The sequence below is a fragment of the Physcomitrium patens genome, chromosome 14 (assembly GCF_059467195.1).
Source record: "Physcomitrium patens ecotype Gransden chromosome 14, ASM5946719v1, whole genome shotgun sequence".
Classification (NCBI taxonomy): Eukaryota; Viridiplantae; Streptophyta; class Bryopsida; order Funariales; family Funariaceae; genus Physcomitrium; species Physcomitrium patens.
The window spans coordinates 16381394-16453482 of NC_143423.1; the positions used below are offsets into that span (position 1 = coordinate 16381394).

Below are 72089 nucleotides of genomic sequence, written 5' to 3' on the forward strand. Positions count from 1 at the left end.
TAAAGTCAAAATTATATTTATGAAGCTTCTAAAAAGCTTCTCTAAAAGATATTATGAAATTAATCAATATTTATCTACTTCTATCTAATCATATAGGTAATTATTAGAATAAATATGTATATTCATGTCAAGGACATGAATCTCAAAGAAAGAAATCTTCAATATACTCTTATAATACTAAAAAGAACTATAAAGTCACTCAAAGATAATATAGTATTGAACTAGAATGGCTATTGCCAAAAAAAAAGAGATTATAAAGTCTTGAAATAAGACTAAGGATTAGAAAGTTGTTGACAAGAGTGAAGAAGACTTCATTCTTACCTCCATATATACTCTTAATTAGAAACTATGTAGTGATGTCCTATAAGACTTCCAAAATATGTTGACTTTATAAGACATGTATCTTAACTTGTAAGGCAAGTTTTTTATATGTATATCACATAATTAGCTTGTTTTACAAGCTGTTAATACTTGATTAACTTTTTAATCAAGTTTCTAACCTATCAATCAACTAAAAATACATATAAAGTCAAAACAATGTCTATGAAGCTTCTAAAAAGCTTTTCTAAAAGATATTATAAAATTAACCTATTTTATCTATTTTTACTTATTTCTATTTAATCATACAAGTATTTACTAAAATACATTGTCATATTATGTGAAGTCTTGCTTAAGAATATACTAGGTACTTAGTTGTTGAAGGTAGAATGAAAATTGCAACAACAAAATCTTTATTCTAATAGAATATTAAATAAATTTTAATTAAATCTTAATAATTCTAAGTAAGCTTTAATCAAATTCAAAAGAGACCTTAAAAAAATTACAAAAGAAACAATAAGAAATCTTAAAAGAATTCAAAAGAAATCCACAATAAATCATAAAATAATCCTTAAAAAAATCTAAAGAAATATTAGAGTAATTAAAATATATCTTAAATAAATCTCAACCAAATTTTAATTAAATCTTAGTTGAAATTCTAATGGACTTCAATCAAATCCTAATCCAATCCTAAATCCTAAACAAATCTTAAATCCTAAATTCTATACCAAATCCTAAATCCTAAATTCTATACCAAATCCTAAATACTAAATTCTATATCAAATCCTAAATCTTAAATTCTATACCAAATCCTAAATCCTAGTTCAACCTTAAATCTTAAATCGAATCTTAAACCCTTATCCAACCCTAAATCCTAAAAAAATCCTAAATCCTAAATCCTAAATCAAATCCTAAATTCTAGTTCAATCCTAAATCTTAACCAAATCCTAACCAAATCCTAAGTCCTAATCTAATCTTAACCAAAATCTAATCAATTCAACTTAATCCTAGTATAATTTAGAACCTCAATATCTATTGATTAAATCACTGATCTTACTGAAACTTTTACACACTTTTTAATAATTAAGTTTGCAACAAGCATATGATATTTGAAGAAAATCGAACTTATTAGATTCAAGAAAAATATCAAAAACTGCTTGAGTATCAACTAGTCTCCTTCTTCAATCTTAATGCTGATTCTCTAATACCAATATCTCTTTCTTACATCATTTAATTTTTTTCAAAATTCATATATATATAGTAAATTAAGTCTATTATTCTCATATATAAATTTCACTTCAATCCAATTAATAGATTAATGAAGATCTTAGAAATCCTAACTATCTTGCAAAGTCTAATTTTTGAGACTTCAATCTACTTGAAATTCAATAACCTTCAATTCAACCATTTGATCAAGCTCAACTTATAGCATACACTCTAAATAACTATTTTTATAAGTCTTCAAAATTTAAACTACAGATTTATTACCAAACTCATGAAATTTTTCAAAATATAATACCCTTTTTATTTCACAAATTTTAGAGTCATTAAAAATAATTGTGACTTTATAAAGCTCTTACAAAGTCATTATACACTCAAATCACTCAAAGTCAATGCTTAAAGAAAACTTATTAAGTTTTTTCTCAAATCTCATTCTCCAATCTCAAAAGGAATTTTGGAGTTGCTGTAGGTGCTTGATTTTGTGCCTTGGGATCTGATTTTGACCTAGATTGATAACTGGTCCTCTCTAGCTATCAAATTTTTTCCTCTTGAGTTAATTTTTACTAAAATCAACTTCTAACTTTTTCTTACATATACTCATATCTTTTATTTTTTTTAATCTATCTTGTTTTGTCTTATTTATAGCCTTACAAAGTAAATAGAATGTGGCATTTATACCTTTAGTAAAATGTGGCATTTACACCTTTAGTTTTACTTCTTTTGACTATTGTCTATTTTCTAAGATAATTTGCTATAATATTTGAAGTATGATCTTTTATAATATAATAATTTTTTATTCTTTTTATCTATTAGTTGTATTATATCATGACAATATATATATATATATATATATGACATTATTCTCACTTCTAAAGACGAGTTCTACAAAGAGCAGTCTTTATGTATTGATGAAATCCAAGATGCGAAAAATTATATTTGCTATATACTATGATCTTTGTTCTCTTCAAAGATAGTTGATAGGTCCTCTCAGCCATTGATAGTATCCCATACCAAGGCAAATAGACCACCTTATTATTTGATCATTTTTGAGGCTTTTGTAACTTTCTTCAAATATAATATTTGAACCAGCATCAAAAGTTGTTCCAACTTCTAAAAATTCACCAAACATTGTCGTGATGTAATACGACTATATAGTGAAATTGTAATAAAAGTTGAATTTCTAATTAATATCTAATTATCTTAATTCAATTATAATTTTAGATATCTAAACATGGCTTTTATAAAAGCCTCTTAGGCTATTTTTTTATCTTAATAGTTAGTAGGTTGATGGTTAGTTAGTAATTTAACCTTCTAAGTTGTAGAGACTCTTCTACTACTTTAAAAGCCCATAAATTAATAAAATCAGGTTAGAAGAGATAAATAATTAGTATAGTTGGTACTAGGCTTAAGTTGAGATTAGAATTGGATTAAAAAAACCTTAGGATAGATTAGATTGATACCCGAGATTCGACCATTTGTGAGACAAGGTCAAAATCAGACCTTTGGCCACTAAAACGACGACCTAGGGCAAAATAGGGATTCATTCAAAGATCAAAGGTTAGGATTTGAGAACTAGCTTGAAGTTTTTTCTAAGAACATAAGAATTGTTTTGAGAAGGTTTTGGAGGACTTAATAATTGTTGTTCAAAGTCAGGGTTTGTATCAATGATTTGGGTTTTATATAATATAATTAGGGCTAGATATTTTGGCTAGTTCGTGCAATTGGTGTGACATCTATGGTTGAAAACTTGAAAATATTTGGATTATTTAGTGTGTTAAGTGTATACAAAATTTTGTAATAATCTAACAGCATGGTTTAGAGATATCTAGTTTTTAGCACAAGAGGGTTTCGGAAGGTGGCAGTTTGAGGTTGGGTAGGATTTCTATAATATCTAAAGATCTATCAGTCGGATTAAAGTGAAAATTGGCATGATGTTGAAGGACTTGAAGATCAAGCTATACACCAATTTTGAGACAAAGTTAGTATTTGAAAAGGGAGAAATCATTGCTGGGATTTCTACTTCACTTTTCAAGTTGGCAGCCGAGTGACATTAGTGCAATTTTTGGAGGTTTTCTCACAATCTATAAGTTGGATTGGGCTAAAAATTCTTAAGCATATAGAAGACTTACATTAACAATTGTATGCAAAATTCTACATCATGTAGACGGTTGGATTGGATGTTATAGCTTGTTAAAGTTCACTAATTAGGATTGGGGCTTACAAGAAAAATCTAAATTACTTAAATATAAAAGTAATAAGGTAATTGGCATTTATGTATGGTTAAGAGTACGAAGAAGAGTGTTTTAAGAATTTTTGAATTGAAATTCAGATTATATTCTTCTCGTATGGACAAAACCTATTAGAATTTCTTTGCTACTTATGAAACACAATGTCACCTTCCACAACTAGGTGCCCGGTGCATTCTTGAGCAAAATAACACATAATACAACAATGTTGAAAGTCTCTTCCAAGGATGTGATATCAAACATGTTGTATCTTGCCATCTATTTGAAGAAGGATATATTGTTCTTGAAGATCTTCATTTCAATTACGTTGTGTTAAAGATTGTGATAATTATAATAGCTTATTTGGTAAGTCGGAAAGTGAAAGCTCTTAGTTTAAAACTACTAGTTGTTGATTATCCATTTCTTTAATGCCACAAATATACAGAAGCTACAAAAAATGATAGAAGGTAGAATGCTATCTTCTTTGGATCTTGTTTCTTTTATAGCAAAGATTTGCTATTCTTCATCTTGATTTTGATAGATGTCGTCAATGAAAAGCCTCAAATCTCTTTGTTTTATTTACAAGATTCTTTGTTGGATCCTATGTAGATTCATTAATATTATATCCATGTCAATGAATAAGATATTCCAACTTATTTTGGTATTGCCTTGAATCTAAGACTTCTTTTATCTTGAACTCTTAATTCTTATCTACTTCTATAAAAAAAAGTGGTATTTATCTTCTTTCTAAGATATTCATTATCTTATATGATTCAAGAAGAGACACATAAAATATGAGGTAGATCTTCATAGACTCCAAAAGATATAATTGATAAGCAACAAGATTAACTTGTTCACTAATAAAAAAAAGTTCAAGCTTACAATAATCCAAGTTGCTATAGAGATGAGTAGTCTTGAGCTCCCTAAAATTATGCCTTAATTGTTGCATGTAGCTTTGACAAATGATTTATCAAATATTCTGCCACAAGATTATCAACTTTTAAAAAGTCAAAAGTATCAAGTCATGGATAATAACCATAATTGGTAAAAAAAGATGTTTGTTGAGTGGAAGAATACACCAAATTATTATGTACAAACTTTGCCAATAATAAAAGATTTATCCAATCATCTCTATGATAATTGATGATACAACTCAAATACTGCTCCAAAATTTAATTTACATGTTCTATTTGTCCATTAGTTTGAAGATAAAAAGCCAAAGAAAGCTTTATATTCACCTTTAAAATCTTAAAAATAATTCTACAAAATCTTGATATAAATTGAGTTCTTCTATTTGATATAATATCTTTGATCAATCAGTAATAGCAATAGATATTATTAAGAAAAATCTTGGCCATTTCTTCACCTATGATAGATTTTGTACATAGTATAAAATGTGCCATTTTGGTAAAACGATCTACTACCACAAATATAGAATCATATAAACTTGGGACTAGAAGATCCATGATAAAAATCCATAGAAATGAAAGACAATGATTGTTTTGAAATAGGTAATGGTTGAAGAAGTCTATAAAGTCGATGGTAAGGAGTTTTGGATCTTGAACAAATAACACATGATTCTACAAAGTCTTTAACTGCCTTCCACATTAGAGGCTACCAAAAACCTCTTGATATTAGTTCTAAAGTCTTGTTGTATCCAAAATGTCCGGCTATTGAAAAATCATGACAATTTTGAAGAACACGTAATTATGCTTTACCTTTTGGAATGTATAATCATTCTTTGAAATGGAGTAGGTTGTTCTTGAACTTGTAAGTATCATGAGACTCAAAAGAATTTTTCTTAGTATCATAGATAAGAAGATCAAAGGACAAATTTAATTGAATTTTCTTGACAAAGGTTGAATAAACAGTCAATATTGATTTTATTGCTAGAAGGTGAAAATATTTTAGCTTCAAGAGAATTGTTCTTTATTGATCAAAAGATGCATCTTCTTCTTTTGATACAAGATAAGAAAGTTTAAAAAAGAAGTTCAATAAACCTTGTTGTTTTTCAAATCAATAAGTGATCTTGAAATCAAATCTTAAAAAAGACATGTTTCAATGAGTTGGCAATAATTCAAAACATGTGTCAATATGAAGTACTCAAGATTCTTATGATTTGTATATAAACTAATTAGACTTGAGACAACTTCTAATTAATGATGTCATTCTTGAAATGAATCTATAATTTTAAAAAATTCTTTGTCATGGATGTCATAATTAATCTCGAGTGCTAAAAATATTTTGAAATAAAAAGCTATTAAATGGAGTTTATCATTTACTCCCATTTGTGATAATAGTACATCTAAGACAAAGTCTGATGCATCTGTTTCTATAAAAAAATACCTTAAAGAAGTCAACACAATATAAAATTTGTACAAAAGTTTTTTTTTTTTTTTTTTTTTTTTTTTTTTTTTTTTTTAAGCATCAAATAATGCTTTGGCTTCTTTATTCTACTCAAGTTTATTTTTACAAATCAAACATATAAGTGGAGTTGCAACTTAAAAATAATTCTTAATGAAGATGTGATAATAATTGGCAAAGCCTAAAAATCATTATAAATCTCTTATTACTCTTAGAATCTTCCAATCTATGATAGCCTGGATCTTCTTCAAGTCCATCATTAGCCCTTCTTTAGAAATGATGTATCCTAAGAAGTCAAATTAAATAGTATAGAATACACACTTTTCTAACTTAGTATATAATCTTGCATCTCTAAGTTTTTGTAACACATGACAAACATGTACTTCATACTATTAGGGACCATATACAAGATAAGGATTCAAAACCAAGAAAAAGAATTAGCTTGACATTAAAACAATAACTAGATACAAGATAAAAAGGTCTTAGCTAGACCACAAGAAGTGAGTTGTTAAGACTGAGAATCCTCTCAACCTTGACTCTAATATATACTAGGTCTTAGGAAGCTTTTTGAAAAGTTTTCATGAGGCTTGAAAAAAAAGCAAGCCTAAGATCTTTCTTTGGCAACTATCTAAATCATCTAAAGCCTCATAAAATCTTCCACGATCTCCTATGATCTTCTAAAATTTTCTTAGAATCTATTGGAACCTTCTAGAACCTTCTTAGAATCTATTGGAACCTTCTAAGATCTACAAGAACCTTTTAAAACCTTCTCAAACCTTCTTCAGTTGTATATTCCTGACATCACCTCCTCCTCTAGCTTTGGGATCTCCAAGAAGCAATATTGCTATGAGTCAGTATATGCACAAGATGTTGAAGATCTCTTGCATGGTATTTATTATATATTCGAGTTATTTTTTATGAGGAATATGATTCATAGGTCCCTATAGCTATTGATAGTGCCTCAAGCCTTTTACTTGTGACCAAGCATGAATTTTGGTATCTATTTTATAGAATTGTCCTTCAAACACTCTTTCTCGGTGTCCTTCATAGGTAGATTCTACTTCAAATACAATTACCACAATCCTATTACTTGATATCCTTTAATGTCTTCATGGTTCAAGCAGCACTTCATCTTCGAGTCTTGTCCACGAACTACTTGGTTGAGATGGTATGATCGACAAGGTGTCTATTTCTTGAATATCCATATTACATAATAAAGGTAAGACCAAAAGAATATGAATAGGCTATAATCATGAACTACTGGCTTATATTCTTCTAAATATTTGAAAAAACCGTCTCTTCAGTGGCTACCTCTTCCCTTTTTTTATGAAGCCAAGAACTAAGAATCTTCATAGTGAAGCCATCTTACGAAACTACTGTTCTTCATTTTGCTACTTTTGGTCTGGATGGATGTCGTTGATGCAACTTTTGAACCTTATTTTGTGCATTTATAAGGTTGTCAGCTAGTTCCCATATATAATCATTGATATCATATTAGTGCCAATGGACCAGATATTCAAGCCTTCTATTTTTTATCCTTGAATCTAATATCTTTTCTACGTCAAATTCAACTTAATCATTGATTTCAATCATAAGAGGTGGTGGTTAACTTTGACCTAGTATATTCGATTCTTTATACCTTTTCAAAAACAAAACATAAAAAATTGGAAGAATCTTTATGAATAAGAGTAACTCCAAGTGATAAGTTATGTTATTGATTTATTTTTGAATCACAAATGGTCTCAATCTTTAATAGTCCAACTTATAATATAGCCTGTTGATTTGTATATTGTGCCAAAGAAGCCACACTTTGTCACCAACTTGGAATGGAGGATGTTCATTTTTTAATTCATCTGCTACTAGCTTACAATATTATTGAGCCCCTTCTAAGTGAGTCTTTATGGTTGCTTGAAGTTCAGCCATCTTCATAATAAATTCTTCTATTATTGGATTAATCAACTTTAAAGGCTCTATCATATTTAATTTTGGATGATCATCGTAATTTGAGTAGAATGGCATTTGTTATGTAGATACATGGATTGTGTTATAATATGCAAACTCCATCAATGACAAGTGGCCGTCTTGTTAATTGTTGATGGTACACCTCAATTATTCCTCAAGAATTTTAGTTGATCCATTATATGTGGCCATCAATTTAAGGGTAGAAGGTAAAAGAAAGATTGATGACAACCTTAAGAATCTTGAAGAGTACTTTCCAAAACCTTGATGCAAATTGAGGCCTACAATCCAACACAATATTGTCTGGCAACTTGTAGTAATGATAGACATTGTCAATAAAGAGTCTTGCCATTTCTTTACTAATAATTGACTTCTTATAAGGTATAAAATATGCTATCTTGGTCAATAAATCAACAACTACAAAGATAGTATCAAATGAGCTTGATGGTAGAAGATTTGTAATGAAATTTATAAAGATAGATGATCATGGTTGTCTTGGAATAAAAAAGGATTGAAAAAGTCTATATGGCTAGTATTAAGGGCTCTTTGACCTTGAACAAGTATCACATGATAGTACAAATTTCTTAACATCCTTTCACATTTTATGCCACTAAAAGTCTTTAGATAGAAGTTCCAAGGTCTTATTGAATCCGAAATATTTGGCTGCATGGAAGTCATGGCATGTTTGAAGAATACGTAGGCAAGTTGGCCTTTCAGGAATGAATAAATGTTCTTCAAAGAATAAGAAGTTGCCTTCAATCTTGAATTTAGAGGACTATTCAGAAAGGTTGTTGGCAAGATGCTTGATATTATGAATAAGAAGATCTGTGGTTGAAGCTTTACAAACCTGATTAAGAAATGATAAATCCACAGGCATAGATACATTGGTTGTTCAAAAATGAAATTGCTCAAGCTTTAATAAGGTTGTTAATTGTTGATCATATACTACCTAGCTTTCTTTTGGTTCAAGGTAGAAACATCTTGATAATGCATCTGATAACTCTTATTGGATCTCAAGTCAATACATGATGCAAAAGTCAAATTGTAATAAAAATATATTCAAATGAGCTTGGTGCATTGATAAGTCCAAAAGGCATGATATTGTATTCAAAACATCTATATTTGGTGTAAAATGTTGTCTTTCATTCATCTCCTTCTTTAATGTGTACCAAGTTATACGCGCCTTGTAGATCAATCTTTGTAAAGATCTTTGCTTGGTTAAGTTGATCAAGAAGTCTAGATATCAATGGAAATGGATATCAATTCTTTATCATCATTTTATTAAAACCGCAATAATTGATACACATCCGTAAAGATCCATCTTTCTTCTTTATAAATAATATCAAAGCATCAATTGATGACTTGGAATGTCAAATAAAATTCTTAGCCAAATTTTTATTAATGACTCTTTTAAATTTGTAAGCTCATTCTGGGATAAATTAAAGATGGATCCAAATGGTGATTGAGCACCTTCTCAAAGGTCAATTGCACAATCGTAAGGGCGATGCTTTGGTAGGATGTCCACATCTTTTTTTTTAAATACATCTGCAAAATCTTTATATACCTTTGGAATTGTTGTTGTTGCAACTACACATTTTGATTGTTGATTTATATAGACAGTAAATGTAGTATCTTATTTGGCTGCTTTTACAAATGTTCTAGCTCCAATAAGTAAATGTTTTTTTAAGTTTTGGCTTATCGGGTGTTAGAACTTTTTCATAGATCTAGAGATTCTATGATCTATTAGAAAAAATTCTAACTTTTGGGATATCCAATCTATCTATGGATTGTATTTTTTAAGCCATGAGAATCTTAAAATGATTGGACTTGATAGTGATTTAATGATATTGAATATTACTTGGGTGCTATGATTGTCGAAGGATATTTCTAATAGAATCGTTTCATGAGTAACATCTTTAGAGAAAAAAAATTGACCATCTATTACTTCTGTATATTTGGCTTTGAATTTTTTGATTGTATAGATTTTGTGTAATCTAAAAAATTCTTTGTCAATAAAACATGCAGAGGCTCCTAAGTCAAGTAATATAATACTTTAATTTTGTGACTCTTAACATAATAATAAGTCCTTGATATTGTCTCTTAATCACCTATAAAATGGGCTCATCAACGCATCTTTTCTCTAATTTATATCACATACTAATTGTTAAAAATCTGAGGCATACATTGATGCAGAATGCATTCTTTGTCAAAGTCTTCAAATTTTAGTTGTTGAAAAACGAATCTTATTATGTTCACCAAATACTTTTGTAAATGCTCCTAAAAATGATTCAAAATTATACAATATAAAGAAATTCTTTTCAAATAATAGAACAAACTAAGATAAAACTTGACATGAGAGCAAGGTCCAATCAAACTAATATGAGATGCTTCAATGGAATATTGTTGAGGTTGAAGTAAGGTGATTAGTCATACTTAATTTATAAATCCTTAAAATTTTGAATAGGTGCCATCAAAATTTTTTGGAAGGCTGATCCTTAATTCTTTTAGTATTATTATTATCAGATCATTACCTTGAGTGGATGCATCTTCCATGTTTGTTCAAGCAAATATAGTCGTTTAAAAATTTAGAATCTCTATTGCCATTTGATATGGTAGTTGAGGTACTACGGTTCCTTGACCATAATTTATGGTCATATATAATTCTTCATTTTTCTTTGATAAAGTCTCTGTCTTGATCTTCAATCCTTCAAGAGTATTAATAATAGAATCTAATTTAATCTCTTTAAAAATTTTCATATTTATTTTTCTACCTTTTGCCATAAAAAATTAGAGAAATACACGCATTCAAAAGAAAAGAAAAACTTGATCTATGGTATTAAAAAAAAAACAAAAGAATATTAAAAAAAAATAATATTAATCTAGAAAAGGGTAATCCTCAACTTTTAGAATGCTATAGTATTTCCAAGAAGAAAGGTAATCTATTTTTTGTTAAAAAAGACCAAGCTTCTAATATTATTTTATGGCAGTCTCAACAAACTATAAGGGACCATATACAAGACAAGGATTCAAGACTAAGAAATAGAGTTGGCTCGATATTAGAATAATAATTAGATACAAGGCAAAAAGGTCTGAACTAGACAACAAGAAATGAATTGTTAAGATTGAGGATCTCCTCAACCTCGACTCCTATATATATTAGGTCCTAGAAAGCTTCTTAAAAAGTTTCTATGAGGCTTAAGAACAAAGCAAGCCTAAGATCTTTCTTTGGCAAATTCCTAAATCATCTAAAGCCTCCTAGAACCTTCCAAGATCTCTTATTATTTAGAACTTTCTTAAAATCTACTGAAACCTTTTCAAACCTTTTTAGAACTTATTAGAACCTTTAAAAAGCTTCTAGAACTTTCTTTAGTTGTATATCTATGATACATGCTCTTTTGTATTCATAGAGTAGATTAAGATATCATAGAAATCATAAATGATAAAATTATTAAGAAACTCACAAAAGATATTATTTATTAAATGTTGAAAAGTAATTCGTGCATTCATGAGTCCAAAAAGCATAACATTATATTCAAAATTTCCATACTTGGTTTAAAATGTAGTTTTTCATTCATCTCTTTTTTTAATAAATATGAGATTATATGCTCTTTGTAGATCTATATTTGTATAGATCTATTTTTGATTGAGTTGATCAAAAAATCTTAAAATAAAAGGTAGAAGATATCTATTCTTGATCATAATCTTGTTGAGTCCTTGATAGTCTACTTACATCCACAGAGATTTATCTTTTTTCTTTACAAATAAGATAGGAGCCTTGGTTAGAGATTTAAAATGGCATATGAAATTCTTAGTCAAATTTTTATCAATATACTCCTTGAGTGCAACCAACTCGTTTTGTGATAGGCTATGGATTGGTCTTAATAGTAATTGAGCTTCTTTATGAAGATTGACAAAACAATCATAAGAATGATGCTCTAGAAGATTATCTATATTTTTCTTTTCAAAAAAATCTTGAAAATCTTAATATTGGCTAAGAATACTACTTGATGTCTTCTCACCATCAAAAATGGATATGGCATACAAAACAAAAGATAACTCTTCTTTTGCAGTATGTATAAAAGTACTTGCACTTACTAGTAAAGATTTGGATATCCTAGACCTATGTATTTCTACTTGACTAATGAGATTTTGGGTTAAACTATCAAAAAAATTAAGGTTATAATAAATCCAATCTATTTGAAGATTATATTTTTCTAATCAAGATAATCTTAAAATAATTGAATTAGATGAAAATCTTATGACATTAAATATTATTATTCTATTATGATCTTTAATTGCTATATCTAAAAGAATAGTCTCATGCCTAACATCTCCAAAAGATAGCAAATGACCATTTATGACTTCTACATGTATAGATTTAATTTTCTTAACTAACGATATCTCTTCTTTTTTGACAAAATCTTTGTCTATAAAACATGTTGAGGCTCCTAAATCTAATAAAGCTAAGACTTTGTGATTTTTTGGTCCTAAATAAACTTCTATTGTAAAATAAGGTGAGGGATCTAAGGAGAAATAGGACCTTTACTAGAAATTACGCAAGATTTTAGTTGTATGGTTCCTATTGTAGCTGAAAAAATTCATTTTTTGACACATTGTTTTCTTTAGCAACCATACTTCTTATTTTGTAGTTGTGTTGTTTCTTTGAATAATATTGATTACTTTATTTAGCTTCTCTACAATATAAGCATAAACCCTCTTGATGTAGTTAAGTCTTTTTCTACTATGTAAAAAATTTAAAATATATCGTTAAATTTGTATTGATTATAGGATTGATGAATAAGTTTTTGATAACTTAAAAGGTGCTATCATTATTTGATTTGTTCCTCTCTACCTAAGTCTCTATTCTTAATGTCTTTAAAATAATTGATTGTTACATGTAATGGTTTAAATAATAAATTCTTTCAAAGATCCTACTTTTGGCATTGTGAACAATAAATATTTAATATTATTCTTCAATCTATATCAAAATTAATTAATAAGGGATTTATCATTTTAGTCCATAAGATAAGCAAGATTTTAGAATTTAGCAACATATATGGTCACTGATTTTGATCCTTACTATTAAGATAAGAGCTCAATCTCTTCTATTCTTTCTTGATCACTTTTTCCAAATATGGTCATAAACATTCTTAAAAATAAATTCAAATTATAAAAGAGTTACAAATTCTTTTCTACTAAAGGTATAAACTAAGATAGTACTTCCTGATAAAAGTGCACCTATGAATCCAACTTGAGTAAATCCATCAAAATATTAGAAGGGATGCAATCTTAGATAGAGCTTGACTTCTTGCAAAAATCTTCAAAATTTTGATCTTGTTCCATCAAACTTCTCAGGCATACTAATCCTTATCCCAGTTATACATGTAGAAGCAAAACTTCTTAGATTTGGTTGTAAGGTTGATATACTTGCTTCCTTCAACCGCACAACTTTTTGATGCAGACTTTGAACTTTTTCTGCAAGCATAGGAATAATACTTCCATGATTCACGTTGGAAATATGTAAAATTTCTACTCTTAGAATATTGACAAATTCATGAAGATCTACAATAGTTGCAAATCTATTTTCACTTCCACTAAGAATAACATCCATAATCTTTCCTTCCATAAATAACTCAAATAAATTCAAAAATTTAAATTAAAGGAAGATAATCCATAATTTCTAATATCAAATGAAAATTTCCACAAAGAAGGATAATCCACTTACTTTTAAGAAAAAATTAATGTTAAAAAATAAGATTATTTGTTTAAAGGTAGGTAGTCCGCAACCTTTAATATACAACAATGAAAGTGGAATAATCTACTCTCTTCTAAAATAAGATAAAAATAATAAATTAACACTCTTATCAAAATATCAAGGATATAAATCTAGAAGAAAAAAATCCTCAATACACTCTTAAGACATTGAAAAGAACTAAAAATTTATTCAAAGATGTTATAGTATTGAACTAGAATGGCTATTGCCAAAAACAAGAAGACTAAAAAGTCTTGAAATAAGACTAAAGACTAGAAAGGCATTGACAAGAGTGAAGAAGGCTTCACTCTTGCCTCTATATATATTCTTAATTAGGAACTATGTGGTGATATCCTATAGGACTTTCAAAATGTGTTGACTTTACAAGACATATATTTTAACTTATAATGCAGGTTTATTTATATATACTCTACATAGTAAGCTTGTTCTGCAAGCTATTCACACAAGATTAACTTATTGATCAAATTTCTAATTTATCAATCAACTACAAATATATGTAAAGTCAAAACAATGTCTATAAAGCTTCTAGGAGGCTTTTTAGAAGATATTATAAAATTAACCTACTTTTATCTATTTTTACCTACTTCTACCTAATCACATAGGTATTTATTAGAGTACAAATGTATATTCGTGACAATCCGTGATATTAGTATGAATTTTTTAGAGCAAGCTTTTAGTTTGGTAGAAGATGCTTTAGGAATATGGATAAAAATTGAAGAGCCAAATACTCTTAAATAGGCATTGAATGGTTTAATACCTAAAAAAAAATTGTTTGGAGTCTTATCAAGTTACTTCTTTATAGATTGGAGGTTAAAAATCATATTGGTAGCTTTATCTACTTCGACCCACAAATAACCAAAGAAGGTCTTATCCAATAAAAGACATCTTATAATTTCTATCAAGGAGTAATTCCATTATTCTACTATACAATTGCTTTTTGGTGTGTATGGTGGAGAAAATTTCTTAAAAATTTCTTTTGACAAACAAAAGTCATAAAAAGCTTGATATATATACTTACTACTATTATCTAAGCAAAGAATTTGAATAGTATATCTAATAGTATTATTTATGTTGTATCCAAATTATTAGACTTTCTTTAAAACCTGAATTTTATTCAAAATAAAATATGCTTATAGCTTTTTCAAAGAGTTGTCTACAAAAATTAAAAAATATCTTGTTTTTCTTATTGAGTTGACTTTGGATGGTCCACAAATATCAAAATAAATTAACTCTTGAATTTTTGAAGCATAAAATGTAGCTTTCTTAGGCATCTTTATTTTATTATGTTTGCTAAGTTGATAGCCATTGCAAATTTGTTTAAGAAATGGATGTTAAGAAGGTCATTGATTGCACCAAAATTAATCATTCTTTGTAGACCTTCAATATGAAAGTAATTAAATCTCTTATACTATAAGATTATATGATAGTGAAGATGAAGCAAGTTGACTTCTAGACTTAAAGATGTCATATTTTTGCCAAGTTGGTACAAACCTTTTCTATTTTTTCTTTGAGCAAAGGATATTAAATCAAGTGTATTAGTGTCAACAATAAAGCATCCTTCTAACTTAAAGATAAGAATTTTGTTACTATTAGCAAAAAATTCTATATTCAATAATTTTTTGGTGATATCCAATGTACAAAAAATAATAAAATTTAATTTTATTGCTCTAAATGAAACTAAAATATTAACATTTTTGACTCCAATTACTTCATGATTGTATCTTCTAGCAAAGAAAATATAAGCCTTATTAGCTAAGTGAATTGATTTGAAGACTAATGGATTATCAAATATGTAATGGATGGCCCTAGAGTCAAGATACTATGAGCTAGTTTATTATGAAGATTCTAATATGATAAGTTCAACTAAATAAATTCTATAATTTTGTTTACTAATTCAAAATTGTTAAGATTATATTTTTAGTCTAATCCTTCATGTAGTTCTTTGAAGTTGTGTACTTAGCTACTATGAATTCAATTGCAATATTCTATAAGTCAATATTCATAATCTTTCATATAATCTAACATTTATTTCAAGTTACCTTCTCATTCAAAATTTCTATCAAGCCCATAGCAGTTGGAAAGGTCTTGTCATTGTTTAAGCTTAGTTTGTTTGTAGCAAGGTTGATAATTAAACAGAGCACTGGCATTTGATGGTGCTTTAAAGTGAATTAAGTGAGCCATTGACTTGGAATATTTTGACACAAACAATCCTTTCAAATCCATGAACCTATCAACAAGGTATTATTTATGCTAAAAAGATATCCTTCAATTATAATTGTTACATATTGGAAAAGACTATTCTTGTCTTAGCATCAAGTGAAATCTCCTTTCTCTTTCTTTGTAAAGCAAGAATATTTTGCCATCTTTTTTTTTGTTGAGCTTTTAGTTGTATTGATGTCTCTTTGGAGATTAATTTGGCTTCCAACTACTCATAAGTTAATAGAGCCTAAGTAGCAATCTACATCTTCTTAAAACTCTTATATTCATTTGGCAAGTTCTTTAAGGTGTACTAAATAATGATGTCTTCAAAAATGTTGACATCCACTTCTTATAGGAGATCTGCAACTTCTTAAGCTTCAATGATATGGGTATTCATAAAAACATATTTTATTTTTTTCAAGACAAAGAATCTTTTTATGAGCATCAATCAATGAAGGCTGCTATCAAATTCATATCTTACTTTCAATCCAATTCAATACTCATAGAAATTGTTATAGCATCAAAGGAATTTGAAAGTATTATTCTTGTCATTATTATTGATGATGTTCATGATTTGTTGACATACCATTTTTTCTTCTTTATTTATAAATGTGCTTTAAGATGTAAGGTACTAGTAAAAGCGCATGCTCTTCTAAAGTAAATTCTTCATGTAGTGTGCCCAAATTCCAAAGATCAAACCTCCATCAAGATGGTAACTCTTAAGAAGTCTATTGTTTCCAACCATGATGATTATTTTTTGAACAGCTTAATAACTAGTTTGATTTTGTATACTATTTCTCTTATCTTCTTATAAGTTGTCTATAGTTGACATGAGGTCTAAGAAAAGAGAAAAGAATTAAAGAAATAACACTTTCTAGTGAGGTCTTATCTCTAACCAAAGAAAGATAGGAGTTGAAAGTCTCTAAAAAAAACTTTGCTTTGATGCCATTAAGAATCTTAAGCAAAGCTTGAAGAAAAAACCAAAGCAAAGCACACTACTTGAAATAGAATATTTGTTGAAATAAGGAGAAGTAGAAGATTTATACTAAAGTAATATCCTAATCTTGAATGTTATTTTAAAGCCAAAAGTGCTATCATAGATTTTTTGGTAACAATGAGGTAGGCATAAAGGTTTCAATAGCAAGTTAAAAAAGATAAAATATGTACTAGCTATATTTTGAATAAAAAAAAATCTTGATAGAAAACTCCTTGAATCATTATACTTCATTTAGTATCTATATCATAATAAGGCATATATAACCTCCTAGATTTATTATTGATAGAGATTCATGAACACAAGTAAAAATGTACTATAAGCAAAATGAGCCAATACTGAAGCAAATCGTCAAGTATGTACACAAACAATTGCACTATGCAGCCCAATATTTGGTGAAAGGCAAGAGTTTTGGCATGCAAAAAATTGCACAAGAACATAATTGTATTAGACCAAGTGGTGGGTTGTACGTGAATCCTATGATTTGGATAAGCTTTCTTATAGTTCTATGACGATGGGAGCATGGACAGAGTATATGCAAGTCAATGAAGTTGTTCAATTTCGGTGGATTTTGAATGCATTGGAGAAGAATGATTGTCCAGAATTACACCATGAAAGATTAGCTTGTAACAATTTGCATGCGTTCTTCCTTGATTATCTTGCAAGCAAGATTCATTCATTGTTCCTAGAAGTTTTTTATACATTTTTTTTGTATGAATTATGAATTGGTGCATGAAAAGAAAGAGTTGTAGCTTAAGTTATCAAGCAATAATTTCCATGAACTATATTATATGAAGTTTTGAGGAATGAAGAATCAGATGTTTTTCATGCAAAGGGCAAGAATCATAGACTAAGAAAAAGGGTAATATTGAGACATGTGGTTTGAGGAGATTTTTAACTTAGACAATTGAATTATAAAATATATATTTTTTTATAACTACATAAGTTTCTAATAATATATATATATATATATATATATTAATGCCACCACAATTTTTACTATTGCCACTACAACCTATTTTGAATTATCTTTTTTATAAAATTAAATTAATTTTCAATATAATTTGAATAAAAAATTAAATTAAAAAATAGAAATATTATAATAGAAAATTTCTGTTATTAGATGTGTTTTACAAATCTTAGAAGTCTATCAATGAGTTGAGGGTATGAAATCACCTTCTCATGATCTTTCTATTTAAATGAGTATCTGTGTATTTGTGGTTCATTGAGAAGAACATAGGGAATATTGGTATCAAATTCATTTCAACAATCTCCCTTTCAACTCCAACGTAAAGAGCAGCCGAGAGTATGAAAAGTATGCACCCAACCTTGTTTAAAAAAACAAAAAAAAAAAAAAAAAAAAAAAAAAATGGTGTTCAGTATTAGAATCAAAGCAGTTTGTACACTGATTGCATTAACGAAGACTCGGTTATCCCAAAATTCAACATCAACGTTTTTATACTTGACACGAATAAAATCCTCTGTCATCTGAGGACGCTTCCAACCAGGATACCACGTAACCGCGTCACATTATTCACTATGGTGTTGTCACTACCGCATACATTTTGAATGATGTTGAGACGTCTTTCCAATTCTTCTGAGCAAATCGGTTCTGCTGGAAATGTTAGTGGGTATTCCACCATCTTCTTCATGAAGTCCTGCAAACACGCATACAGAGTAGGAACTTGAGCATCTCGATGTAGCAGACTTAGGGATGTAAGGAGAGAAGTATGAAGTCCATGCGCACCAAATGGTGAGGTTTTAAACTGGAGATTGAACAAAAAGATCATAACAGAAGAATCAGTGTAAGCGATATAGACCTGCTCCTCTAGTCTCTGGGTCGCGAAAAGAGCCTTAGCCGTCTTACTCAACATATGATCCTGTGATTCCATCCCTTCCTGGAATATAAAAGCTGCAAGATGATGTAGAGATTGTGCGTGTGCCATACAATTCTCAGTATCTGCAACATCAAGTGCACCTGATGTCCATGCATACGCAAATGCTTCTATTACTTGCGGATTTTTCTGCAACACAAAACACATGCAATCAGTGAGGCCCTACAAATAACTATTGCTAATTATTATAATTGTTACTGTCGTAGACAACTTAAAACCTTGACTGCTGAGTAGCCAAGTAGGAATACAAACGAACGTAAAAGTTCAAGTCACACTTATGACAGTGGAGAATACGTTGAGTGCAAATGGGTACCTCAAAAGGAAAAAGATATCTACGAGGATTCGTGCCACACTCTGAGAGCGGAGGTAGAAGCTTCAAGGACTGAGAGGCAGCTAGAGCTAGCCATGTCAGCAACCGTAAGGAGGCAGAAATATCCTGTCTCAAGTACAGTGCCACTTGACGACCAAATCTTGCATTTGTAGAAGATGCAGAGGAAAACTTGTTCACTAGAATCTCAATGAAATCACGATAGTCCTCATCAATTACACCTTCAAAGTCCAGTATCTGCCTAGGATCATTTGAGGCCTGTGGGCCACTGGCATCAAGGAATCTTCCATACAACCGCTGCATACAGCTGACACAGTCTTTCAGATACTCGTTGAGAAACATGTCATCTCCGAGCACAAAGAGGCCAGATAATGCGTGAACTTTCCGTACAATTGGGATGGCTCTCAACGCGTGCTCCTCACTTTGCAACTGTACCGATTGACTCAAGATTTCCAATCCTAACAGCCACACGACTCCACACTTAATTGCGTCTTCCATCCCGATCTGCTCATCTTGACTGATAATAAACTTGCCGTTCTCAAGTATTGTACACTCTGGAGCATTTCCTCGAGTTTCGTCATTCAATCCACCTAGATTAATGGCCATGGGACTAAAAATCCAGTGGGGCGGCAGCGGTAGTCTTTGATTTGCCCATTCAGCAACCACATCATTTGCAAGGCTCTCATTGCGACTTTTTTCTGCAGCTAACTTGGCACTTTCTTCACTTAAATTTGACAATTTCGAAGATATGAGGCTAGTCTTCAGCTTCATAGGCTTGCCATTCTTGCTCCCTCTCCCACGAGAAGATTTGTCGGGTTTTCCACATAACCAAACCTTCCTGTAATGCTCTAATAATATCTTGGATATATCCTCATAAACATTGACTGTATCCGCCTTTTGAACTTCAGTTTTGTCTGGTTTCAACGTGGCATCCAAACTTTGGAGCAGTGTTGCCAATGTGCTAGGATGCAACATCACATTTGAACAAATCCGTTGAATGATATCACCATCTCCAGGACCAGCAACAGCTGCAGCGCACAAACAACAATTCATTCTCCACAGAAGAACCTCATTAGCTAAAGCGTTGCCACCAGCTGGGCTTAGAGGTAAAACTTCAAGTAACTCTGTCACGAGTCTGGCAATTCCTTTAACATGAAGACCACGTTTTGACCACACTCCGCCTCCCACTTGCCCCCAACCCAAGCCTAAACCAGGAGCAGGCCCAGATTTTTCGCAAGATTCAAGTGACACCATGAGATATCTCCTTGCAATAAGCTCCTTCCCGACAATATCGAGAAGGTCCCTCAACTCTCCGTCAGCTGCTGATATTAGCCCTCTGGATAGAGTTTGTTGTATTGAAGAACCCTCAAATATAACTTCGTTCGTCTTCTGTTCCAATTGTTGGTACAGTTGGTCAGTGACACTAAGCAGCCGCACTATTCCATGCATGCAACTTGTGATAGTCACTGCAGTTTCTTCATTTGCTTCAACCCAAAGCAATTCCAGGGTTTGTAACAGAGAACGTGTAGATTCTGGATCACCCTGCTTCCCATTCCTGTATGTGAGAAAACCATTCGATACCAAAGCGATGGCAAGCTTATGAATGACTGGGTGAAGAGACTGGTTGTTAAGACCGGTTGTCCGGCCTTCTTCCGAACTGGACTCACTGAACATCTCACAGACTGTGGCAAGGAAATGAAGAATCGATCCTACTGTCCCCACCAACTTCATGAGGGAAGTATGGGCAGGATTCTGAGCTTCCATGTTCACTCTAGAAGCCAAACTCGCCAGCTCTTTGTTCACGGCTGCAATACGATCCTTGCTCAACCAATCCAACGCTGTCTCAACCAATGGAACAGCTACGTTCCATGCCCAATTTACGTGCATGGAGCCTGGGGTGTGTAGAATGGGAAGAGTCCAGGCAAGCCTTTCAAGAAGAGAGTAGGACTCTTGAGCCAAAACCAGTATATCATCGGAGTTCTTCGGCGATATTTCCTTCAAGGGAGGTGGCTTAAGCCAGCAACGAAGGGCTGGATAAATATCGGGGAAAAGAGCGATACCGATCTGTTGATTGACGCAGACACGCCACAGGCGAAGACATTCCACAATTGTTGAACAAACGGCTTTAAAGGAATCTTCACCAAGTCTAGGATCTGAAGGAAGAGGGAACCCTTGTTTGTAAAGCTCGCATTGCGCCACTTGAAGCGCTCCTGTTTCTGCAAATCGTATGCAATTGGCTGTACTCGATTGAGATAAAATCTGTACCAAACATCCGACGATGCTCATTCAGATGGCAGTAGAACAGACCACTAGATAGCTCTGATTGCAGAAAGGCCATAGGTAAAAGAATATCCTGCAACGTCTTTATCCTTGAAGATCTATGCAACTGAATTACATATTTTCATGAATTCAGGCAGAGGTACTTCAATGAAACATCCAAACTATAAATAGGTAAATAAACAATCTGAAGATTAAAGGAAATATCAACGTGGTACAGAAATCTGAAAGACAAGGAAAACATACTTTGAGAAGTCGAATAGCGTTGGTATGAGCAGGACGAAGTCCACTGTTCAAATCTTCATCAGTTAGCAAGAATCTTTGTATAATCGAGTCCATCAATCTGGGACATTTCATTACAGCTTTGGCAGCCGCTGGAGAGTGACGTGACACTGCTATGACCACATATAATAGATGCTCGTCCGCAGAGCTTAATCTCTCTACCTGCGTCCAAAATAAAGCAAACTTATAAGCGTAAGTAATAGAGCATGACTGAAATGGTAAAGCCAAAACAGCGTTGAGCATAAACTCAACTTAACTTGCCAAAAATCACTCCGCACATACAGCTGGAGACCATATCAAAACATTGAAGACCGTGAATACGATCAGAAAATCCGCTAAAGGTCTCGCCAGTAAAGGGAATATTCCAAAATGAAAGTACCACTAGTACTACATACCCACAGCTCAAGTGTAAGACATCTTGACATGGACGCCCTGGAGTTTCAATACATGCTGATGATTTGCAAGAAAAACCAAACTCGAAAAGGAATCAGGATTAAAAAAAAAAAAAAAAAAAAAAAAAAAAAGAACCTCAAGAATGTACTGAATCCTAGACAGAAGTCCCATTCGAAGAAGACCCGCAGTGACATCTTTGCTTGTAACTGTTGCCTCATCTCCAATTAAATCCTTGTCCTCTTCAGTATCACTGAGTGAGTTTTCTGTATAATATGGAGGATACAGGTCAATTGCGTTGACGTGGTATTTCCATCGTCCACCTCCCATAAGCCCATCTTCTTGGTTTATTTTCCTACGGAAAACGGGTGCTGTGAATACGGATTTGTTTCCAGGCCATACACCCTGTTGCAAGGAAACGCTTTTAGATACAAAACACCAATATAGCAAAAGTTAATAAAAATTACTAATCATGAATCACACAACATAAAGTGCAGAACCCTAGGTTCATCACCTGGTTTAATATTATTCACTTCCTAGACATCCGCGACTTGATCTAAATCAATAATTGCACCCAAATCTACAGTATCTTCTTTCTTATAATATGAAAGATACACTGGTACCCAATCCATGCAGAAATGACGATACCTCTTGAATGTTAAAAATCGTCTCATTTGCAGTACAACTTAACAATGCATGCAAAGCTTTCGAGCAGGCTGCTATCACAGATGTATCAGTGCTGTCCAAAGCTAATCTGCACTTAACAACTACTCAAGTCACTTTTTGTAAAGTAGAACTGCATCACGATAGCTTGAATATCATATGCTGGTCTCTTTTGCAACCAGAAACACCAAGTGCGCTTACTAAAATGAACAGTGAACGAAACAGCAAGCACCGCGTTACGTACCTGAGCGCCGAGGCAAGCTCTAACTCTGGGCCAATCGCAAACGTCCATAATGCTTGCCAATCCACATCGACATTTGCAGCATTTGTGGGGGCGTTTCGCATACGCGAATGCACTTGCTGAGCCTGCAATCCTTCTATGGCCTTAAAAAGCACTCCAGCAACAAGCCACAACGCTGACTCCTGTACGGCTGGATCCTGCGGCAAAGAGTTCTTCAATTATAGTTCGATGCAGAGTCCAAAGGATGAATTCACTGCAATACCAGCAAACGTGTCTTCGTAGAGAGGAATACGATGAAGCATAGTCCGAAGCTCAGTGAGACAAACTATAACAATAGGTTCACATACCGCACTACGGGTTCGTTCAATTGCTTCTCTTAGAGTAAAACCATTGGGCACTCGCTGCAGCACATCGCGAGCTATGACATTTCCTTCCAAATCGAAAATGTACAATTTTATAGCTTCCAATCTATCCGTCCAATGCATTCCCTTTTTGTCCGTCCAATCCATTCCCATTTTCTCTCAACTTGTACCACCACTACAACAGAAACGCTCCAAATTGAATTTCGTAGTGACGTATCCCCTTCTGGCGACCAATCAAGTCACACCAGTCCTTCGAATTCGGCGACAAGATAGTGGTCCTAAAATGGAGCTAGATGAAAAAACTGGCACCTTCCTGCATTCTGTGAAGGTGAAAAAGATAAGTGAAGCTGCCAAGTAATAAGAATCCTTCGCTAAGTACTGCTGGTCCTTGACGTTGAGAAACCGCTCCAATGTGATCAGCTTTACATTAGGAACTCACTGTTATGATAATAATAATAATAATAATAATAATAATCATAATACAACACACGCACTATCAATTTTGACAAAACAGCCATTCTTGCATATGATTACTGCGTCATTGCAAATAACTTCATTTTTTATTTTTCTGATCTACCAAGGAGATTGAACTGCAAGTCGAATTGAAACATATAGACAATCGTAGAATTAACCAAATCTGAAGATAACACTATTTGTAGAAGTACCGACACCCAGAAATTTACTCTGAGACACCAATGCAAAAAGACCACATATTCTCACACAATCTACCCGATCACTCGTTCACGATTCAGTAACTGAATATTACCATTTAAATGCAGCATAACGCCATCAAATGATTGTACATAATACGTAACTAGGTGTACATAATTAGCTTCGGAAATCCCTCCAAAACAGAAGGAGATAAGCATGGTCCCTAGACGAAGTACTAGCAAGACCTCACAGCAAGATGGATCATGATAAGTTGCTGTAAACATCAGGCAAACATCAGGCATGTCTACCGGATTACTATAACAAACTCTCGTGTACCTTGCAAAATCCAGATGGACGATACAACACAGCCGAGCGTTTTCAGAATCCAGTTGCAAGGATCGTCGACTGCATCAATGATAACTGCACAGTTCGACATTTCCAATTTAAAACTTCTGCATCAGTCAAGCGCACAAACAGAGTAGAGCAACATGCACCATTAGAAAATCATAAAACGCTTCACTCGGCAGGAAAATGCAAGCACTTTGTCGAGAATGACCTTTTTCCACATTCTCAAGCCCCTCAACATTCAAAGTTTCTCGAGGTCATGTGCAGGGAAGTCACGACTAATAGTTTTCTCGTGTTCATACTGACATCAGTCGCTGACAGATTATTGAATCCATCCCGTCTTTCCACAACCGTCGCGGAACAAGCTCCACGTCGAAATGAACAGATGCAATCACGTTTTTGCAAATAGATCGTTTTCATTGACACTCAAGATTAAACTCTAAGCAAACAGTGTTGCCGAAATATTGGTATCGCAACGGGAAACCCATGCGAGCCTGAAAGTTAAATTTTCTTCAAACCCTGCGCTTCACAACTCTTCATTCTTGAACATAAGCTGCTGTCTCAAATTTCCCGTCTAAATCTACGCCCATTTCTGTTTCAACAGCCGAAAACCATTCCTCAAAACCATCACGAAAGCATCAGTTGATAAAACACCTGCACACCAACTAGTTTTTACATTGTTTCTCTGTGAATCGGTTGCTATCAATGGTGAAGGTACGAGTGCAAATTGCCATTAAAGCATGTGAGCCGATCAAATAAGTGTACACGTGTAACCTTCAAAGAGCAAAAAAATCCTCCGACACCTGGTATCCTACAATGCAAACTGCATCACTGTGTTCTCGAGAGTAGCTAACATTTCTTCATCGAACCGAAAAACACCTCATGTCCCTCACAACAAGCGACTCCACCAATACTATATCTCGCACACCGTGGTTATCATCCATTCCCCAGCTCACTCCAGGGTCAGCGGCGTGGCCAGCGAGCAGTAAACGCTTCAAGAAACACACCAGGAGAAGATATCGAGCAGAAGATGAAGCGAGCAATCTTACCTAATGAAGGAGCCGATGTCTCGTCGACTAGCCAACATCCACACGCAATGCTTGCACACCAACTCCTGGTCTACCCTTCCCGGGAGCTCATCAGCTCCGTAATCCCATTTCCGAGCCTTCCTTCCAAAAAATGGAATTCTACACCTGAATATATCACAAACCGCCGCTGTATAGCTTCCCACTAAACCACCCGGTCGACACAAGTCCTAACTATATCCCAACCATAGCGATCTTATAGCTTGAAGGTTCCACTAAATCCATACGCACAAGCGATTCATTGACGCGACTCATCCCTATCATAAAATCCCCTACCAATCCTACACCACCACGATTGGCGCGTCAAGCGGAGAAGAGACGGAGCGCTGAAGCTGAGTAGGGAAACGGAGCGATGAAAGGCAAGCAAGCAAGTAAGCAAGCAAACAAGCGAGCTGCTCTGAGATTGTGATTGACGGGGGCACTAGAGCAGCGGACCACAAGGATGAGAATAGTCCAGCGATGAGGAGAAGCAGAGGAGTGTGAAGAAGAGCGAAGAAGACAAAAAGGAAGGGGCAGCCTCTCCTACACGGTTCCACGTGGCGGCTGCACGGAAAGCAGACCCCCTACGACCGGCCCTACTTCACGCTTCTCGCGCCACATCACCACAATGCTTTCCTCTCTCCTCTCTCCTCCCTGGCTGCCCGCGCTGCCCGAGCTGCCCGTTCTTTTACGATAGAACAAAAAAGTTTGCGTTCCAAACGTAATTGCCGGGGCCGGTAAATCCGGCTTCGGGGCCCAGCCGCGGGCCCGGCACTGGGGGACCTGGGTCCCATCCGGGGTACTTGCAGACCGGCATGTCTACACGTGCTTTTACGACAACGTTCCCTCAATCTTGGATACTTTTACTTTTACTTTACCTTTTTCTGTGTTATCCGTTTGCTTTTTGATTCACCGTGTTTTATACTTTTGCTTCCGTGTTGTGTTGCTCAGACTATTCGCTATCGTAGTGGATTTAAAGCATCTTTTTTTACAGCATTAGCGGACAGAGAACATTGATTTATTGTAAGATAAATGGTGGGTATTTAAGTTGGTGGTGTAAAGGAAAAGTCATGATGAACTCAATTTTTCTAGAAATGATTGTATTTGTGAATTGAAATACTAAAAACAACTACCATCTGTGAATAAAAATGAATTGCAATATTTAGATAATTGTGTGCATTTTATATAAATAAAAATAACACATATAGAGAAATGTTAAATAACATATGTAGAAAAATATTAGATGAAAAATAGTTAATTAAATTGCAATGTGATGTATCCACCATAATATTCACCCAAGAGTAATACTTATATTTATTGGATTTTGACTTATTCTTGGTTTATTAGAGTCGATTTTATATAATTGAATAAATTTTTTACACACTTTCTTTTACAAAAGCTTCATTATTGAAAATATTATTTACTCTATAATAATAAAAAAAATTAAATGGGAGTTAATAAAGCCACATCTCTATGTTGTTAAAGCCACACCCTCTCGTGTTATCTCATGATTGATTATGTCTATTTCTACCTTAGTCTCCTATTTCTAGTCTCTTGTCCCCATTCTCCTCCCTCCCCCACCCATGTTCCCAACCTACTATGAACTCTACTTTACACTCCCTTATCACTCCACTTTGCAGCTCTTTGTTGATCCATGTTAGCTAAGGCCTAAGAATAACAATAATAATAACTTATTATTGTATTAAGAGAGATGGAAAAATAAAGTAAAACAAAATCCTTGTAATACGTTTATCGGCACGACCCCTCCGTAAAGAGAGGTCCATGTAAAGCTTGTTTCTGGAGGTGGGGGGAGGGAGGGGGGAGAGAAGGTGATAAGGGACTAGGAATGGGGAACAGAGACAGGGGATAGATGGAATCAATCATGAGATGGCAAGGAAGAGTGTGGCTTTAACAACTCCCTAAAAAATACATATTTATAATATACTTAATCATTTGTTTATAAAATATTAATTTATTTTATTCAATAATAAATTTAATGGGTGAATTTTTTTAATATTTATAATTTAAAGAAAAATTTACTAGTAGTTGATACATCAATCATTTTGGTTTTTACTTTAACTTCTTTTATTGATTGCTATTGCAAAATTTAGTACTCTTAAATATATAAAAACTAAAATGTTCTAAATAAAAACCATATACATGTATACACATAAATAATATCTTTTTTTTTTATTTTTTTTTTTACTGTAACACTTACATTTAATTTTTCAACAATAATTACACATGTATTTTTTTGATATTCAAAAATAGAAAATAGAAATCCCATTATATATATATATGAAAGGATTATTTATTGTGTTTTTTAAAAAATTCTACTTTTGTTAAGTCCTCAGTCTTCAAATTACATTCAACTTTTGTGATATATATTAATAATTTCGAGTTGAAGATCAATTTATACTACAGAAAAAATATAAAGATTTTTGTACTTACTTGCTTGTATATCTCTTTTTGTATTATTAATTAGTATGCAATAATAGTTGGTGTTTTCTTTTTTCTTCTTTAATATTTTTAACTTATTCATAAAAACTAATTGGTAACACATTAAAATGATTGTATTTTTTCTTTTTCGAAGTTGTCATTGCTGTGATTTCAAATGACCCAAAACTAAGTTAATCTAAACTTAACTTTCCATTTTTAAAATTACCAAATGATCATTGCAACAATAATTACAAAATAAAAATCTATTCTGTACTGCTGTTTGTTCTATTAACTAACAATACTTACAGTGCTTAATCAAATCCTTGTATCATCAAATTTATTTTATTTTTCACAGAACATTATCAATTACAATCACATCTTCAGCCCATGAGTTCTCTCAATCACACGATGCAAATGATATTTTACTATTATTTTTTCTTCTTCCACTCAAATGCTTAGGTATATATTTTTCTAAAGCTCAGTGAAAGATATTGCAATCGCACCATCTAATTAAAAAATACTTAAACCTGACCCCACAATTTCTTACTTTGATTCAATTTAATATTGAATAACTTCCAAGCATATGCTAGACTTTGATGAACTTTTTTGTATTAAACAAAAGTATATCGTCTTCATTGCAAACCTTTATTCTTTAATAACTGTTCAATTTATTGGCAATGGAGACAAAAAAATGCATACTAACAAATAAACCAGTACACAAAAGATCCCAAGAAACGAGTGAAAGATCTACTCTGAACTAAAGATTCCTAAAGTGGTGTCGGTTTTAACTTTTAATCAGCAGTGTGAACAGTCAGATGTACAGATGTACAGATTTATCATTTAGGTACAGTGAGAGGGAAGAGACAAAAATAAATAATGTCCTACATGTCGGTTGGCTCATGAATGAGAATTGGTGTTAGAAATAGAAACAGCGCCTGAACCTGGATTCTCAATCCTATGTAAACAGTAATCGTGTATGCTAGAGGGACCACCCATACGCTCAATAGCAAATCTGATCAAAACATTGGTAACCCTATTACAAGCAGGACATGCTACCGTAACAGTTTCAATTAACACGTGTCAAGGAAGCATAACAATGCACTCCTGATCGTAAACAATGTTCAGAAGTGTACTGAACCAGGTCACCCAAAAACTCCCGAATAATAGTTATTGTACTTCAGATAAAAGGAAAAGACATAACCTCCGTTCACTAGTCATATTGATGCCCCTCCATGTAAGTTTTGGTAACTACATTCCTACATGATACGTAGGAAGGCGCTGAATCTCTACCCAATACCTACCTTACCACCCGGCTGTTGCACAAGGAACTTCTGGTGTTGTTTGCCTTTTAATGCACGAAGTACCAGATGCCGCCACAGCTAGCAACCATGTAATAAACAACTAATAAGAGAATAAAAGAGAACCTTTTACTCGATTTTCTTGACGTCTTCATTCTTCGTCAAAAATCGCACAGCAATTGCCAGCGCAAGAATGGCAAGAGGAACAACAAACTGCAATATCTTGATGAGAAATTCGGAGCTTTTGTCATGGTTGTATGCAGCTTGCTTGGCGGGCTGGAATGTGGGCTTGTCAGGGAATGAGGAAGGGTCAATGTCACCGACGAGGTAGTCATCCATCATGGATCTCGCACTGGTGCTGTGACCAACATCCTCAAAGTCGTCAGTGGCATCCTTTCCTGAAATCCATCAAAAATGGTCAGTGGTATCACAAGCCTCTCTATTTGCATGTTGCTGTTCTCTTCCGTTGCTACGCTTCATGGTTTTGAACAGTGCGTTTTTCGCCGCACTACTCACACCAATGATCTTCACATGTACCATACTACTCCTCCACCGAATCCTTATGGTGAAGTCATTGATTACAAAATTCATAACATGAGAATATCATTTAAAATTCATCAAATTCATTGGAGTCCTATTTAGTGAACAGTCCAGAAAAGAGTGCATCCACCTAACCCGTGACAAGCCAGCACTGAACCGGATAATGAAGTGCACTAAGGGCTTTGAACACACACCAGTAGCAGAGAGCAGAACCTCGTCACCTCCTGGATGATCTTCAAGGAATTTGGTAACATCGTAAACCTGAAATCACACGACAATATCAAAATGGGTGTCATTACCATATCCACATCGTAATGGTAATTGTTCTCCATTTACTATAAAGAATGTGAATGTAAAGCTAGCTCCTAATGTGAATGCGTCAGAGAGACGCCTGTTCGGCAAGGATGAAATTGAAAATTAACACCTGATACTTCTTATGAAAACAGCATCGCGGAATATAATCACGGCCAGGGAAGAAGCGTAATGCAAAATTACAAGGCAGCGTAAGATCGCATATAACAAATCACCCGACCCAATGCACTGCTGGAAAAATGACTCTGAAACCGCACAATAAAAACAACATTACTTGCCCCCAAAAAACAAGCGCGCTCAATAAATAATAAAATCTCACACCTTAAGCAGAAGAGGAATATTCATGGAGAAACAAGTCAACAGAACACTGCAACAAAATCTACTTCTTCCTCAACAAGGAACCGTACATCCAATCCATGCACTGTGGACAGATCAATAACAAAACAATCTCAATCACTCTCGATTAAATACTCGAAGGTCTGAGTAAAATACTGGGATTGCATAACAGAAATCGAAGGAAACAAACTATTACTCTAAGTGCCAACACGTAGAGAATAGTCTAAATTCGCATGAGAAGGTGGACATCGCAACGAAATCCACTCAATTTACTACCCCAGGCTAGATTTATTTGAGCATAAAATTTCACGTACAAAACAATGATGCTCATACATTAATTATTATACAGTTAAAGTAAGTAAGCAGCAGCATCATTACCGTACGCGACCGTGCAAGAAAAAGGAATGTTAAGAAACACAGTAGAATCCCATCAACACACCCGTTTCGACCTTCTACTGACTCATAACAGGCGAATTATATTAAGCGTTTCACTGAACTCAATATCAGTAATTCACAACCAAACTTGTGACTGCACGGGCTTTCGATTGATAGATGAGTTTGACGGTTCCCGAATCTTAGCCAATCCGACTCCTATGCAACGGTGCAACGCTCGCCATACTTAGTAATGAAGATGGAACTACCTGGTTCGTAAAAGCCGCATCTACACAAACTATAATAAACAAAGACATCGCAGGCTTGCTCTCACACACACAAGCTACAACATCTTCGGGCGTAGCAACTACCAAACTCGCGTCAACAGAGCCAAGAAATACGACTAATGTACCCCAGAAGTCTAGTCACGCACTTCGTAGTCAAGAACACGAGAGTCCATTACATGACCCACAGTACAAAACTATATGTGTGAATCAAACGATGACAGAGTTCACAGCACTACACTGCAGCTTCGAAGTAATGCACTCAGCAGCAAATCAGCAAAAAATCTCACTAATCCACGAGATCTGCCAGCAATAGCCATCCCCACCAATACCCCAAAACCGAAACCGAGCAAAAAAAAAAAAAAAAAAAAAAAAAAAAAAAAATCCTGGACAAAAAACTACGGGAGGCTTACCTTCCCACCGATGATGAGCCAGCAATCCCTGGCGTGGTTGTGCCCCGACACCTCCTCCAAAGTGTAAACCTTCTTCTCCGCGCCCGCGTCCGCCATAGCTAACCCACCTCTGCCGCCCAATCAACCAAACGAAACCTCGTTACTGGGTTCTCCTCTCCACCCGCCGATTTACGAAACCCAAACTAATACAACCCCACACTCTTCCGCTAGTGGCCGTCTCGCAAGCGCTCGCTCAAACGACGCAGACAGAAACGGGGGGAGGGGGGAGCGACGACAAGCACCAGATACAACAGCTCGAGCATGTGTTTTCAGAGGTTTTAGTGCACGAAGGGATTCTCCTTGGGAGTGTCGTCCCAGAACCTAGATTTCCTTAATGCGCTCACTCAGATCTCGTAGATCTCGAGCGGGCGATTCGTAGATGTTCCAGGGGCCAGGAGTTCCAGACTGTTTGTGGAATGGGAGATGGATAGATGGATGAATATATGGGTTCATGGATGTGCACCAGCCATCAATGACTGTTCATCCGTCCAGACGAGAGACCGTGCAAAAGCAGCGGAGGAGAGAGAGCGCATGCGTTTGCGGAATCGGATCCATGTTGGACCCCTGTTTTCATGAATGTGATGATGTCTCGTGGATTATTTTCATCCATTCTTCATCCTTTGTGTGTTCATCCCTCTCTCCCTTCTGAATCAGGGCTTGACGCAGTGGTCAATCGTCAACTTCTGCCCCCCCCCCAAACTAAGGTTCCATATTATTCATTAAAGTAAATCACTAGGGAACTCTTTCCATTACAAAAGTCTTGCCAACTTTTTAGTAAGAAAACGTTGCTATATTGCTTGCGTAGGGTCACTCTTGGACCCATCTACCTTGAAAATTCACACCAACCTTTACCTCATTGTTGAAACCTTGCCTATATGAGTAAAAACAGGCTTTTTGTCTAATTAAACTCTGGCATAAAGTGGCTCTAAAACCACTTTGGTGTCGCTAAGTATTCACTGTTCAGAAACAAACGGCCACGGTAAAGATTTCACACTGTGGTTTCTGATTAGGGTTTCTGATTCGGATCACGCTTTTTCTGGTTAGAGTCACTGGTTACGGTTACGGATGAAGCTTCAACCCATTTGGACAGGTCGTTAACAAGTAACCAAAACACAGCTGTACGTTGTTCTCTGGAACCCTGATTTTCCAGCATTCACTGCAAATCATCATGGTTTCAAGCATCCCAAGCTTGAAACAGGAGTCCGTAGAATGGACAGTCGAAGCAGGAGCAGTGTGAATGGCCTCACAGGCGTCAACATGAAACAGAGCTTGGGAAGAGTTGGTAGCTGTGATAAGTTTTCTGCCACCTACTTTCCAGCCACCAAAGCGGCGTTTTCTTTGTCATGTTGGGCTAGCAATCAAGTCAACGCAAAGCGGGGAAGGGGCGGGTGTGGAAAATGAGCATGATGTGAAAAAGGTGGAGAAGGTGAAGAGCATTCCCTGCCTTTGGGGGTTGTTAGCTTTTCAAACAAGACAGCCTCCGTTGCTTGACTGTCCACCTGCCTTTGTCTTAACAATATTCAGCCAACGCCGTTCAGCCTGGACTTCAAGCTTGAGGTGGAACAGATTGACCTCTGACATCAGGCAATAGTCGTAGGCTTACTGTTCGAAGATCCATGACCATTGAATGATACAAGAGATGAACAAAGCTTGAGTGAATGTATTAACGTGCTTTCTGGGTTCGTGAACTTCTCTGCAGGCTAGTTCCTGGTGACTGTTGTGTGTGAATGGAAGCACCAGGGTTGCTGGGATAGTGTAAAACAAATTGCGAAGTTCATCTCAACGGCAGTTCGTCCTTGTAGATCTGAAAAACTTAAAAAGATGAGGCAACATTGACAAATATCTGACATGGTGGGATAACCAATGCATGTGCAGATTCACTGAAAAACGATATTCCACTCATTGAACACAGCCAAGAGGGTACGGACTATGAGATTGTGCACAATTTTGCCACAAAAGAAACATCGGTTGAGTAGAATAGAATTGTTAAAGGCAAGTATTGAGCTGGATGGTGACCAGTGCAAGGGCAGAAGCCACGTGGTGGAGTGGATAGACATTGAAATTTGAGGTAGGGGCGAAGGTTTTTTTGTTTGTTTGTTGGTTTATGAAAATGGATACATTCATACCCGCTGTCGAGAACTACTCCTATGCCTCGGAGTGCACACTATGCTCAGCAAGTTTACAAAAACCCACGTAAATAATGTAGAACTCAATGCGCGATGTCCGCCTGTGAGCTGGTCTCCTAACCTGTCCCAATTCTCACGAGTCTCATCATCTAAACTCAGAGTCGGCAATGTTCATAAGAAGCAAGATACTCATAAGCCATGTAATTTGTGATACTCACAATCGTACCTAAGGTGATTTTCAGCCCTTCTTTTATTGATGTTATTATAATATAAGGAATGCTTCTAACATAGTACTCATGACAATGAATGAATAGAATACAGCGACACTGCCACAACCGGAAAAAAGAAGCAGGGCTAATTCCTTGAAAGTGGAAGGAACCATTTATCTTTACACATGACACTGAACAAATGTAACATGAAAGTTCCCTTAAACTTAGCTTTCAGGTAGCAGACTCTCCTCACTTGCAGCCGGCTTTGTTTTGTTGTACAAAGGAAACTCAAAGAGAAACACAGTCTTCAACGTCTTCGAAAGGCTACCATAAAGAGTAGGTGGAAGTGGAATGAGAGGGCTGTAACAAAATACAGCACGTGGTTAAGGCATGATGATGAGGCGCAGAGAATGTCTCTTCAACACTCCAGCCTCAGAACAACAAAAACTTGACAAGTTGATATTGATCAAGACGCAAAGCAATCCCAATCGATCACTCAAAACTCTTGCAAGAAGTTGTTCAAACTGAAATATTCACAACGAGATTCGTTCTCATGTCGGTGCTTCTCTGACGCAAAAATCCAGACAGACAGTTAAAAGAACCCTCAACGAACAGTACCTCGTTCTATGCTTATAAGCCCGATACTCTGGATTGCTTCCATGCTTCTTATCAGCTGATGCCTGCTTGAAGGCAACCATAGAAGGTTGGCTTACTTTCTTCTTTAGCGACACCAAGATGTACGCATCAAATTGGACATTGTGGGCTTTTGTTTTACCTTGTACGATAACTTAATTGAGATTGTACTTCACGGTAAAAAATATATATATATATATATATATATATATATATATATATATATATTTTGCGTGTGTCTTGAAGTATTGAATGATATTGCAAATAATAAATGAAAACCACAGAAAATGAGTGTGTGCACCAACCTCGAGAAGTGGAATGCCACTGAGAAAGAGGAGAAGGAGGGTGATCAAGATTGGACTGGCTACAGCTCCCCATTGACCACCCTTTAGCACTGGCGTCGAAGCCACGAAGACTCCACACCATAGAAGGATCTGTATCCGAATTTGTAACAATGATCCTCAGAATCTTCAGTGAAAGGAAAACAAAGATGTCTACTGTGGAATCAATGAACAGCATTCACTAATACTAGAAAGATTGACATGCATATCGTTAGGAGAACAACTACATGACACGAAGATGGAGCTTCGACTTACGCCAAAATAAGTATACATATGATCAACAAACCATGTACATACCTCTCCAAAGTAGTTCGGGTGCCGAGACCACTTCCACACACCAACATCGCACCACCTGCGCTGACTCGCTAAATCTCTTTTAAATCGAAGCTTCTGCTGGTCGCCAATTGCTTCAATGGTCACGCCAATGCCCCACATAGCCCAACCCAATACATCGACCACTTGTATTTCGGGATTACGGGTTACGATCCCATTCACAATAGTGACTGGGAGAGACACAGTCCACACCCATATTCCCTATCATCAGACACGTGGACAAAATTAGAACAGATAGATGCACTTGACCCATGCGAGTTAATGTGATAAAATACTGCTGAAATTCAGTCTAGAAGATATCAGATACAGAACGTTCTTACATATTGAGCGTAAAATCAACTAGGTGAGAGTCTCAGTTGAGGAACAATACTTGGAGAGTCCAAAACACAGCAAATCTAGCCAAATTGTTTCGCTTGTTATCCATGCGTCTATCCTCACCCCATTCCAATATCCTGCCACAAATCCACAACGACTGTTAGCTATGCTTCAATTAGTTTAAAGTTGAAACAACTTGCATGCTGCTACGGGATGTACAAAGTATGCTTCTCAAACTAGAAGCTCTTGTAGAAATTTGAGGTGATCGCCCTCCAATTACATTCGTCTCTTACTCATTGATGTACAGAACTCTGTACACAAGTATCCTACAAAGAGAGGGAATCAAACATGTAAAAAACTTAGAAAGACCTAAGCATGGTACACATTCACTAGCGTTTGGGTAATGACGTCCCAAAAGCCAAGCAAGGTATAAATGGAATAATCGACATCATACCCTGTAAGATTCTTCACCTGAGTTCATTCCTAGTGAAGAAATTATCAAAATATGAAACAATGCAATCGTGTCAATTCGAGGCTCAAGTTTTGATTAGAAGAATGATACAACTCCGTACCGCAACAGAAGAAAGATTGACAATCGAAGGCCCCACGCCACAGCCAAGCATGTCAATACTGTCTGCAACCCCGGGCCCAAGATACCCGCACTTTGTCATCTTGAAGCACTTTTTTTTTCCCAAACTCTGTTTTCTATAGTGAATTCGCACAAGGCATAGCTTCCGCGACTCAGAATGACATTCAATTACACCCGGAACAAAATAAGGCGAACAGATTGCTGTAAAAATTACTAATGTAAGTCCTTGACTGACCTGGCGGAAGTAGTGTGTGCCATTGAGAAGGAAGGTTGTAACAGCAAGTATGACAAAATTGGATACACCTGATTCATAAACAGGACTTCTAATATTAGCATAACGAGCCTCTTTAACGCACTCTACCACATCTTAGTCGGTATAGGACATCGTGGAACATAACCTCCGCTTCGAACATCACCAACAATTTTCTAAGCTCTCTAAATCTACGCCAAACAAAAAAGTACATCATAAAAAGTTAGAGTGAATGCGATGAGCTCCGAGTGAGTACAATGCCTGCAGTCATGACTTTCAAGAAGTGGAAAACCAATTGATTTCAAGTAGTTAAAAGAGACCTTACCTGCGAAATCTGTAACTTTGTCAATCTTCAATGTTGCTGCAACACAGAAAAACGAAAACTGAAACACCGCCTGCAAAATTTATCACCCAAGGAAAGTCAAGATCTTCCATTTGCACCACTTCACTACGAAAAGAGTTTAAAATGTAGGTATGTATATATATGACTTGACCGGCATAAAGAGTGATTTGTTCAAAAAAACCAGTGCAACAATTAAAACTTCCCATGGTTAACTATAACGCTGGTATACTAGTGCAACCCCACAAAGCAAACACAAAACTAATGAGCAAAGAAGTAACCTAGAACGAACAAAAAAAACGTCAAGCTCGATATTACTTTTCATTCCAGAAATGACACGACGTGAGTAGCTAACAACTGCTAACAACCCAGTAAATGTTAATACAATTTATGGCCTCCACAATCATGATTGTACACCACATGAACAACTAATAAAATACACAATTAAGCTTTAAAATAACATCCAATGCATAAGGGAGGGACCTAGCACAGCTAACACGAACACCTGAACCGAAATTTCTGACCCCCAAAAAGAGCGCAACCCCACAAAGAAATCACGACCCAAGTATCTGATTACAAGGAATTCTCTCGCATCTCCCTCGCAAGCCTGTGGTATGAATCATGTTAGGAAGTGCTCTCGCGAGCAATCTAAGCGGTGCCGTGGCTGGCCGGCAATTACAGTACCACAAAGGCGCGCAAACGAAATCTCTAACTCCAAAGTGAGAAATGATAGCAGAAACATGAATTGGTGAGAATGGTGGGAGGTGGTGGAGTGTGACCGTGATGATAGCAGTGAGGCCGAGGTAGCTGGTGTTGCCCTCCGCCATTGCCATTAGGCCCGTGTTAGCACTGCTCCCGATCTTTAGCTGCTGCTGCTACTGCAGGCAGAACTCTGAAAACACAGTGATGCGCCATGTCCCGCCGTCTCATGGGGGAGCCCTGCGGAGGCTGAGGACGACGACGACGATGCCGCTTTTCCGAACCAGAAGATGGATGGATGGGTGGATGGATGAATATGTGTAGCTGAGTGTGGATGGGCCTAGGAATCGACCCACTGGGCCAAAGAAAGCAACCAGGACCTAGTCATACTATTGTTAGAGAGAGCATACAGAGTTAATTGGATCTTCCTCAAACAAACCATGAAGAAATTGAGATTTTGTGAAGAGTGGATCAAGTGGATGAACACTCTTTATCCAAATGTTAGTTCATTAGTCATAATCAATAGACACAAGAGTAAGAAATTTATCCTTCAAAGGTCCATTAGATAAGGATGCCCATTTGATAGCCTATTTCTACCTCTTTATCTTGGATGTACTATTCTACATGATAAACAACTTCAAATCCAGGACAAAAGGCTTATGGCTTCCAAATGTCCATTAGATAAGGATGCCCGTTGATACCCTATTTCTACCTCTTTATCTTAGATGTATTATTGCATATGATAAATAACCTCAAATATTGAAAAGAAGGCTTATGGCTTCCAAATGTCCATTACTGTCATGGATATAATCATGTAAGCTAGTAATTACATATACAAATAGGTAGAAGTAAGTAAAAGTAGGTAAAAGTAAATTAATTCTATAGTATTTAATATGAAAGCTTCTTAGAAGCTTCATAGACGCTGCTTTGACTTCATAGGTGTCTTTAATTGACTTTTTGGATTAGAAACGTCATCAACAAGTTGGCCATGTGCCACACATGTTGTTAGCTTAAAGATCAAGCTAACTATGTGGCCTACACGTAGAAAAACTTGCCTTGTAAGTCAAGGCATGTGTTCTATAAAGTCAACACATATTGGAGGTCCTATAGAACGTCGCCACGTAGCCCCTAGTTAGATAGTATATATAGAGACAAGAGTGAAGGCTTCTTCACTCTTGTCAACTTCTTTCTTGCTTCCAGTCTAGTTTCAAGGGTCTCTAGTTTTCTTGTCTTTTGGCAATAGCCATTCCAGTTTCTCTTTCAATATATATACTTATTTATTTATATTTTGTTACCTTTCTTTGAGTGAAGGCTCACTTGTCTGAATTGTTTTTTCATCGAGTTCTTATCCTTGACAGATTGACAAGAGTATACCTACAATATCAGAGCTTTGTCTAATCTTGATTAAGAATGGATTATCCCTTTTTCTTGATAAGATACAAGCATATTAGAAGTTACAGATTACCCTCTTCTAAACTGATATTGTCCTTAGTATTTTCTTTGTTCTCAAGTCCTCTCTTCTAAGTATTATCATGGCAGAACTTCTTGAAATGAAGAGTGCAATGGCACAAATGCAAGAGCGATTGAGGGAGTTAATGCTTGCGATGCATCAACTCAATTTACCACCACAAGGAGCAACAAGATTGGCAGGAAGTGAAGATATAGAAATGGTTGGAGCTTCAACATCTGCACCAAACCATATCCTTTCTCCTATAGTGGAATGCCCTTCAAATGCTAGAAAACCAAGAAGTGCCCTAACCAAGAAGTTTGATGGCACCAGATCCAAGTTTCGAGGATTTATCAATCAAGTGTAACTTGTGATTGAACTTCAACTCCAAAGCTATCCAACTCCAGGATCACAAGTTAGATTCATTGGAACGCTTCTTTCAAGTTCGACACTATCGTGGTTTTCATCTTTTCTTGAACGACGAGATCCAATATTGGATAATCTAGAGGCTTTTTTGGCGGAATTTTGATCTATGTATGGAGAACATGATGCAATTCGTGTTGCAACTAATAAGATCTATATTTTATGACAAGACAATCGATCAGTAATGTTATATGCTTCACAATTTTGACAACTTGCAACTGATATCAAGTGGGATGATGCTGCACTTATTAGCCAATTTCTCTACGGATTACAATATGAGGTAAAAAAATTAATGCTCAACTTACCTGATCCTCAAACATTGAGTCAAGTAATTGACTTTGCTGTGAAGCGCGACAATCACTTTTTTGAATTTTGATCTGAGAACCATACAAGTGGACCTCAACGTTACTATAATTCAATGGCAACACCAACATCTCTTCAACACATATATTCGAAAGTAGAAGATATGCAAATAGATGGAATATGTTTCAAATCTTTTACTGAGCAAGAAAAGACTCGTTGTCGTCAAGAAGAATTATGTTTATATTGTGGAGAATCAAAATATACTACTCAATATTGTCCAAAGAAAGGACGCAACCACAAAATGAGGAGTATGGTTGTCAAAGAAGACAATATGTCAGAAAACGAGTTTGTCCACCTACAATAGGAACTGTGTGGCTGGAACCTTGCATAACATCTAGTAAAGGTCTTATTCTCTCCTTAGAGCCCTCTCTTTGTTTTACATTAAATGTTATTTTAGGACCTAAACATTACAAAGTCTCTGCCTTATTAGATTCAGGAGCCTCGGCGTGTTTTTTAGATGAAGAATTTACTAAAAGACATAGCATATCTTTAGTAAAGAAAACTAAACCTGTTCGTGTAGAAGTCATAGATGGTCGTCCATTGTCTTCTGGAGATATTACTCATGAAACCCTTCCTATAGAAGTAATAATCAATGGTCATAATAGTTTTGTATTATTTAATATCATTAGATCTCCTTCTAATCCAATCATTTTAGGTTTATCGTGGTTAGAAAAATACAACCCTCAAATAGACTGGATTTTCCGAACTCTTACTTTCTCTAAAAGTATAACTAACAGTGTAGTTAATCAAGTAGAGAGTCATAAGTCCAGTTCAATTAAACCCGTATTTATAGGTGTAAAAGCTTTCTTGCATGCTGCTATGAAAGAATCACCATATATTAATTATGCCACACCCGTTTCTAATGGTGCAAAGACTTCAAGTGGCATTCCAAGCCAATATCAAGAATTTCAAGATGTATTTGAAAAAAAGAATGCAGATACACTCCCAAAATATCGTCCCTATGATTGCTCAATTGACCTTCAAGAAGGAGCACAACTGCCATTTGGACCAATCTACAGTTTATCACAAAATGAGTTAACTGAACTCAAGAAGTATATTGAAGAAAATCTAGCTAAGAATTTCATACGCCATTCTAAATCTCCAGCAGGAGCTCCAATTCTATTTGTGAAGAAAAAAGATGGATCATTGCGGATGTGTGTTGATTATCGAGGACTCAACACGACTACCATCAAGAACATGTATCCACTACTTTTAATATCTGGACTTCTTGATCAGCTGAATCAAGCTAAGATCTATACAAAAATAGATCTTCGGGGACCATACAATCTAGTACGCATCAAAGAAGGAGATGAATAGAAGACTACGTTTCAAACTAGATATGGACATTTTGAATACAACATCATGCCTTTTGGACTTATAAATGCACCAGCAGCTTTTCAACATCTAATGAATGATATTTTTTGAGAGTTTTTGGATGATTTTGTGGTCTGTTATCTAGACGACATCTTGATCTATTCTAAGAATCCAGAAGAATATGAACTTCATGTTCATCGTGTGTTACAAAAATTAAGAGATGTAGGACTCTATGCCAAGATAGAAAAGTGTGTATTTCACACTACTCAAGTCGATTTCTTAGGTTACATCATTTCAAATGATGGACTTATGATGGATCCTAAGAAAGTTCAAACTATTATAGATTAGAAGATCCCAAAAACGGTAAGAGATGTCCAATGTTTTTTGGGATTTGCCAACTACTATCGAATCTTCATCAAAGACTTCTCTCAAGTTACAGCTCCACTTACACGTTTGACTTGTAAAGACAAACTCCAATGGAATCAAGAAGCGGAAGTTGCATTTGAATCTTTGAAGACAGCATTTGTTTCTGCACCAATCTTGTATCGTGTTGATTTTTTCAAAGCATTCTTTATGGAAATAGATGCATCGGACTCTGCTTTGGGTGCGGTTTTATCACAAATGGGAATACATGACAAATTTCATCCAGTAGCCTTTCATTCAAGAAAATTCTCAGCAGCAGAAATCAATTATGAGATCCACGACAAAGAACTTCTTGCAATTGTGGATTCTTTTCAAGAATGGCATCATTACCTAGAAGGCGCTTCCAGTCCAGTCACCATGTATACGGATACAAGAACTTCGAATATTTTATGTCAACACGCGTATTAAATTATTGCCAAGCTCGTTGGAGCATGTCTTTATCAAGATTCGAGTTCATGATCACTTATCGGCCAGAAAAACAACAAGGTTTGTCCGATGCCTTGTCTAGATGTTCTTATCTTATACCAAAAGAAGGAGATGTAGCTTTTGAGCAACAAAGAATGGTTCTCTTGAAGCCGGAGCAATTTCATCTTCGAGCAATAAAATCAACATTGACTGTTGATTTAACTTTTTTCAAGCAAGTCCAGTTAAGTATGTCTTCAGACCCTCTTGTTCATGATATCAAGAATAATTCTTCTAAATCTCATGATTCCTCTAAATTCGAGTTGAAGAACAACCTACTTTATTTCGAAGGATGCCTATATGTTCTAGAAGGAGTAGCATTTTTACGTGTTCTTCAAGCTCCTCACGACTTCTTAGCAGAAGGACATTTTGGATATAATAAGACTTTGGAGCTGATATCTAGAGATTTTTGGTGGCCTCAAATGTGGAAGGCAATTAAAGATTTTGTACAATCATGTGATGTTTGTTCAAGATGGAAAACTCCTCGTTATCAACCTTTTGGACTTCTTTAGCCATTATTCATTCTAGAACAACCATGGTCTTTTGTTTCTATGGACTTCATCACGAATCTTCGAATCTCAGGTTCTTATGACTCTATATTCGTGATAGTAGATCGTTTTGCAAAGATGGCACATTTTTTACTATGTACAAAATCTATCACAGGTGAAGAAAGAGCTAAGCTCTTTCTTGACAATATCTATCGCTATCATGGATTACCCAAGGATATTATATCAGATAGGGGAACTCAATTTATATCAAGATTTTGGCGGACTCTTTTCAGATTTTTAAAGTGGATATAAAACTATCTTCGGCATTCCATCCTCAAACTGATGGACAAACGGAGCGTGTTAATCAAGCTTTGGAGCAATATTTAAGATATACTATTAATTACCAACAAGATAATTGGACAACTCTTTTGCCATTGGCACAGTTTGCTTACAATAACACGGTACATTCTTCTACAAGAAAAACACCTTTCTTTGCTAATTATGGTTATTATCCACGACTTGGTACTTTTGACTTTTCAAAAGTTGATAATCCTGCTGCAAAAGATTTGGCAATTCATTTATCAGAGCTACATACAACGATGAAGGCGCAGTTAAAAGAGGCTCAAGAACAACAAAAGATCAATGCAGATGTCTATCAAAAGAAACAACCATCATTTGTCTTCGGTGATAAGGTATGGCTACTTCGTCGCAATATCAAGATCACTTGTCCTTGTGACAAGTTGGACTATCGAAGGCTAGGACCATTTTCTATTTCTGCACAAATCAATCCAGTTGCATATCGTTTACATCTACAAAAGTCAATGAAAATCCATCCAGTATTCCACGTGTCTCTTCTTGAACCATACAAGACAGTGGACATACCAAGAAGATGACAAGCTCCACCTCCTCCTATAGAAGTTGACAATAATGAAGAATTTGAAGTAGAAGAAGTCTTAGATTCAAGGCGGCGCCGAAATAAATTAGAATATCTTGTCCATTGGCTCGGATATGGTATTAGTGAACGCACATGGGAGCCAATAAAGAATCTTACAAATGCAACAAAGGCGGTGGAGGCTTTTCATTGACGACATCCATCAAAATCAAGATGAAAACTTTCTTTATAAAAGAAACAACATCTAGGTAAGATAACATTCTACTTTCAATTCTTGTTCATAGCTTCTTTGTAGTAGTGATGCTCAGGAGATGGAGAACCAACAACCAATGGATTCGACTCAAGAGCCTTCATTTGCTGACCTGCCGGACGAGACATTATGATTGTCACAACCTTCAAGACGACGTAATCGAGATGAAGATCTTCAAGAATGACATGTTCTTCCTCGAATAGATGGCGAGATACAACACGTTTGGTATCACGATTTGGGAAGGGACTCCTGATGTTTGGTGATTGTGCTAGAGGTAGGAACAACTATTGATGGTGTTCCAAATATTCTATTCGAAGGAAATTACAAAGGCCTCAACAATGATCAAATAACTGGATGGTCTTCTTGCCCTGGTATGGGACACTACCGATGGTTGAGAGGCCCTATCAATCATCTTCGAAGAGAACAAAGATCAGAGTATGTGGCGAATACAATTCGTCGCATCATAGATTTCTTCAATATATGATGACCGCTCCTCGTGGAACTCGTTCCTAGAAGGGAGGGTAATGTCACGGACATAATCATGTAAGGTAGTAATTACATATACAAATAGGTAGAAGTAAGTAAAAGTAGATAAAAGTAAGTTAATTCTATAGTATTTAATATGAAAGCTTCCTAGAAGCTTCATAGACGCTGCTTTGACTTCATAGGTGTCTTTAATTGACTTTTTGGATTAGAAACGTCATCAACAAGTTGGCCATGTGCCACACATGTTGTTAGCTTAAAGATCAAGCTAACTATGTGGCCCACATGTAGAAAAACTTGCCTTGTAAGTCAAGGCATGTGTTCTATTAAGTCAACACATATTGGAGGTCCTATAGAACGTTGCCACGTAGCTCCTAGTTAGATAGTATATATAGAGACAAGAGTGAAGGCTTCTTCACTCTTGTCAACTTCTTTCTTGCTTCCAGTCTAGTTTCAAGGGTCTCTAGTTTTCTTGTTTTTTGGCAATAGACATTCCAGTTTTTCTTTCAATATACATACTTGTTTATTTATATTTTGTTACTTTTCTTTGAGTAAAGGCTCACTTGTCTGAATTATTTTTTCATCGAGTTCTTGTCCTTGACAATTAGATAAGGATGTCTATTGATACCCTATTTCTACCTCTTTATCTTAGATGTACTATCCCACATGATAAATAACCTCAAATACATGATAAAAGGCTTATGGCTTCCAAATGATACATTTCTGAGAGATATGTGTTTTGTAGATGACATTACCCTCTACCTCTACAACATGCTAAAGAACTTGCAACGCACCTTTAATATCATAGAATCCTTCTATAGAGCATCTAATTTTTTAATTAATTGGATTAAATCCAAAGCCATTTGGATCTACAATTCACATCACCAATGACACTAGGATGATGAAAGAAAATTTATATAGTTAATATAAGAGACAACTACAAAATACGTAGGCTTTTTCTTTGGAGATGGAATCCTATAAGTTGTCAAAGATATTGTTGTATTGTGGTTTGACTACTACATGAAAATAATGCACATAAATATTTAATATATAATTTACTAGACAATGTGGTAAGATCTACATAATTAGATTTTAATTAGTCACAAAATATGGTTATATTACTACTTTGAAATAATTAATTTAAAAAGGCTATTATTGAAGTTGATTTTAAATAGATAATAGTTTTATATATTTAAAGCCATCTTTGTTAGACATTGGTGATCCTTGAAGTCTTATTTTATTTTTATTATTTGGTATTTAGAACATACATTATATAAATCTTATAAGAAAAAAGATTGGAGAGAGGTTTTGGTAGCATGAAGAATAGTTAGGACATCCATATGGATGAATGGAGATGTCACGGACATACTCATGTAAGCTAGTAATTACATATATAAATAAGTAGAAGTGAAAGTAGATAAAAGTATGTTAATTCTATAGTATTTGGTATGGAAGCTTCTTAGAAGCTTCATAGACACTGCTTTGACTTCATAGGTATCTTTAATTGACTTTTTGGATCAGAAATGTGGTCAAAAAGTTGGCCATGTACCATATATGTTGTTAGCTTGAAGACCAAGCTAATTATATGGCCCACATATAGAAAAACTTGCCTTGTAAGTCAAGGCAAGTGTCCTACAAAGTCAACACATATTGAAGGTCATATAGAACGTCGCCACGTATCCCCTAGTTAGATAGTATATATAGAGACAAGAATAAAGCTTTCTTCATTCTTGTCAACTCCTTTCTTATTTCCAGTCTAGTTTCAAGAGTCGTCATGTTTTCTAGTCTTTAGCAATAGCCATTCTAGTTCAATATATTATCACCTTTGAGTGATTTCTAAGTATTTTCGAGTGACACAAGAGTGTATTGAGATTATCTTTCTTTGGACTTCATATCCTTGATAGCTTGACAAGAGTCATAACATATTGTTTCTGTTTTGTTCTAGAAGTGAGTGGATTATCCCACTTTTATTATTATATTTTGAAAGTTGCGGACTACCTACCTTTAAACAAAAAATCTTATTTTCTAACATTGATTTTTTTCTTAAAGAGGGTGGATTATCCTTCTTTGTGGAATTTACTTTTAAAGGTTGTGGATTATTCTCCTCTTATTTAACTTTTAAATTCATTTGAGTTGTCTATGGAAGAAAAAATCATGGATGCTACACTTGGTAGAAGTGAAAATAGATTTGAAACTATTGCAGATCATCATGAGCTTGTCAACACTCTTAGGACCGAAATTTCACGCATCACCAATACCAACCATGGAAGCACTATTCCTACTACTATGGAAGAAGTTCACAGTCTACACCAAGAAGTTGTGCAGTTGAAGGAAACTAGTCAATTAGCCTCACAACCAAATTCTGGGAGTTTTGTTTCTACAAGCTCGAAAGAGGCAAGGATTAGTATGCCTAAAAAGTTTGACAGAACAAGATCAAGATTTCGAGGGTTTTTGCAACAAGTTAAACTCTACTTAAAGTTGCATCCTTTCCAATACCTTGATGGATTTACTCAAGTTGGATTCATAGGCGCACTTCTATCTGGAAGTACTCTCTCTTGGTACATACCGTTGATGGAAAAAGATTCACGACTACTCTATGATTTGAACTCATTCTTGGAAGTATTTATGACTATATTTGGAGAAAGTGATCGAGAAAGGATAGTAGAGACCAAGCTTGTATCACTATGAGAAGGATCACGTTCAGCCACCACGTATACTGTTGAATTCCAAAGTCTTGCTTGTGATGTGGACTGGAATGATAAAGCCCTTATCAATCAATTTTGCTATGAATTAAAGGATAATTTTAAAGATTTGTTATTGACAATGCCAAAAATAGATTCTTTAGAATAATTCATTGTTCAAGCTATTGCATGTGATAATTATTTATTTGAAAGACGTCAAGAATAAACTGGAGAGGAACAAGTCAAATTATGACAATACCTTCTAAGTTTTTGGAAACCTTTCCATCAAGGCCTGAGTTAATGCAAATTGATACGATACATTTTAAATCCCTCATGGAGCAAGAAAAGATTCAACGACGTCAAGAGGGCTTATGTCTATATTACGGAGAAGCTAAACACACTGTTCAATATTGTCTAAGGAAGCAATGCAATCACAAAATGAGGAGTATGATTGCAAAAAAAGATAATGTGTCGAAAAACGAGTTCTTCTAGCTACAATAGAGACCGTGTGACTGAAACCATATACAACACCTAATCAAGGTCCTATTCTCTCCTCAGATCCCTCACCTTATTTTACAATAGATGTATGTTTAGGACCCAAAAATCATAAAGTCTTTGCATTATTAGATTCAGGAGCCTCAGCTTGTTTCATAGACAAAGACTTTATCAAAAAACAAGAAATATCGTTAGTCAAGAAAATCAAACCCATATATGTGGAAGCCATAGATGGTCGTTCGTTGTCTTCTGGTGATGTTATCCATGAGATTGTTCCTTTAGATGTAGTAATTAAAGATCATAATAGTGTAGTAATATTTAATGTGATACGATCTCCTTTGTATCCAGTCATTTTAGGACTATCCTAATTAGAAAAGTACAACCCTCAGATAGATTGGATTTTCCGTAACTTTAACTTTCCTAGTAGTTTATTTCGAAATTCTATTAATCAAGAGAAAATACATAAGTCTAATGCATCTAAGCCCTTACTAGTAGGGGCAAGGGCTTTCATGCATGCAGCCAAAGAGGGGTCATCTTTTGCTATATATGCCACGCTCATTTCAGATAGTGAAAAGATGTCAAGTAGTATTCTTAGTCAATATCAAGAATTCCAAGATGTTATTAAGAAGAAGAATGTAGATATTCTTCCAGAACATTGACCTTATGATTGTTCAATTAATCTTCAAGAAAGAGCTCAACCGCCATTTGGACCAATCTATAGCTTATCACAAAACGAGTTGGTTGCAATAAAGGAGTATATTAACAAGAACCTGGCTAAAAACTTCATATGCCATTCAAAATCTCCGACAGAAGCGCCGATCTTATTTGTGAAGAAAAAAGATGGATCTCTACGAATGTGCGTGGACTATCAAGGCCTTAACAAGATCACCATCAAAAATAGGTTTCCTTTAATTTTGATTTCAAGACTTCTTGATCAATTCAATCAAGCAAAGATCTATACAAAAATAGATCTATAAGGAGCATACAACTTGGTCCACATCAAAGAAGGAGATGAACGGAAAATTACTTTTCGAACTAGGTATAGACATTTTGAATATAATGTCATGCCTTTTGGACTCACAAACGCACCAGTTGCTTTTCAACATCTTATGAATGATATTTTTCATGATTTTTTAGATGATTTTGTTATTTATTATTTAGACGACATTCTAATCTACTCTAAGAACACAGAAGAATATGAATTCCATGTTCGTCATGTATTACAAAAACTAAGAGATGCAAGATTATATGCCAAGTTGAAAAAGTGTGTATTCCACACTACTTAAGTTGACTTTTTAGGATACATCATTTTCAACGAAGGCTTGATGATGGATCCCAAGAAGGTCCAGACTATCATAGATTGGAAGATTCCAAGAACAGTATGAGATGTGCAATGATTATTGGGCTTTACAAATTGCTATCAAATCTTCATCAAGAACTTTTCTCAAGTTGTAGCTCCACTTACGCGTTTGACTTGTAAAGACAAATTTGAGTAGAGTAAAGAAGCTGAAGTAGCGTTTGATGCTTTAAAGAAGGAATTTACTTCTGCACCAATCTTATATCGCATCAACTTCTCCAAGGTATTTTTTATAGACACAGATGCATCAGAATTTGCATTGAGTGCCATTTAGTCAGAAATGGGAACAGATGACAAGCTCCATCCAGTAGCTTTTCATTCCAGAAAATTTTCAGCAGCCAATATTAACTATGAAATCCATGATAAAGAGCTTTTTGTAATTGTAGATTCATTTCAAGAATAGCATCATTATCTAGTAGGTACCTCAAGTCTAATCACCATATACACGGATCATAAGAACCTCGAGTATTTTATGTCAACATGCATATTAAATCATCGTCAAGTTCATTGGAGCATGTCTTTATTAAGATTCGAGTTCATCATCACTTATCGACTAAGAAAACAATAAATTTTGTCCGATATCTTGTCTAGACGTTCTTATCTTGCACCAAAAGAAGGAGATGTAGCTTTTGAGTAATAAAAAATAATTCTCTTGAAGCCGAAGCAATTTCATCTTTGAGCAATAAAATCAACATTGACTATTGATTTAACTTTTTTCAAGCAAGTCCAGTTAGGTATGTCTTTAGACCCTCTTGTTCATAATATCAAGAATAATTCTTCTAAATCTTATGATTCCTCTAAATTTAAGTTCAAGAACAACCTACTCTATTTTGAAGGACGCCTATATATTCTAGAAGGAGAAGCACGTTTACGTATTCTTTAAGCTCGTCATGACTTCCCAACAATATGACATTTTGGATATAATAAGACGTTGGAGTTGATATCTAGGGATTTTTGGTGGCCTCAAATGTGAAAGGCAGTCAAAGATTTTGTACAATCATGTGATGTTTGCTCAAGAACAAAAACTCCTCGTCATCGATCTTTTGGACTTCTTCAGCTATTATTCATTCCAGAACAACCATGGTCTTTTGTTTCTGTGGACTTCATCACGGATCTTTCAAGCTCAAGTTCTTATGAATCTATATTTGTGATAGTAGATTACTTCACCAAGATGGCACATTTTGTGCCATGTACAAAATCCATCATGGATGAAGAAATAGCTAAGCTTTTTATTGACAATATCTATCGCTATCATGGATTATCCAAGGATATTATATCGGATAGGGGAACTCAGTTTGTATCAAGATTTTGGAGAACCCTTTTTAAGTTTTTACAAGTGGATATAAAAATATCTTTGACTTTTCATCCTCAAACTGACGGACAGACAAAGTACGTAAACCAAGTCTTTGAGCAATACTTAAGATGTACCATCAATTATCAACAAGATGATTGGACAACTCTTTTGCCATTGGCAGAGTTTGCTTATAATAATATGGTGTATTTTTCTATGCAACAAACACCTTTCTTTGCTAATTATGATTATCATCTACAACTTGACATGTTTGATTTCTCAAAAGTTGATAATCTTGTGGCATAAGATATGGCAAATCGGTTGTCAGAGTTACACGCAACAATGAAGGCGCAATTAAAAGAAGCTCAAGAACGACGAAAGATAAATGCAGATGTCTATCAAAAAGAACAACCACCATTCTACATAGGTGATAAGATATGGTTACTTTGTCACAATATCAAGACCACTCGTCTTTGTGACAAGTTGGACTATCAAAGGCTCGGACTATTTTTTATTTCTGCACAAATCAATCCAATTGCATATCGTTTACATCTACTGATGTTGTATTACGTGCTTTCCTGCTCGAGAACGCGCCGGGCGTCTGGCTGTAGAAGGTAGTATGGAGATCCGCCGATAGTCAAGCAGTCTATCAGTTTTTACTGCTGGAATATAAACGACTTCAAGAATACACCGTAAATCTTTACTGATGCCCTTCGACTGCTTGTCGAAGTCATTTTTTTGCCCCAGCCGGTAGGTCTCTAGACGTTACAGAGAACCCCGAACAATCCAAACTGTTAATCTTCAATACCCCTTTGTACTTACGATCTTGTATCCACTGACTGTCCTGTTAGATTAACCCAATAAATTTCATTCACTCCGCATACTCAATCCTATAGACACCCCTTTAATCCTTCAATCACAGACGTAACTCGATTTTACAAAACAGTCAAGAGTATTCAAACCCACTTCATTTAAAAATCCCGATTTATCATTACAACACTGACTTCAGCAGCGATTGCCTCAGTCGTCCCAAAACTCTACGAAGAAGAAAAATCCAAATTCTATGTCTTTCCTTCCCCGACCCGAAGCATGAAGCTCCTCTCTCTAATTCCCCTAATCTTCCAAAAACCTCCAATGAAAACCGAACTAGTAACCTTGCAAAAGCTTGAAAACTCGCTCTCCCCGATTCCCCCCGAAAAAAAAACCTCCCCCCCTCAAAACTATATTCTTCCCTAACCTTATCCTCTGAATTTCTTCAATCTTCCGTCTTAGATCCGGAATTGGCTCCCACCTCAAGCTTGGATCCGAAATTGGCTCTCGCCGTCAAGCTTTCTCCTCCGTTTTTACCTTTAAGAAATCCATTTACCGAAAACAACGTTCCCTGAAACGGCACAGAGAACAGGACAGCCTGAAACAGAATCGAACCTCGTAATTGGGACCACATTGAGTCGCCCGACCAATTCAGGTCCTATATTGGGAAAGATGCCCATAGTAACCTGGATGTTCCCGTAATTGGGTCAAATTGGTCCTCGCGTCAGATTGGCTAAGACCCGTAGTAAGACCTGGATTTCTCGTAATTAGACTGCATTGGGTTGACCGGCCAATTCAGGTCTCATATTAGATAAGAGGACCTGGATTGGATTATCGAAATTGGATCCAATTGGCTCCTCGAACCCGTCGTGTGAATTGGTCCTTCTCTTCCTGCTGACTCCCGTTATTGGAATCGAATGGAGCATTTCAGTATGCCCCGGCTGACTATAACGGAGTGACTGAACCTGACCACTCAGTATTTGTATTGGAGTTGGTTGATGCTCCGAATATTCGAGGTAACTGAATATTAATAAAATTCTCCTTTCTTTTTATTTTCACTGTATAGTCATGTTACAACACGACATCCACCCCCTCTGAACCTGTGCATCCTCCGGTATGCACCAATTTACCCAATTGCTGTTTGATTCAGAATATATCCCCTACGTCTTTGTCCAGTTCGTCTTCGTCACCTTCATTATCCATATCACTTTCATCTTCTTGCTGCAGAATCTCTGTACCTTCATTAAGGTCTTCCATATTCATCTCTGCGTGTCTTCATTTAAATATTTTTACTCGCTTCCCTGCAATTGGTATTTTCAATTTTGTACCATCTAACTTCCGTAATGAGTAAGTCGCATTATCATGAACAGTTGTTATAACATATGGTCCAAACCAACGTTTTGAAAATTTCCGCAAAGTACTATGTTGATTATCCAGACTATTGTCATAAACAAGTACCCAGTCACCTTCCTCGATTGCTTTTGGTCTCAATCGATGTTGCTTATCGAATCGCGCCTTGTTTTGTAATCTTGCTCTTTTTAACCTTTCCAATGCTATCTGGACATCTTCCGTTCTTTGTTCCAATTGTCGAATCCTAATAGCCAGAAGTTCTTCTCTTGTCAATCCATCTTCCCATGGTAGCATACTCCAAGTAAGTACCTTTTCTTCAATCGGCATAATTGGTTTTTGACCTGTCATAAGTTCTACTGGCATATATCCTGTCACCGAACTATGTGTTGTTCGATCAGCCCATAATGCAAATGACAAAAGCCGTGGCCACTCTTTAACCTTCCCATTACAAGCTTTAACCAATGCTTTCACAATCGGTGGGTGACCGCGTTCGCTTTTCGCATTCCCTTCCGGATTATAAGCAGTAGTCAGTGATAGTTTAACTCCACATTTTTCAAAGAACTTACGAGCTTCTTGTGCATTTAATTCTCCACGATCTGCAGTGATTTTTCCTACGCACTCGTAACGGCAAATGACATCTTCAAGCAAAAACCTACAAATCTCCTCTGTAGATTTTGTCCTCAATGCTCTTCCTTCTACTAGATTTGATAAATCTTCACGAGCTAAAATCAAATATCTCATCTGCCATAACCCAACCGGCATAATAACCAAATCAACAACCCATTTAAAATGAATAGCCAGAGGATACGTAGGATGAAGACCATCTCGATGTCGGATATTAGAATACGATTGACAGATTTCACATGACTCTACAAATGAGAGCACATCTCGATACATATTTTTCCACCAATATCGTTCCTTGAGTTTAGCAAAAGTAGCCTAGATTCCTCTATGCCCTGCCCATAAACTATCATGAAACTCCTTTAATAATTTTAGTTTTTCTTCCCTTTTGCCTATCACTCGTTGTGGCATCCCAATTCCTTTCTTCGGTCTCTTCCATAAGAATCCATCTCGAAGTAAAAATCCATATGCTTTTTTTCTTATTTGTTTGAATTTTTCTGTAGACCAATTCCCCTGCTTAGACAAGGTATTCAAATAATGACCAATATTCAATAATTCTCCTTCATAAGATTCTTCAAGAAATAGCTTGTCTTCTCTGTTGAGATTCGATATTGAATAGAATTTCAATCCGACATCATCAATGTCTTCAACCATTTCATCCTCCCTCTCGTATCTTGCTCGAGATAGCATGTCTGCTACTAAATTGTCCTTTCCAGTGATATGCTTAAATTCTAGATTTAGTGACTTAATATAAGCAATCCATCTCAACATTGCAATATCTGGCGTTGAACAGTTAATAATCATTCCAAGCAATGGCAAGCAATCTGTTTCAATTACTACTACTGCCCCAATCAAATAGTCCTTTTCAGCTTTCATAGCTGAAACGACTCCCCAAAGTTCTCTTTTGACTTGCGAATATGCACGCTGACGAATACTTAAAACTTTAGCCCCAAATCAAACTGCAAATCTACTCCCATTCCAATCATCTTGACCCACCGCCCATCCAACGGCAATTGGACTAGCGTCTACAGTAAGAATCACTGGTCTATTGCACTTATAATCAACCTTCCTCAATATTGGAGGTGACATCAATAATTTCTTCAATCTTTGCATTGCCTGAATATGCCTTTCTTTCCATTCAAATCGGTAACCCTTGCGTAACAGTTCATATAATGGATCCGCTATGTGAGCAAAATGAGGGATCCAGATTTGATAAAATACACATGCACCCAAAAACCTGCGAACCTCTGTTAAAGAACCACAATCCTCTTTCATCCTTCCAATTGCATCAACTTTAGTCGGATCTGGTTTTCTTCCGTAAGATCCGCATAAATGTCCAACAATTACAACCTCTCGCACTCCAAATACGGACTTCATACCCGATAATGTAAGATGAACTTCTCCAAGCCGAGTTAAAATCTTTTCACAATCTTGTATATGATCAACAACATATCTGCGACATCCCTTCGTATCTAAAGTTTCATCCTTGTCTCCTTCTCTGCACCCTTTTATAGGAACATCATCCAGAAAAGGCATAGTCTTTTCTGGAATAAAATCTCTCAGTACCTTATTCATCCCATTCATCATATGCGCAACCGAGTTGGTCGCGCCTTGAGGAAGAGTGCACATTCTAACCAATCCAAGCGGTGTCCTCATCATTGTCATATCTCTACTTCCTTCGGCAAGTTGAAATTGATCATAACCTGAATACAAATCACCCATTGAATAGATCGTCCTTCCAGCAAACGCCTCAGCAAATTCATCCACAATAGGTCCAATTCCTGCATTCCTGACAGTTACAGCATTCACCGGCTGCATATCTTGAATAAACCGTAGTGACCCATTCTTCTTAGGTATCGTAAACCATCGACTAGAATACGGCGCAAATGAAGGTTCCAATATTTTCATCTTTATCTTTTCTTTTAATAGCTCAACCAATTTAGGTAAATGTGCCCTCGGTACTGGAATCGGTCTTAGATTCCAAGGTACATGTGGTACAGTGAAGATAACCATAGGTGTTACAATATTTGGATCCACATACCCAATTTCATGAGATTCGAAGGCAAACGATCTACCTTGTTTAGCCAACATCTTTTTGAAGCAAGTAATTTCCTCCGGCAATAAAGAACCATCAGAACCAATCTTCAATTCTTCAAAAGTCTCTTCAGTAAACTGATGTCCAATACTCATTGGATCTCTTAAACTTGCTTCTTTTGATGCTTCTCCCATTTGTTCTTTAGAATCCTCTGATAATGGTCCGGCAACAGGCTTTACCTTCTTATCTGCCGTTTTATATCTCGTCTCTACTGTGACTTCTGGTGCTTGAAAAGATTCAAGCATGGTATAAATCTCTCTCGAATCAATCTCAACAATCTTATCATTATCCCCTAACCCAATAGATGTAATCAATTCCAATGAATCTTCCAGTCCATTTTCTTCATAAACACCCAAAATCCTCTCATCATCTTGCAAATCACCTATCTTGCATAATTGTCCTTCAATATCATATAATCTTTTTCTTTCTTTTCTTTTAAAATCATCAACTTTCTTATACATAATATTTCCATTCTCCAATATATCAATAAACTCGCATCAAAGGCACCTTCATCTCGCGAGAGTACCTCCTCTTTTGTACCTCCATAATCTCGCTTTATAGTGGTACCTCCCCAAAATCCTTAAATCCTTCAACAATCTTTGGCAATGGTTTTTCCCTCAACCTATCTCGATTCCGTTCATGGTTAGGAGGTACTGTTAGAAATTGTACAGCTTTCCTCCCATCTTCGCTCCGTACCCTTGCATAAACAGAACCATCGTCAAGTATCTTTGTTTCCATCCGTGTTGTCGTGATATAAGGTTGTCCTAAAATCAACGGATAAGACGTTGTATCTTGAACGAAGAAATGTTGCTCCGTCGCAACATCCCCAATCCAAATTTTGACATCTGGACAAGCTCTATATAATTCACCTCGTGTGTTATTAGCTGCTCGTATTGCCCATCCATGTTCCATATCAATTGGCCATTTTTGCTTCTTATAAAGATCTTTAGATATGAGATTTATTTCAGAACCATGGTCGACCAAAGCAACTATTGGTTCTTCTATATCTCCTACTTTCACCAATACCTCAGTAGTTGCGTTTGCCCAATGCTTTCGAGTATAATGGCTCAAAGTTTCCATTTCCTTGTCACTAGAATCTTCGAAACATACTCGTTGATTATACCCATTCTTTTCATTTGTTGGTTGCTTGTAACCAATATCAACCTCTTCTTCATCTCTACATATTCTTGCATCAATAGCATGACTCATTCCAGTTTCGCTCATTAATTGCCTCTTTTGCTTAATGTTGTCAATGATAACATCATGAAACTCCTTCTTTGCAATTCCTAAGACTTCTTTCAATGTAAATTCCACCTTAGCGTTTAATATACGTTCTTCCAACACCCCTTTCAAATTTGTTGCCGTTTCAATATCAGAAAGTAGCTTATAAGCAATTGATTTGCCCTTATCTTTTGTCTCCGTTGTTTTTTCTCCCAATGATGCTGAGGTATCCTTTACAGGCAATTCTTATGAAGCTGCCTCCCGAGCCTTGTCTCCTCGAGTTTGCCTCTTAAAAGAATTTCCTTCTCTAGTATCATCAAAATTTCCTCGTCTTTTTTCTTCCATCAAAGCTTCATGTTGGCTCTTAGCAATATATGCATGAACTGAAAGAGACTCAACAGGATCCTCCCAACCTGTTCTTCCTCGTATTGTAGCTGCAGTTCTCAATAACGCTTCTCGAGGTAATTTCCCTTCTTGCATTGTAGAAACAGCAGAAGCCCAAAACTCACTAGTTTCCGTACTTCCACCAATTTCATCATCTACTCTAGCACCATAACTTGCACTTTCTCGTACTACTGTTTCATGCTCTTTTAAGTAATCTTGAACCAATGCTCTCATTCCTCCCTTGCCAAAATTGGTTTGAAGAAGATCCTCCCTATCTTTCAATGCTATCTTTCCATCTTTCCAGCAAATAATTCCCTGCCGTATCATATTATTAAATTCATTGCAATCTTTTCTAGTGTGTGAAGCATCATCACACCAAATGCATCTTTGTACATATCCTTGTTTTGAAACATTCTTCGAATTGTTTATAGAAGTATTCTCTTCAAGTCTTGCCAATTTGATTTGAAGATCTCGCATTCCTCGTATAATTTCTTCCATACCCATATCTGCTTTCTTTGACAAGGATGTCGAAGGTTGAACTGTAGGCATTGTCGGTGGTGTTGTACGTACTGGAGCTTTGGGTGCTTGTACTGTTTTCAGAATATTGCTCCTATCCTTCCTCCTTTCTTTTTTTGTAAGCAACCCCACCGCATCTTCAACGTTCTTCCACTTCGTTGTCAATCCTTCATCTTCTTCTTTGTCTTCAAGAAGGGGTTCTAATTTCTCTTGCAATTCTCCATCAGCAGCTTGAAGAAATAGATCAACTTTGTTCGGCTCCAATGTCAATTTTTCTACCTTCGATAATTGAGAGTACTGCCTCTCAAATTCCCTTAGTAGCTCTGTTGCTTGCAAATTCTTATTGGGCCGTTCAATCCATCCCAGAAACAGCTTCTTAGTAACGCGATCAGCATCTTTCAAGAAATATTCGTCTTTCAATGCATGTTAAAAATACTCCCATGAATTCCCACAACGATCCGTAATCGATGTAATGTGGTCCCTTATCTCCGGTATCGTGGCAAGTCCAAATAGTGCAACCATTTTCTTCTCAGAAACCCGATTTAATTCCATTTCACGAACATTACATCTTAAATACCTTGAAATATTCCTCCCATCAAATTGATCAATTTTATTGACCACTGCTTGCAATGCTTTGGTTGCCAAAGCTTCCTTTCGATCATTGCTTTGCTGTTGCTGCATTGACAATGAGAAGGCTTGAAACAAACTAGCAATAGACGGATCCATGTGCATACCTTGTCCTTTAGAAGACTCCCCACCAGAAACTTCTCCCAAAAATCCTTCAAAATTTTTATTTTCGTTTTCCATAAAAATAAAGATAAAATCAACCGAAATCCAATACCTTCTACCTCAAGCTTTCACGTCGGGTTCACCACTTATGTCGTATTACGTGCTTTCCTGCTCGAGAATGCGCCGGGCGTCTGGCTGTAGAAGGTAGTATGGAGATCCGCCGATAGTCAAGCAGTCTATCAGTTTTTACTGCTGGAATATAAACGACTTCAAGAATACACCGTAAATCTTTACTGATGCCCTTCGACTGCTTGTCGAAGTCCTTTTTTTGCCCCAGCCGGTAGGTCTCTAGACGTTACAGAGAACCCCGAACAATCCAAACTGTTAATCTTCAATACCCCTTTGTACTTAAGATCTTGTATCCACTGACTGTTCTGTTAGATTAACCCAATAAATTTCATTCACTCCGCATACTCAATCCTATAGACACCCCTTTAATCCTTCAATCACAGACGTAACTCGATTTTACAAAACAGTCAAGAATATTCAAACCCACTTCATTTAAAAATCCCGATTCACCATTACAACACTGACTTCAGCAGCGATTGCCTCAGTCATCCCAAAACTCTACGAAGAAGAAAAATCCAAATTCTATGTCTTTCCTTCCCCGACCCGAAGCATGAAGCTCCTCTCTCTAATTCCCCTGATCTTCCAAAAACCTCCAATGAAAACCGAACTAGTAACCTTGCAAAAGCTTGAAAACTCGCTCCCCCCGATTCCCCCCGAAAAAAAAACCTCCCCCCCTCAAAACTATATTCCCCCCTAATCTTATCCTCTGAATTTCTTCAATCTTCCGTCTTAGATCCGGAATTGGCTCCCACCTCAAGCTTGGATCCGAAATTGGCTCTCGCCGTCAAGCTTTCTCCTCCGTTTTTACCTTTAAGAAATCCATTTACCAAAAACAACGTTCCCTGAAACGGCACAGAGAACAGGACAGCCTGAAACAGAATCGAACCCCGTAATCGGGACCACATTGAGTCGCCCGACCAATTCAGGTCCTATATTAGGAAAGATGCCCGTAGTAACCTGGATGTTCCCGTAATTGGGTCAAATTGGTCCTCGCGTCAGATTGGCTAAGACCCGTAGTAAGACCTGGATTTCCCGTAATTAGACTGCATTGGGTTGACCGGCCAATTCAGGTCTCATATTGGATAAGAGGACCCGGATTGGATTATCGAAATTGGATCCAATTGGCTCCTCGAACCCGTCGTGTGAATTGGTCCTTCTCTTCCTGCTGACTCCCATTATTGGAATCGAATGGAGCATTTCAGTATGCCCCGGCTGACTGTAACGGAGTGACTGAACCTGACCACTCAGTATTTGTACTGGAGTTGGTTGATGCTCCGAATATTCGAGGTAACTGAATATTAATAAAATTCTCCTTTCTTTTTATTTTCACTGTATACTCGTGTTACAACACGACACCGGAGTCAATGATAATCCATCTAGTATTCCACATATCTCTTCTTGAACCATACAAGAGAGTGGATATATTAAGAAGATGACAAGCTCCACTTCCTCCTATAGAAGTGGACAATAATGAATAGTTTGAAGTGGAAGAAATCTTAGATTCAAGGCGGTGCCAAAATTAATTGGAATATCTTATCCATTGGCATGGATATGATATTAGTGAATGCACATGGGAGCGAGTAAAGAATCTTATAAATGTAGCAAAGGCGATGGAGGCTTTTTATTGACGACATCCATCAAAATCAAGATAAAAATCTTTTTTTACAAAAGAAATAAGATCTAGACAAGATAATATTCTACTTTCAATCCTTGTTTATAGCTTCTTTGCAGTTGTGACACTAAGGAGATGGAAAACCAACAACCAATGGATTCGACTCAAGAGCCTTCATTTACTGACTTATCGGATGAAACATTATGATTGTTACTACCTTCAAGATGATGCAATCCAGATGAAGATCTTCAAGAATAACATGTTCTTCCTCAAATAGATGGCAAGATATAACGCGTTTGATATCACGACCTTAGAAGGGACTCCCAATGTTTGGTGATTTTACTAGAGGTAGGAACAACTCTTGATAGTGTTCCAAATATTTTATTCGAAGGAAGTTATGAAGGCCTCAACAACGACCAAATAACTAGGTGGTCTTTCCGCCTTGGTATGGGACACTATCAATGGTTGAGAGGCCCTATCAATCATCTTCAAAGGGAACAAAGATCAGAGTATGCGGCGAATACAATTTGTGGCATCATAGATTTTTTCAACATATGATGACCACTCCTCGTGGAACTCGTCTCTAGAAGGGGAGAAGGTAATGTCACGGACATATACATGTAAGCTAGTAATTACATATATAAATAAGTAGAAGTAAGTAAAAGTAGATAAAAGTAAGTTAATTCTATAGTATTTAGTATGAAAGCTTTCTAAAAGCTTCATGGATGTTGTGTCACAGACATACTCATGTAAACTAGTAATTACAAATATAAATAGGTAGAAGTAAGTAAAAATAGATAAAAGTAAGTTAATTCTATAGAATTTGGTATGAAAGCTTCCTAGAAGCTTCATAGACACTGCTTTGACTTTAAAGGTGTCTTTAATTGACTTTTTTGATTAAAAACATGGTCAACAAGTTGGCCATGTGCCACACATGTTGTTAATTTGAAGACCAAGCTAATAATGTGGCCCACACGTAGAAAAACTTGCTTTATAATTCAAGGCATGTGTCCTACAAAGTCAATACTTATTAGAGGTCCTAAAGAACGTCGCCATGTAGCTCCTAGTTAGATAGTATATATAGAGACAAGAATGAAGCCTTCTTCACTATTATTAATTCTTTTCTTCCTTCCAGTCTAGTTTCAAGGGTCTCTAGTTTTCTTATCTTTTGGCAATAGCCATTCTAGTTTCTCTTTCAATATATATACTTATTAATTTATATTTTGTTACCTTTCTTTGAGTAAAGGCTCACTTATCTGAATTGCTTTTTCATTGAATTCTTGCCCTTGACAGATTGACAAGAGTACACCTACAATATCAGAGCTTTGTGTAATCTTAATTAAGAATGGATAATCTCTTTTTCTTGATAAGATATAAGCATATTAGAAGTTGTGGATTACCCTCTTCTAAACTGATATTGTCCTTAGTATTTTTTTTGTTCTCAAGTCGTCTCTTCTATATGTCTTGAGCGATATTAGATATCTTCTTTTTTCTAAGTGTTATCATGGCAGAACTTGTTGAAATGAAGAGTGCAATAGTACAAATGCAAGAACAAATGACACACTTAATACTTGCGATGCATCAATTCAATTTACCACCACAAGGAGTAACAAGATTGGGAGGAAGTGAAGATATAGAAATGGTTAGAGCTGTTTCAACATCTGCACCAAATCATGTCCTTTTTCCTATGGTGGAATGTCCTTCCAGTGTTAGAGAATCAAGAATTGCCCTACTCGAGAAGTTTGATGGCACCAGATCCAAGTTTCGAGGATTTATGAGTCAAGTGTAAATTGTGATTGAACTTCAACTCCAAAGCTATCCAACTCTAGGATCGCAAGTTAGATTCATTGATACGCTTCTTTCAGGTTCAGCACTATCATGGTTTTTATCTTTTCTTGAATGACAAGATATAATATTAGATAATTTAGAGGCTTTTCTAGCAGAGTTTCGATCCATGTATGGAGAACATGATGCAATTCGTGTTGCAACTAATAAGATCTATATTTTATGACAAGACAATCGATCAGTAATGTTATATGCTTCACAATTTTGACAACTTGCAACTGATATCAAGTGGGATGATGCTACACTTATTAGCCAATTTCTCTACGGATTACAATATGAGGTAAAAAAATTAATGCTCAACTTACCTGATCCTCAAACATTGAGTCAAGTAATTGACTTTGCTGTGAAGCGCGACAATCACTTTTTTGAATTTTGATCTGAGAACCATACAAGTGGACCTCAACGTTACTATAATTCAATGGCAACACCAACATCTCTTCAACACATATATTCGAAAGTAGAAGATATGCAAATAGATGGAATATGTTTCAAATCTTTTACTGAGCAAGAAAAGACTCGTTGTCGTCAAGAAGAATTATGTTTATATTGTGGAGAATCAAAATATACTACTCAATATTGTCCAAAGAAAGGACGCAACCACAAAATGAGGAGTATGGTTGTCAAAGAAGACAATATGTCAGAAAACGAGTTTGTCCACCTACAATAGGAACTGTGTGGTTGGAACCTTGCATAACATCTAGTAAAGGTCTTATTCTCTCCTTAGAGCCCTCTCTTTGTTTTACATTAAATGTTATTTTAGGACCTAAACATTACAAAGTCTCTGCCTTATTAGATTCAGGAGCCTCGGCATGTTTTTTAGATGAAGAATTTACTAAAAGACATAGCATATCTTTAGTAAAGAAAACTAAACCTGTTCGTGTAGAAGTCATAGATGGTCGTCCATTGTCTTCTGGAGATATTACTCATGAAACCCTTCCTATAGAAGTAATAATCAATAGTCATAATAGTTTTGTATTATTTAATATCATTAGATCTCCTTCTAATCCAATCATTTTAGGTTTATCGTGGTTAGAAAAATACAACCCTCAAATAGACTGGATTTTCCGAACTCTTACTTTCTCTAAAAGTATAACTAACAGTGTAGTTAATCAAGTAGAGAGTCATAAGTCCAGTTCAATTAAACCCGTATTTATAGGTGTAAAAGCTTTCTTGCATGCTGCTATGAAAGAATCACCATATATTAATTATGCCACACCCGTTTCTAATGGTGCAAAGACTTCAAGTGGCATTCCAAGCCAATATCAAGAATTTCAAGATGTATTTGAAAAAAAGAATGCAGATACACTCCCAAAATATCGTCCCTATGATTGCTCAATTGACCTTCAAGAAGGAGCACAACTGCCATTTGGACCAATCTACAGTTTATCACAAAATGAGTTAACTGAACTCAAGAAGTATATTGAAGAAAATCTAGCTAAGAATTTCATACGCCATTCTAAATCTCCAGCAGGAGCTCCAATTCTATTTGTGAAGAAAAAAGATGGATCATTGCGGATGTGTGTTGATTATCGAGGACTCAACACGACTACCATCAAGAACATGTATCCACTACTTTTAATATCTGGACTTCTTGATCAGCTGAATCAAGCTAAGATCTATACAAAAATAGATCTTCGGGGACCATACAATCTAGTACGCATCAAAGAAGGAGATGAATAGAAGACTACGTTTCAAACTAGATATGGACATTTTGAATACAACATCATGCCTTTTGGACTTATAAATGCACCAGCAGCTTTTCAACATCTAATGAATGATATTTTTTGAGAGTTTTTGGATGATTTTGTGGTCTGTTATCTAGACGACATCTTGATCTATTCTAAGAATCCAGAAGAATATGAACTTCATGTTCATCGTGTGTTACAAAAATTAAGAGATGTAGGACTCTATGCCAAGATAGAAAAGTGTGTATTTCACACTACTCAAGTCGATTTCTTAGGTTACATCATTTCAAATGATGGACTTATGATGGATCCTAAGAAAGTTCAAACTATTATAGATTAGAAGATCCCAAAAACGGTAAGAGATGTCCAATGTTTTTTGGGATTTGCCAACTACTATCGAATCTTCATCAAAGACTTCTCTCAAGTTGCAGCTCCACTTACACGTTTGACTTGTAAAGACAAACTCCAATGGAATCAAGAAGCGGAAGTTGCATTTGAATCTTTGAAGACAGCATTTGTTTCTGCACCAATCTTGTATCGTGTTGATTTTTTCAAAGCATTCTTTATGGAAATAGATGCATCGGACTCTGCTTTGGGTGCGGTTTTATCACAAATGGGAATACATGACAAATTTCATCCAGTAGCCTTTCATTCAAGAAAATTCTCAGCAGCAGAAATCAATTATGAGATCCACGACAAAGAACTTCTTGCAATTGTGGATTCTTTTCAAGAATGGCATCATTACCTAGAAGGCGCTTCCAGTCCAGTCACCATGTATACGGATACAAGAACTTCGAATATTTTATGTCAACACGCGTATTAAATTATTGCCAAGCTCGTTGGAGCATGTCTTTATCAAGATTCGAGTTCATGATCACTTATCGGCCAGAAAAACAACAAGGTTTATCCGATGCCTTGTCTAGATGTTCTTATCTTATACCAAAAGAAGGAGATGTAGCTTTTGAGCAACAAAGAATGGTTCTCTTGAAGCCGGAGCAATTTCATCTTCGAGCAATAAAATCAACATTGACTGTTGATTTAACTTTTTTCAAGCAAGTCCAGTTAAGTATGTCTTCAGACCCTCTTGTTCATGATATCAAGAATAATTCTTCTAAATCTCATGATTCCTCTAAATTCGAGTTGAAGAACAACCTACTTTATTTCGAAGGATGCCTATATGTTCTAGAAGGAGTAGCATTTTTACGTGTTCTTCAAGCTCCTCACGACTTCTTAGCAGAAGGACATTTTGGATATAATAAGACTTTGGAGCTGATATCTAGGGATTTTTGGTGGCTTCAAATGTGGAAGGAAATCAAAGAATTTGTACAATCATGTGATGTTTGCTCAAGATCAAAAACTCCTCGTTATTGATGTTTTTGACTTCTGTAGCCATTATCTATTCCAAAACAACCATGGTCTTCTATTTCTATGGACTTCATCATGGATCTTCTAATCTTAGGTTCTTATGACTCTATATTCATCATAGTAGATTATTTTACAAAGATGGCACATTTTTTACTATGTACAAAATCTATCACAGGTGAAGAAACAGCTAAGTTCTTTCTTGACAATATCTAGCGCTATCATGGATTATCCATGGATATTATATTAGATAGTAGAACTCAATTTGTATCAAGATTTTGGCGGACTTTTTTCAAGATTCTAAAAGTGGATATAAAACTATCTTTGGTATTCCATCTTCAAATTGATGGACAAACGGAGCGTGTTAATCAAGTTTTGGAGTAATATTTAAGATGTACCATTAACTACCATTAAGATGATTGGACAACTCTTTTGCCATTGGTACAGTTTGCTTACAATAACACGCTACATTTTTCTATAAAAAAATACCTTTCTTTGTTAATTATGGTTATCATCCACAACTTGATACTTTTGACTTTTCAAAAGTTGATAATTCTGCTGCAAAAGATTTGGTGATTCATTTATTAGAGCTACATGCAACGATGAAGGCGTAGTTAAAAGAAGCTCAAGAACAACAAAAGATCAATGCGGATGTCTATCAAAAGAAACAACCACCATTCTAGTAGGGTGATAAGATATGGCTACTTTGTCATAATATCAAGACCACTTGTTCTTGTGACAAGTTGGACTATTGAAGGCTTGAACCATTTTCTATTTCTGCACAAATCAATCCAATTGTATATCGTTTACATCTACCGGAGTGAATAAAAATCCATCCAGTATTCCATGTATCTCTTCTTGAACCATACAAGACAGTGGACATACCAAGAAGACGACAAGCTCTACCTCCTTTTATAGAAGTGGACAATAACGAATAGTTTGAAGTAGAAGAAGTCTTAGATTCAAGGCAGTACCAAAATAAATTAGAATATCTTATCCATTAGCATGGATATAATGTTAGTGAATGCACACAAGAGCCATTAAAGAATCTTACAAATGTAGCAAAGGCGGTGGAGGTTTTTCATTGACGACATCCATCAAAATCAAGATGAAAACCTTTTTTATTAAAGAAACAACATCTAGGCAAGATAATATTCTACTTTCAATCCTTGTTTATAGCTTCTTTGTAGTTGTGACACTCGAGAGATGGAAAACCAACAATTAGGGGATTCGACTCAAGAGCCTTCATTTGTTGCTTTGTTGGAAGAGACATTACGATTGTTACAACCTTCAAGATGACATAATTGAGATGAAGATCTTCAAGAACGACGTGTTATTCCTCGAATAGATGGCGAGATACAACGCGTTTGGTATCACAACCTTGGAAGAGACTCCCGATGTTTGGTGATTTTACTAGAGGTAGGAACAACTCTTGATGGTATTTCAAATATTCTATTCGAAGGAAGTTATGAAGGCCTCAACAATGATCAAATAACTAGGTGGACTTCTCGCCCTGGTATGGAACACTACCAATGGTTGAGAGGCCCTATTAATCATCTTCAAAGAAAACAAAGATTAGAGTATGTGGCGAATAGAATTTTTCGCATCATAGATTTTTTCAACATATAATGACCGCTCCTTGTAGAACTCGTTCCTAGAAGAGAGAGGGGTAATATCACAGATATACTCATATAAACTAATAATTATAAATATAAATAGGTAGAAGTAAGTAAAATTAGATAAAAGTAAGTTAATTCTATAGTATTTGATATGAAAGCTTCTTAGAAGCTTTATAGACACTACTTTGACTTTATAGGTGTCTTTAATTGACTTTTTTGATTAAAAACGTAGTCAACAAGTTGGCCATGTACCACACATGTTGTTAGGTTGAAGACCAAGTTAACAATGTGACCTACACATAGAAAAACTTGCCTTGTGAGTCAAGGCATGTGTCCTACAAAGTCAACACTTATTGGAGGTCTTATAGAACGTCACCACGTAGCCCCTAGTTAGATAGTATATATAAAGACAAAGATGAAGCCTTCTTCACTCTTGTCAACTCCTTTCTTGCTTCCAGTCTAGTTTCAAGGGTCTCTAGTTTTTTTGACTTTTGGCAATAGCCATTCCAGTTTCTCTTTCAATATATATACGTGTTTATTTATATTTTGTTACCTTTCTTTGAGTGAAGGCTCACTTATCTAAATTACTTTTTCATCGAGTTCTTGTCCTTGATATGCTACTTTGACTTCATAGGTGTCTTTAATTGAGTTTTTGGATTAAAAATGTGGTCAACAAGTTGGCCATGTGCCACACATGTTGTTAGCTTAAAGACCAAGTTAATTATATGGCCCACACGTAGAAAAACTTACCTTATAAGTCAAGGCAAGTGTCCTACAAAGTCAATACATATTAAAGGTTCTATAGAACATCGCCACGTAGCCCCTAATTAGATAGTATATATAGAGACTAGAGTGAAGCCTTCTTCACTCTTGTCAACTCTTTTCTTATTTCCAATCTAGTTTCAAGAGTCGTCATATTTTCTAGTCTTTGGAAATAGCCATTCTAGTTTAAGATATTATCACCTTTGAGTGATTTCTAAGTATTTTCGAGTGACACAAGAGAGTATTGAGATTACCTTTCTTTGAAAGTTCATGTCCTTGATAGGAAATGGATGATAAAAATCTCTATTGCTATTGGCCAAAAAGCATGTTCAATGGGCTTTAAGGAGGCGGCCTGAGGCCTTATTAAGAATTAAGTTTACTCTTTTGAGGCCATTTGAACTTTGGAGGCTAAAATTAAAAAGTTTAGGATTTTGGCTATTATTTTGGTACAAATTTTATGTGATTTGGAGTTTATATGAAAGAGATATGGGCGCTCAAAATTAAAGTGATGATTTTCTATCTACTATCACTCTTTTGAATATAATGCATGCATAGAGAAAGAAATAAAAGATTGATGATTATAGTTGGAAAGAATATTTTCTTGACTATAGTTTTTTTAGATTACTTGATGAATTTCAAGTTATAATGAATGAGATATTAGAAGTTGAAGTCAGCGCTGTCGTATTATGTGTTGTCTTGTTCGGGAATACACTGGGTATCTGGCTGTGGAAGGTATAGTTGTTTTTGCAAATAACAAAGAAACCCTAATAGATTTTATCCATTTATGAAGAATATAATCGAAATATCAATTTCCAAGTATTTAAAAACACTCCTCATAGTCATTTTAACCATACAATATTCCAATTGCTTTATTTCTTTTATAATTAAGTGGTTTTTGTTTTTCTTAACAAGCCCTAATCCTAGCCAGTGAGCTTTGACAAGCTGTAACTTTTGATCCAACCGTCCACTTAGTGTGAAATTTTGCACCCAAATACCAATATAAGCCTTCTATATGCTCAGAAAATTTCAGCCCAACTCAACTTACAGATTGCAAGAAAACGCCCAAAAAACCGCACTGATGATACTCTGCCGCAACTTTGAAATTTGATGTAGAAACTCCAGAAGTGATTTCTCCTTTGTCAATCGTTAACTCCAGCTCAAAATTGAATAGCCGCTTGATCTCCAAATCTTCTATTACCAAGCCAAAATTTACATCGATCCAACTGGTAGATCTTCAGATATCACAGAATCCTATCCAACCCTAGACTGCCAACTTCCGACAACCCTTTGTACTAAAACCCAGATATCTCTTGATTGCATCGTTAGATTAATAAAAAATTTTGTATACACTTAGCACACCCAACTATCTAGACAATACCAAATTTTGATCCATAGATGCTACACGACTTGCACAAACCGATTGAGAATGCAAACCATCAATGTTTTATATAAAATCCGAAACACCAAAATAAACACTGACTTTGAGCAGTGATTGCTCTCCCCTCACAAATTCTAATGAAACCAAACTAGTGACCTTGAAAAGAACTTGAAGCTAACTCTTCGATCCAAAAACCCGATCTGAAAAAACCCCCCATCTGAAAAAACCCCACTGAAAAAAACCCCACTGAAAAACCCCCCCCTCCCATTTCTTAACCTTCCTCCCCTTTAACCCTAATTCTTCCCTCTTTCAAACCCTAGCCTCTGATTTTCTTCAATCTTCCGTCTTGGATCCGGAATTAGCTCCTTCCATCTTGGATCTGGAATTGGCTCCTTCCGTCTTGGATCCGGAATTGGCTCTCGCCGTTAGAGCTTTCTCCTCCGTTTTTACCTTTAAGAGATCCTTTTACCGAAAACAACGTTCCTTGAAACGGCACAGAGAATAGGACAGCCTGAAACAGAATTGAAACCCCGTAATCAGGACCACATTGAGTCGCCCGACCAATTCAGGTCTCATATTGGGTAAGAGTCCAGTAGTAAGATCCGGATGTTCCCGTAATTGGATCAAATTGGTCCGTCGTGTCAGATTGGCTAAGGTCCGTAATAAGACCTGGATTTTCTCGTAATTAGACTGCATTGGGTTGCCCGACCAATTCAGGTCTCATATTGAGTAAGAGGACCCGGATTGGATTCTTGAAATTGGATCCAATTAGCTCTTCGAACCAGGCTCACCCGTCGTGTGAATTGGTCCTTTCCCTTCCTGCTGACTCCCGTTATTGGAATCGAACGGAGCATTTCAGTATGCCCCGGCTGATTGTAACGGGGTGACTGAACCTAGCCTCTCAGTATTTGCACTGGAATTGGTCGTTGCTCCCAATATTCGAGATAACTGAATATTAATAAAAGTCCTCTTTTTTTATATTTTCTCAGTATACTCGTGTTACAACACGACAGCGCTTCAAATCTAAGGGTAGTAAGTGACTTGATTCACTAGTGGTTGTGTTTTGAGCTATACGTTGAGAAGTTTGATAAGATTTTGGCTCAAAATTTCCAAAACTGTATATAATTATGTTGTTAAACTTTATGCATAAAATTTTTAGTATTTGAGTTGTGGATTTTTAAGATATAAAGAAAATAATACTTTGATGTATATAGATTAGGATTTTGAGCACCTGCTAAGATTTCTAAGATGCTAAAAGATTGGTAGTGAATTTATAGTTTATTTTTTTTGTGATAAAGCTAAAGATTAAGTGCTACTTTATTTAAAAATTTTAAAGAAATTGAATAGTTGAATAAAGAGATATAAATTTTTAAAGTTTTTGAAGGAAAAATTGTTTGCGAAAAAAATATGTTTTGAAGGATTTTGCTACAATTTGGACATTTTATATATAGTGAAGAGGTTTTGGAAGCTAAGAATTTGTATATAATTTAAATATGGAATAAATAACTTATTAGAGCTTAGTTAATAAGTTAAAACTAAACTCTCTATAATTAAATACCTTGTGAATTTTCAGATTACAAATCAAGCCATACGACAATGTAGCGCTAATATAATAAATCCACACCAAACTTGTTTTTTTGGATAAATTGATACTTTTCTCTACCAAAATAAATACTAGTCACAAGCTAGATAAACTTGGATAATATTTAGTACTTAGCTTCTTGAACAATATTTATTTATGAGTGACGTTTACAAAGATGTATTTCTTTGCATTTGCTCTATAGTATATGTTACCTCCGTTTGTCCATTAGTTTGCTCTATAGTATATGTTAACTCCGTTTATCCATCATGCTCTTAATATGTTACCTCGTTTGTCCATCACGCTCTTAATATCTTACCTCTTCATATGTTAACTCCTTTTATCCATCATGCTCTTAATATGTTACCTCGTTTGTCCATCACGCTCTTAATATCTTACCTCTTCATATGTTACCTCGTTTGTCCATCACGCTCTTAATATCTTACCTCTTCATATGTTACCTCGTTTGTCCATCACGCTCTTAATATCTTACCTCTTCATATGTTACCTCGTTTTTTTTTGATTCAAAGTAGGAACTTCTTGATAATGCATTTTAATAATCCGTGTTGGATCTCAAGCAGATATGTGATGCAAAAGTCAAATTATGATAAAGATATCATCCAATGTACTTGGCAGCAGTTCAATATTCAAGCTGACATGAAATATTCAAGATTCTTGTGATCTATATATATAGTTACGTGATGAGAGGTGCCTTCAAGAAAGTCATACGATTGTTGGAAAGTATCTATAGTAACAAGAAGTTTATTATTATAGATTTTATAATTAATTTTTATCATTGAGAATTTTTTAGAATAAAATGTAATTGGATGAAGTTTGTCATCTTCTCTATATTATGATAAAATTGCTCCCAATGCAAAGTCTGAGGCATCGGTCTCCATAAAATAAGACTTGTTGAAATCTAAATGTATCAAAATTGAAGCTGTTGTGAAAGCATCTTTTAAGCTTTGAAAAACTTTCTCTGCTTTGGGATCCCAGTCTAGCTTCTCTTTACATGTCAACTACATAAGTAGAGTAGCAATCTTGGAGTAATTCCTCACAAAAAACCTATAGAAGTTTACAAATTTAAGAAATCATTGGTCATCATGTATAATTTTTGGCTTTGCCCAATTGATGATTGCTTGTATCTTCTTTGGATCTATAAAAAGGCCTTTGTTAAAAATAATATATTCAATAAATTCGACTTAAGGTACATGAAATATACACTTCTCCAATTTTACATATAGCCTAGCATTTTGTAGCTTTTCCAACATAAGGCGGACATATTTTTTGTGGTCTTTTAGATTCTTAGAAAAGATTAGAATATCATCTAAATAGATCACAACAAAGTCATCAAGATGCTCATGAAATATGTCATTCATTAAGTATTAGAATATGGCTGATGCATTAGTAAGTCCAAAAGGCATGACATTATATTCAAAATGTCCATACCTAGTACAAAATACTATCTTTCATTCATCTCCCTCCTTAATGCATACTAAGTTATATGCACCTCATAGATCAATCTTTGTAAAGAACTTTACTTGGCTAAGTTGATCAAGAAGTTTGGATATCAATGGCAATAGATATCAATTTTTTATGGTGATATTATTAAGACCGCAATAATCAATACATATCTATAAAGATCCATCTTTCTTCTACACAAATAATATTAGAGCACCAACTAGTAACTTAGAATGTCAAATAAAACTTTTAGCTAGATTTTCTTCAATGTACTCTTTTAAAGTTGTAAGCTCATTCTAGGATAAATTGTAGATGGATCCAAATAGTAGTTGAGCATCTTCTTGAAGGTCAATTGTACAATCATAAAGATGATGCTTCGATAAGATGTTTGTATTTTTCTTTTCAAATACATTTATAAAATTCTTATATGATTTTGGAATTATTGTTGTAGAAACTACAAGTTTTAATCATAGATTTGTGTAGACAGCAAATATAGTGCCATGTTTGTCTACTTTTAATAATCCTTTAGCTCCAATAAATAAATATTATTTAAGTTTTGACTTATCAGATATTAAAATATTTTTTATAGATCTAGGGGTTCTATGATCTACTAAAAGAAATTCCAACTTTTGAGATACCTAATCTATTCATGGATTTTATTTTTGAAGCCATGAGAGTTCTAAAATGATTGGACTTGATGGTGATCTAATGACATTGAATACTACTTGGTTGCTATAGTTGTCGAAGGTTATTTCTAATAGAATCATCTCATGAGTGACGTCTCTAGAGGATAAAGGTTGACCATCTATTACTTCTACATGTACAACTTTGGATTTTTTGATCATATAGATTTTATGTGATCTAAAAAATTTTTCATCAATAAAACATGCAGAAGCTAAACCTCTTTTTGCATTATTAGATGCTCCCATTTTCTTACAAATATTTTGATGATGTGGCCACATTCTTCATTCGATACATATGCTGGCATTTTTCTAAACAATTATTAACCTTGTAGCTAAGTTTTTTACAATATAAGCATAGACAAAGTTCTCTTTGACTCTTTTTTTCTTGCTCAAAAAGTGGTTTGAAGCAAATTGCATCAATCTGCATATCTTCTACTTCCAAATGTTTATTAGAATTGGA

General features: G+C 35.4%; 3 protein-coding genes across 4 annotated transcripts; all 3 read right to left on the reverse strand.

Annotated features, from left to right (window-relative positions):
- Positions 1 to 18435: 18435 nt before the first annotated feature.
- LOC112291480 (transcriptional elongation regulator MINIYO) lies at positions 18436 to 26028 on the reverse strand. Of its 2 annotated transcripts, XM_090256057.1 has the most exons (11): positions 25537 to 26028; positions 24699 to 25079; positions 24479 to 24562; positions 23477 to 23811; positions 23133 to 23326; positions 22874 to 22979; positions 22364 to 22630; positions 21800 to 21997; positions 19262 to 21535; positions 18874 to 19077; positions 18436 to 18711 (listed from the first exon to the last, which is right to left on the reverse strand). In XM_090256057.1, the coding sequence occupies exons 4-11, from the start codon at positions 23642 to 23644 to the stop codon at positions 18538 to 18540; spliced, it is 3585 nt and encodes a 1194-aa protein (XP_090112183.1). In that variant the 5' UTR covers positions 23645 to 23811; positions 24479 to 24562; positions 24699 to 25079; positions 25537 to 26028; the 3' UTR covers positions 18436 to 18537. The 2 variants fall into 2 exon arrangements, with proteins under 2 accessions (XP_090112183.1, XP_024394699.1); XM_024538931.3 differs by lacking the exon at positions 24699 to 25079.
- Positions 26029 to 29144: 3116 nt separating this feature from the next.
- On the reverse strand, positions 29145 to 31824 carry LOC112291498 (cytochrome b5). Its single transcript, XM_024538998.3, has 3 exons — positions 31546 to 31824; positions 30023 to 30089; positions 29145 to 29686 (listed from the first exon to the last, which is right to left on the reverse strand). Exons 1-3 carry the CDS (start codon positions 31639 to 31641, stop codon positions 29418 to 29420), a joined length of 432 nt encoding a protein of 143 aa, XP_024394766.1. The 5' UTR covers positions 31642 to 31824; the 3' UTR covers positions 29145 to 29417.
- A 2109-nt stretch (positions 31825 to 33933) lies between these two features.
- LOC112291497 (uncharacterized) lies at positions 33934 to 37607 on the reverse strand. Its single transcript, XM_024538997.3, has 9 exons — positions 37500 to 37607; positions 36706 to 36775; positions 36366 to 36433; positions 36114 to 36175; positions 35597 to 35678; positions 35191 to 35427; positions 34858 to 34986; positions 34538 to 34599; positions 33934 to 34279 (listed from the first exon to the last, which is right to left on the reverse strand). Exons 1-9 carry the CDS (start codon positions 37551 to 37553, stop codon positions 34144 to 34146), a joined length of 900 nt encoding a protein of 299 aa, XP_024394765.1. The 5' UTR covers positions 37554 to 37607; the 3' UTR covers positions 33934 to 34143.
- Positions 37608 to 72089: the final 34482 nt, after the last annotated feature.

What these genes read in the sequence shown, in the direction of transcription:
- LOC112291498 (XM_024538998.3), bottom strand. Translation starts at nt 31,641, where the DNA reads ATGGCGGACGCGGGCGCGGAGAAGAAGGTTTACACTTTGGAGGAGGTG. An exon ending in GGCTCATCATCGGTGGGAAG is followed by an intron (nt 30,090 to 31,545) that starts GTAAGCCTCCCG and finishes GTGTGATTTCAG; the next exon opens with GTTTACGATGTTACCAAATT. An exon ending in GGTTCTGCTCTCTGCTACTG is followed by an intron (nt 29,687 to 30,022) that starts GTGTGTGTTCAA and finishes GATGGATTTCAG; the next exon opens with GAAAGGATGCCACTGACGAC.
- LOC112291497 (XM_024538997.3), bottom strand. Translation starts at nt 37,553, where the DNA reads ATGGCAATGGCGGAGGGCAACACCAGCTACCTCGGCCTCACTGCTATC. An exon ending in TCAATCTTTCTTCTGTTGCG is followed by an intron (nt 35,679 to 36,113) that starts GTACGGAGTTGT and finishes GATTTGTGGCAG; the next exon opens with GATATTGGAATGGGGTGAGG. An exon ending in ACCCGAACTACTTTGGAGAG is followed by an intron (nt 34,987 to 35,190) that starts GTATGTACATGG and finishes ATTCGGATACAG; the next exon opens with ATCCTTCTATGGTGTGGAGT.
- LOC112291480 (XM_024538931.3), bottom strand. Translation starts at nt 23,644, where the DNA reads ATGGGAATGGATTGGACGGACAAAAAGGGAATGCATTGGACGGATAGA. An exon ending in GGATTCAGTACATTCTTGAG is followed by an intron (nt 21,998 to 22,363) that starts GTTCTTTTTTTT and finishes TTTTGGACGCAG; the next exon opens with GTAGAGAGATTAAGCTCTGC. An exon ending in CCCAGAGACTAGAGGAGCAG is followed by an intron (nt 18,712 to 18,873) that starts GTCTATATCGCT and finishes GCGTGTTTGCAG; the next exon opens with GACTTCATGAAGAAGATGGT.